This window comes from Aquarana catesbeiana, linkage group LG02 (genome assembly GCF_042186555.1).
Source record: "Aquarana catesbeiana isolate 2022-GZ linkage group LG02, ASM4218655v1, whole genome shotgun sequence".
Classification (NCBI taxonomy): domain Eukaryota; kingdom Metazoa; phylum Chordata; class Amphibia; order Anura; family Ranidae; genus Aquarana; species Aquarana catesbeiana.
Window position 1 is genome coordinate 456,433,074 of NC_133325.1, and position 72,089 is coordinate 456,505,162.

At 43.6% G+C, this 72,089-nt stretch overlaps 1 protein-coding gene across 1 annotated transcript; it reads right to left on the reverse strand.

The window, feature by feature from the left end:
• Positions 1–7,496: 7,496 nt before the first annotated feature.
• Positions 7,497–58,490, reverse strand: OSCP1 (organic solute carrier partner 1). Its single transcript, XM_073615628.1, has 10 exons — positions 58,183–58,490; positions 40,124–40,278; positions 36,500–36,667; positions 35,855–35,935; positions 32,628–32,731; positions 17,579–17,707; positions 14,082–14,151; positions 10,444–10,583; positions 9,678–9,741; positions 7,497–8,503 (listed from the first exon to the last, which is right to left on the reverse strand). Exons 1-10 carry the CDS (start codon positions 58,292–58,294, stop codon positions 8,387–8,389), a joined length of 1,140 nt encoding a protein of 379 aa, XP_073471729.1. The 5' UTR covers positions 58,295–58,490; the 3' UTR covers positions 7,497–8,386.
• Positions 58,491–72,089: the final 13,599 nt, after the last annotated feature.

The following is a 72,089-nucleotide window of genomic DNA, read 5'->3' on the forward strand; positions in this document are numbered from 1 at the left end:
AGCTAACTGCCTGCAAAATGATGCAGATGGAGGAGGGCCAACGACTCTTATGTGAGTTTGTAATTTTGGAAGCTCTAAATAAGGGGTTGAGGGGCCAACTCAAATGTGAAAGTCACATTTGTCAGCTCACCAATGGTCCTCCTCCTCCTGCCACAACTCCACCACCACAGCCATAGCCGGGAAGGAAGCGTTTAAGGAAGACCAGGCAGTGATGGCCTGGGTTTAGTCTGGTCTGGCAAAAGATGCAGGCTCTTGTATGACCACAGCCTAGGAACATACATGTCATCTGCTGCTGTTCATGATCTCTTGGACTTCTGGACCAGACTGCACTCCCTTAGATATGGACTCCTCAGGCCACCAATTTTGCTGTAAAAGAATTGATGTCTGCCCTAGGGGGTCAAAGGCTTTGCCAATTTCTGCTGTTTATCCAGCGTTGCCTCCCTCTTTGTTTGGTTCTGAGCCCTTAATAAAGGAATTTTTGTTTCAATTATACTCGCCTATATGTGTTTTCCTTCAAAAAGGACAGTTTGTTTGTGTAGGAGGCAGGTACATTTCAAAAATACAATGTGAAATTAACAAGGGACACCAACACCAAGCAATCTCCTTGTGATTAAATAATACAAGATAATAATGGTGTTGTGGTAACTTGACACACAAAACACACCCAAAAATATTCTGGAGTAAAAAAACAAAAAACAAAAACACGATCAGGCTTAAAAAAAAATACAAACACCAAAAAAAAAAAAAAAAAACATATCTTTTTTGACAGATGTGACAAATCAAAATATATTGATGAAATCATGATAAATAATAAAGAAAGACGTTTGTGAGAAGTCTGTGTGAATATCAGCAGCAAAACTACTTCATTCTTCTAGCATTATAAAGAAGAAGAGAGTGCGCTGCATTAAACAATTTTAAACATTGCAGCCTGACGAAAGTGTTATATCCATTCCGAACGCTAATTTTACCAGACCAAGCTGTTCCGTCTCGGAATTTCTTTTGACCATGCGTGGCACTTTGTGCGTCGGAATTGTCCACACACGGTCGGAATTGACGTAAATCGGATTTTGTTGTCGGAAAATTTTATAGCCTGCTCTCAAACGTTGTGTGTCGGAAAATCCGATGGAAAATGTCCGATTGAGCCCACACACGGTCAGAATTTCCAACACGCTCCGATCGCACATTTTCCGTCGGAAAATCCGACCGTGTGTACGGGCATAACAATCAGAAAATCTGCAGATCTGTGCCCAAAACAGGAAGCGAGAGGAAATCCTTCCAAATTGAAGGAATTTCTTGGGGATTCCCAGGTCACAATAACTAGTGTCCCCATTGGAAGATTTCCCCTCTATTACTTTTCTGGGGACAACCCAAAATGTGGGATTTTCTTTTACTTTCACTTTTAATGATAACAGTAAAGAGGACAAAAAGAGAGGGTGAACCTTCCTAACGAGGGCACAGACAGCAATAATAACTGACAGGCATTCTAATTCATATTGAAAACTTTAAAAATGTTTTGCCTTTAGTTATACTTTAAAGTGTTACTAAACCCTGGAGCCTACATTCACTATATCTGGTCTCCCACAGTACACAGAACATGGAAATGTAATTATTTTAGTAAATAAAAAACTGCTAAATACCTTTTCTCATCAGCAGTATATAGTGTATATTGTGACTTCTATCAGTTCCTGATAAAAGCTTGTAGGAGGAGTTTTCGTACTGCACTGAGCTGTCCTATCAGAATCCAGGACCCCTGACCATCTGTCTGGACAGTGCTGATTGCATGTGATCAGCACAGAGCCAATCTCCCAAGGAAAAAAAAAATCTCTCTAGCAATACACACCAAAGTGAGCATGTGCAGCCCGACTTCAAAGGTTCTATACTATCCAGACATTTTCTGGAGTTAGTGGAAGAAGAGAATGATCTGTGCATACAGGGTCAAGCAGCCTTTTTACACAGTGCAGAGGATTAACTCCTTAAGTTCCACAGTGAGTATAACAAGCATGCTTTACTGCATATACAGACCGATTTTACGGTTGTGGGTTTAGTAACACTTTAAGGGATTTAGTAGGATTGTGACCTGGTAATGTTGCAAAGGTTCCATCAAATAAATTAGCCATACGTCTCAGTGGGTAACATGGACATCAGTAAAAGTACTAATATGCACCAGAATATGGGTGAGGTCACCGATCTCTCCAGTAGCAGTGGTCAGCTACAGCATCATGCATGAATATAAAACTCTCAACCACCAAACGCTAAAAGATTTTTTTTTTTTTCTCTCGAAAATTCTCATTTTAAGAGAGTGTTCTTTCAATTTTTCTAAATTGCTAGTGGGGTCAAACTGATGTTTATTTTATACCGCAGTGACAGGAAAACTCAGAGCAGGGCAGGTTGGAAAACTAACACATTTCTAACAGTGTATGTAGTTTGCCTTTGGCAAAGTCCATTCATTCTAAAATCAAAAGTTAAAAAAGGAAGTAGTTTTGAACAAAATTTTTTATTGAAGTACTGTTTTACATTTTTGTAGGAACATTAATTCGGAATTCTACTAGCGTATGGCCAGCTCAAGCCCCCCTCATCCCAAAGCATGACATATAATAATGGGCAATGCCTATGCAAAATTAATAGAGAGGTCTGGTAAGTGAATTTGATTGCACTGTGAACAAAATAGGGATAAGAGAAAGACCCGTTTGCTGGTCTACCATTTAATGGAAAAGGTTGCACTTCTTGTGATGCTGGTTAGAAATAAATGAATTATTTGAAAATGCTTATCAAAATCTATCAATATACTTTACACATATATAACATTACTGTATGTCCTGCTGACCAAAGGCCAGACAAGGGCTGGAAAGGTGAAGTAAAACACGGTTATACCTACCTAAGCTATGAACACAATGGCGTTTGGTATACTTCATTAAACACAAGATTCCAAATTTAGCTGCACAGAGCATATTTCTACTGAAATTATGTATATAATGCAAGATGCACAGATATACAGTATGAGATAATGTACAGGATCAACCAGGCAGGGCTTTTTTTTTTTTTTTGCATACCACTTTCCTCATGGCTCTATATATTTTATTCAAAGCTGGTTACCTCCTAGTAAACTAGTTCAAAACCTTCTCCGCTTCAAAATCTATCAAAATGATATTTCAGCAATGAGGCAAAGTACTTACGATGTGACATGTAATAAGTGGATGATCTCCCAGGCTGCTTGCAACCTGCATAGGAGATCCTTCACTTATTACATGCCACATTGTAAGTACCTTATTTTGCCCCCTTTTCTTCTATGATGACAGTTGGGATACCAGTATGGCAGTTCTGTGCATTATGACAATGTTCCCAACAGTGGTTTAAGGCTTATGGCGTTCTGAGTGGACATCTTGGCCTAGCAAGATAGCATACTATGCAAGTTTTTTACTGTAACTATAAAAAGTCTTTGATTGTGAAGTGTAGAAAATAATCATGTAACAATTCTGAATTCTTAAAGTGGTTATTTATGTTGCAGAGTGGTACTATATATATCCCTGAGGAAGACATAAATTGACCTATTCGAAACAGGTTTGATAACTCCAGCCTACAAACTAGCTATTATTCAAAGCTACAGTATAGGACTATATGGTTTGAAAAGCAAATAGCTGGGAATACCACTTTGTATTATGCAATTGTATACATGTTATATAGGTTATCTAAAGCTCATTGACTCTCATACTCAAGTATGGTTGAAAAAAGAATACCAAATAACGTTTTTATGAGATGAGATTCTTTTTTTTTTTTTAATATGGAAAAATAAAGAATGCAAAGTTTTAATAGTGATTTTGTCTGTACTGATTGCCCTTAAAGTCCCAACAATACGAGGAAGTTTGCAATGTGGTATCTAATTTAGGGATGCTGGCAATCACACCCTCAGTCATACAAAAAAAAAAAAAAAGGCTGTACAGTGACAGGTTGACATTATGCTTAATAAAATGGCTACACATCGATCATCAAATTCAGCTAAAGTAAGCAAGGATTCCCACGACTGGCTGAGAGTGCAGTCCACCCCTCTCCCACTCTGCTGCAGTGCTGAAGATTACAGGAGGCTGATATTTACATAAAGCCAGTTGTATGTAAAAATGCATTGAGTGATATATATATATATATATATATATATATATACACACATACACACACACACACACACACACACACATACATATATCTCACACAGTCAGGTCCATAAATATTGGGACATCGACACAATTCTAATCTTTTTGGCGCTATACACCACCACAATGGATTTGTAATGAAACAAACAAGATGTGCTTTAACTGCAGACTTTTAGCTTTAATTTGAGGGTATTTACATCCAAATCAGGTGAAAGGTGTAGGAATTACAACAGTTTGTATATGTGCCTCCCACTTTTTAAAGGGACTAAAAGTAATGGGACAAATTAACAATCATCCATCAAACTTTCACTTTTTAATACTTGGTTGCAAATCCTTTGCAGTCAATTACAACCTGAAGTCTGGAACGCTTAGACATCACCAAACGCTGGGTTTCATCTCTGATGATGCACTGCCAGGCCTCTACTGCAACTGTCCTCAGTTCCTGCTTGTTCTTGGGGCATTTTCCCTTCAGTTTTGGTCTTCAGCAAGTGAAATGCATGCTCAATCAGATTCAGGTCAGGTTATTGACTTGGCCATTGCATAACATTCCACTTCTTTCCCTTTGGTTGCTTCCGGGTATGCTTTGGGTCATTGTCCATCTGCACTGTGAAGCTCTGTCCAATGAGTTCTGAAGCATTTTGCTGAATATGAGCAGATAATATTGCCCGAAACACTTCAGAATTCATCCTTCTGCTTTTGTCAGCAGTTACATCATCAATAAATACAAGAGAACCAGTTCCATTGGCAGCCATACATGCTCACGCCATGACACTACCACCACCATGCTTCACTGATGAGGTGGTATGCTTTGGATCAGGAGCAGTTTCTTTCCTTCTCCATACTCTTCTCTTCCCATCATTCTGGTACAAGTTGATCTTGGTCTCATCTGTCCATAGGATGTTGTTCCAGAACTGTAAAGGCTTTTTTAGATGTTGTTTGGCAAACTCTAATCTGGCCCTCCTGTTTTTGAGGCTGACCAATTGTTTACATCTTGCGGTGAACCCTCTGTATTCACTCTGGTGAAGTCTTCTCTTGATTGTTGACTTTGACACACATACACCTACCTCCTGGAGAGTGTTCTTGATCTGGCCAACTGTTGTGAATGGGGTTTTCTTCTCGAGGGAATGAATTCTTCAGTCATCCACCACAGTTTTCCCTGGTCTTCCGGGTCTTTTGGTGTTGCTGAGCTCACCGGTGCGTTCTTTTTTTTTTAAGGATGTTGTAAACAGTTGATTTGGCCACACCTAATGTTTTTGCTATCTCTCTGATGGGTTTGTTTTGTTTTTTAAGCGTAATGATGGCTTGCTTCACTGATAGTGACAACTCTTTGGATCTCATATTGAGAGTTGACAGCAACAGATTTCTAATGCAAATAACACACTTGAAATGAACTCTGGACCTTTTATCTGCACCTTGTAAATGGGATAATAAGGGAATAACACACCTGGCCATGGAACAGCTGAGCAGCCAATTGTCCCATTACTTTTGGTCCCTTAAAAAGTGTGAAGCATATATACAAACTGTTGTAATTCCTACACTGTTCACCTGATTTAGATGTAAATACCCTCAAATCAAAGTTGAAAGTCAGCAGTTAAAGCACATCTTGTTACTTTCATTTCAAATCCATTGTGGTGGTGTATAGAGCCAAAAAGATTAGAATTGTGTCGATGTCCCAATATTTATGGACCTGACTGTATATACATACATAACACACTTTTGATTTAATTAAAAACACTTAAATACTGTTTAGTAAATATCACAGTTATGTTTCATTTTAGATGCAGAATACCATGCCTCAGTTTTTTCATTTTTCCATCCTCTCCTATTACAAGTAATTGCATAAAAATCCCCAAGGTTGAATTATAGCAGTGGGAATCAGAGGTTCCTTACTGCAGTTGTTTGTGTAAATAATATTTCATCCAAGCCCTTGCTAACAGGTTACTTTGTTTTTTTGAAGATCAAGCTAGAGAGACTAGGGGCTCGGATATTTAAACTAACATAAGTTGGCTGTACTATGTTAGGCATTAATATCCATTTGCATGCTTATTGAAAATGTGTTTTTAGCCTCCTATTAAAAGATATTTCTTGTCCATTAAACTGTTGTATGCATGTTCAGTCAAACTCATGCCATGCTGGAAAACACATGACAATACTCAGGGATCCGACAATAAAAATACTAGATAGGATCTGAAATCATTCCGTCTGGAAAAACCCATCATTGTGATCATTGCTATGATTACCAGTTTGTCAAGGGAATAAGGTATATTTTCAGACTGTCTGCAGAACTTATATACATATGTATCTTGTACCCCAAATCCTTGGTAAAAGTGTATTTAAACCCAAAAATAAAAATGTAATATATTGTCACTTACCAGATCTTAGATGCAGCTTCATTAATATTTGTTCTATAGGTTTTTTTCTCTTATTCAGTTCATCTAGTATCACTATAAATAACACACACTTTCTGTCCCTGGTTGGCTACGGACACTCCTCCACTGTATCTATGGAGGAACTTATGGATATCACTCAGGCTGGACTTCAAACATGTCTACCCTTGTTGATCTTTATTGTATGGGGGGGGTGTTGAGGAAACAGTTTACAGGAGGATAATACTGTTTGTATATTCCATTACGCTCACAGGAAGTGATGAAGATACTACAATTACTGCCAAGATGAACATGTATTTCTGTTTTTGACAAATGTTCTGAGCCTGAAAAATTAACACAAAACACAGCTATCCTTAGGCTGCATTCACATCCTAGCATTGTGTTTGAGTGTTTTGTACAGTGTTGTTGAGCTTTGGCATTCTTTTTTAAATTAGCCAATAGAGAAAAATATAATCTGTTTCATTATTTGTTGTAATGTGTTTCAGCTTTTTCATCCACTCTCATTTATTACGGTAATTTTTTATTATTTTAAGGGTTGGCTAAGCGTTAGGAGTTCATTTATTATAATTGTTATCTATTTAATTTTCTTATTATTTATTGTTTGGGTTTATTTATGTGATTAATATTATTTAAAGTGGAGGGGGCCACCCTAAAAAAAAAAAAAAAAAAAAAAAAAAAAAAAACACGACATCGCCCGCACCAGGGACAGGTAAGTTTGCTTATTAAAAGTCAGCAGCTACAGTGTATGTAGCTGCTGACTTAAAACTTTTTTTTTTTCAGTTGGCCCACCGCTTTAATCATTGCACTTGGGCAAAAAAACTGCTCAAAAATGTGTGACAAAACGAACGGGCTAAAATCGACCTGAAACGGTGAATGGAGACGCACCGCACTCCTGCTGTGAGCAGCTGCATGCTCTAGTGTGGACCCAGCCTTACTTTTATTTGAAATTTGAAAAGCACGATACTTATTTTAAAATCTTTAATAAAAGCCATAAAAATACAATTTACATGGAATAACTGGTACCAACGCAAAACAAAGGCATAATCATGTGTTTATGTGTCAGTCTTTTCCATATTGTTTGTCTGGCAGGAAAGAGAACAAATATATTTGGTCAGCACAGGAAGATGACAGAACGTAAAGGCAGAAATCTGGGTTCCTAACAGAATATGAAAAAAACGGCACATTTAGGTTAAAAAAAAAAGAAAAGAAAAGAAAAAAGGAGGAAGAAGACCCACTCAGTACTGTCTCACCAGCAGCCATCTCAGCTAATCCTAATTTTCATTCTTAACTCTTAACTCTGCATGAAATTCCCTTTTCAGTTTGATACTACTATTTTTGGCTGTCTGTGGTTAAGCATATACATTGCTGCCAAATAAGCAGAAAGCCTAGTAGAGTGACTATTATCTGTCAGAAAGACATCTTAAAAATGCTAAGTTGATGTTTCACACTTCAAAGCTTTAGAGGTACCTTAAAGATGACTGCCTAACCCACCCAACCCACAAATAAATAAGGTAGACATTCTCATAAGATGATGTGATGTGCATAACTTGACACAGATCTCTCTGAGAATCACAATAAAAAAAAAAGAAAAAAAGATGTCAAATGTCCAGAGAGAATATATTCATAGACATACATATATTCACACACATCAATATTACAAATGTTACAAATATAAAAGTGACCTGTCACTTTATTTTTATACAAGCTGCAGCGTTTGGCTTGTTGTCCGAATTATTACCATTACATGAAATAGAGCAGTTTCTGTTTTAACATGGTAAACAGTCACCATCCCAGTACTTGAGAAATATATATTATTAATATTGGACTAGACAGAAATAAAAAACGTTTTGGTCATCACAGTCCATCCATTAGCGCTAGAAGATCATCTCCTTTGCTGGTACTCTGTACCAATGTCTCCTCGGATCGAAACTCTCCCATAATGCGAGAAAGCGCTTTATTTCTTTCCAGGTCCTGGAAAAGCAAAATGGAAAAATTTGTTTAACATTGATATGACAACTATAAAAGCATTCTCTTAAAATTGACCTAAAATTCCTTGCTTACTGTGGCCATGCCATTACTTTTTTTATTCAAACCTCCTCTGGCACAGTTATAAAGTACTTTTGTGTGCTTTATAAATGTCATTTACTTAAGGCTCTAAAAGCAGCTGAGGTAAAGGACGGCTCTGGCGGGGAGACCCTGGGCTAAGGGGCAGCTCTGGCGGGGAGACCCTGGGCTAAAGGGGCAGCTCTGGCGGGGGGACCCTGGGCTAAGGGGCAGCTCTGGCGGGGGGACCCTGGGCTAAGGGGCAGCTCTGGCGGGGGGACCCTGGGCTAAGGGGCAGCTCTGGCGGGGGGACCCTGGGCTAAGGGGCAGCTCTGGCGGGGGGACCCTGGGCTAAGGGGCAGCTCTGGCGGGGGGACCCTGGGCTAAGGGGCAGCTCTGGCGGGGGGACCCTGGGCTAAGGGGCAGCTCTGGCGGGGGGACCCTGGGCTAAGGGGCAGCTCTGGCAGGGGGACCCTGGGCTAAGGGGGGGGGGGCCTTATTGTAATGAATTGGAAGAAAAATGTGAGATGGAGGAAGAACACATGCAAGGGCACCAGGTGTTCCACACTCCGCTCTGCATTTTTAAAATAAAACGTAAAATTTTGGCACAGTGTGGAGATATTCCAGTGATGGCCTGCGCTATACAAAGTGGGGGCACTGCGGTTCTTGATCAATAGGCTCCTTTGAACCATTAAATACTAATAGCGTAGCAGGACCAACCTCCCTTTTATTATAAAGTAGATGCACCACTTTGTTCAGGTAGAACCCTTTTGCCTAATCTGACCTGGAAATAACTACAAGAGAATGAATTAGTAAGAAAAGGTTTTCAATTTTGTCTTCTACAACCTAAGGCATTATGCAAAAAGTAGTTTGTCACATCGATAAGTTTTTCCAATCTGGGAAACTTAGTAATAAAAAAACATTTTTTACTGTTTTAATATTTGTTGAAATATTACTGGACAACTTAGAGAAAATATTCCTTACATTTACAAAACATGTAATTTGCTATAGTCCCTGTAGTTTTCTTTTGGGGAGACTGGAGAAACTTGGTTTACAAGAGGCAACACAGTTCAACAGCTCCACCAATTAACTCTTCACTTACTTCACTGGCTTCAATGTTGATCACTTTGTAAGAAAACTCCTCCGGTCTGGTCAGTGCTGCTTGCCTTTTTGCATGTCAAGAAAAAGATGTAACAGCTCAATAACAGTCACATGACCCTATTACACACACACACACACACACACACACACACACTAAAAAATAAATCCTAAAATCACAAAATATATATAACTGTGCATTTTGTATGCAGCATTACTTCAGTGTCAAGGTCTAGCCATTGTCTAGCACTTTTGCAATTTTTATTTATTTATTTTCTCAGTTTGTATGTCACTGCACTTATTTTTTTGTTACCTTTTTACTCAAGATTTTAGAACGTGGGTCTTTGGGCCTGCCCTGAAGTCTAAGGTGTGGATGTGTGGCCATCAAGTTCCTTCCTCCTCTGCCTTGGTGGTTCCCTTTTTGGCAGAGCCCCCCACCCATTGCTCGTTGGTGGTCTTCGGCTGATCACTAGAAGCGGTATCTGCAGGACCTTTTGGCTATGTGGACCTGAGTGTGCCTTCCCTGTCGGGAAACTTGCGCCCTGGGGGACCAGGAACTTGTCCTCCTCTTTGGGAGCGGACCATTTGACATACCCTAGTGCACTTATTTGTGCGCCTTCACATGCACTTTTTTAATTTATTTTGGCGTTATGTTTTTGCACACCGCACTGGAGTCTCAAAAAACCACAATATTCATGCCTGTTATGATGTCCTGAAAGTGTCTGCTCCTGATATTTCAAGACATTAAGAGGAATAAAGCTCCCACTTACTCCTCTTCTTCATCGTTGGTGAAAAGGTTTAAACGGAAGATGTGGTCAGCACTGGAGGGTTTCTTCAGCTCCATACCACCCATTAGCTGTGCCAGGAGGTTTAACTCTTCTTTCGCCAAAGGATTTGGTGCAACATTCTCCTATTAAAAAAACAAAAATACAACAGTTAGTCATAATATACAGAAGCCTTACTTTTCTGCTTGTGTCTATGAGAAAGCAATATGGCGAGACATCATTTTATCTGTGGAGGCTCTTAAATATTATTTCCTTTACTGCTGTAGCCTAAACTCAACTAAATAGTGTTTCCAGTGGATAGGTTGCCAGCTCCCATCAAAATAACTCTGGTACTGTGATTTTATCCTTTTGGAAAATTCTGAATAAAAAACAGATTCTGATAACTGAGCCCTAGCTCACACAAATGCGTTGCGGGAAACGTACAAGATTCGAGCATTACACTCCAAAGCAATCGCACAGCATCCGTGCGAGCTGATGTGGGTGTCAATGTTATCTTAACGACATGTCACAACACATCACAACACCCATGTGATGCGATTCAGATGCGGGGGGGGGCTAACGGGACAAAAGGATCCTGCACCTTTTTGGTGCTGATGCGATGCGATTTCAGCCATACAAAATGTGCGAACATCATGAGGCGTTAGCCATGCACCAGTGTGAACCTAGGCTCAGGAAAAATGTACAAACATTTAAAAAAAGCTTTGGCAATGCTCTACACCTTCCTGGTCTTAAAGTGGAACTAAATCTAAGTTTTTTAAAACTGCAAGCGGACAGCTTTTTATGGCAGAAGAGGCACGCTGTGTCTCTTCTGCAACAACACAAACGTATATGCCTGCTAGTAGTCTTCTATTGAATGCACACAGAGCTGTGCACATACAGCTCAGTATGCATCACTTGACTCCTGTGCACATGTGCAGAAAGATGTCATGACTAGGGTTGTCCCGATACCACTTTTTTAGGACCGAGTACAAGTACTGATACTTTTTTCAAGTACTCGCCGATACTGATTACCGATACTTTTTTTTTAATGTCATGTGACAGTGTTTTTTTTTTTTTTGTTTTTTTTGTTTTTTTTAACAGTGTTTTCTTTTTTTTTTTGGAGGGGGGGGGGGGGGAGGGGGTGAACGGTGTGTGTGTGTGTGTGTGTGTGTGTGTGTGTGTGTGTGTGTGTGTGTGTGTGTGTGTGTGTGTGTGTGTGTGTTTTTTTTTTTTACAATTTTTATTTTTTACAATAATATTTTTTTTTATTCTTTATATGTTTTTTTTTTTTTTTTTTTTTTTTAATTAGCCCTGTTGGGGGGCTTTGGTGAGATATCAGGGGTCTTAACAGACCTCTGATATCTCCCCCTTGAGACAGAGAAAGAGACAGAGGATAGAGATTCCCCAGTCCCTTTCTCTGCAGCCTCAGCTGCACTGAGAATGAATGGAGAGAAGACAGCGGCTCCTCTCCATTCATAAACTGACACATCGTAATCACAGGAGATTACAATGTATCAGTTATGTGAATGGACAGAGTCAGCTGACTCTATCCATACACACAGCGGAGAGAGACAGCAGAACGGAGGGGACAGAGAAGGAGAGAGGAACGGAGGGGACAGCGAAGAGACACAGGGAAGGAGAGAGGAACGGAGGGGACAGCGGAGAGACACAGGGAAGGAGAGAGGAACGGAGGGGACAGCGGAGAGACACAGGGAAGGAGAGGGGAACGGATTGGGACAGCGGAGAGACACAGCAGAACGGAGGGGACAGCGGAGAGACACAGGGAAGGAGAGAGGAACAGAGGGGAAAGCGGAGGGGGACAGAGGAACGGAGGGGCATGGAGGAGGATGCAGTGACAGTCAGCGGTGAGCGATCACCGCTGTATGTCACTAAAGCTGCTGAAAGCCGCTGGGGGAGAATCTTGTAACTCCCCCACGCGCCGATCACAGCTGACTTCCAGGTATCGGGGGAAGCATCGGGAGCATTTGCCCGAGTACAAGTACTTGGGCAAATGCTCGGTATCGGTGCCGATACCGATACTAGTATCGGTATCGGGACAACCCTAGTCATGACTCGTCGGCTAATCAGGAGGCCAGAAAAACAGGACGTGGGAGAAGATGACAGTGGCTGGTGTGGAATGTAACCGTTGCATCACTGTAAGGTTAAGGCGAGCATCCTGCGGGGCTTAGTTCCGCTTTAACAAAGTTTTAAAGTGGTTGTAAAGGCACAAGGTTTTTTATTTGAATACATTTTATGCATTAAGATAAAAAGCTTTCTGTGTGCAGCAGCCGCCCCAGCACCCCCTAATACCTACTTGAGCCCCATTTCTATTTCCACGAGTGCCTCGGCCATCTGTGACTCTACCTCCTGACTGGCTGAGACACAGCTGGCACCATTGACTTCTGTTGCTGCAAAGTCAGTTAGCCAATTATGAGAGCGAGGGGGCGGGGCCGAACCGGGGCTCCGTGTCTGAATGGACACATGGAGCTGCAGCTTGGCTTGAGTGCCCCCATAGCAAGCTGCTTCCTGTGGGGGCACACAACAGGAAGGAGGGGCCAGGAGCACCAAAAGAGAAGAGGAGGATCTGGTCTGGTCTGCTCTGTGCAAAACCACCGCACAGGGCAGGCAAGTATAATTTTTTTTTTTTTTTTTTTATATATATATAAAAATAACAAACGACTTTACAATCTCTTTAAGCCTAACCATACTGTTCAGCTACAGCACAGTGAAAATTGTGCAAAAGTGCCAGTTCAACCCTCTTTATCCTCAGCTGACAAAAGCAAAAACATTATTATAATATATATATATATATATATATATATATATATATATATATATATATATATATATATATATATATATATATATATACATATACATACATACACACACACACACACACACACATATACACACACACATTATTATTTAATAATGCGTTCCTGCACTGATTAGATGAATTTACCATAAATTCATCTAATTTTTGAGAGATCCTGATTGTAAGCGCCAGTTCACAAGAATGATTGTACAGGTTATTAATCCTTAAAATACCATGAGTGTCAGGCTGGTAATATGTGCTAGTTTTGGTGAGGGGTGTATTGAAAAAAGCAGGAAAACAATTTGTCACATCTGGTGATAAAAATTACAGATCATCATCATTGCACTTTATTATTATATAACCATTTTTATTAGTTAAAGTAGAACTAAAAAGGCATTTTAATTTGGATAGCGTAAGGGAGGGTTATTACCCCTATAAGGTTTATTTTTGCCATCTGTGCTCCATGCGGGAGATTTACCTTTACTTCCTGTCCCATAGCCAAACAGGAAGTGAGAGGAAATCCCTGCAAATTAAAGGAATCTCTTGGGGACCCCTAGGTCATCAGAATTAGTGTCCCCATTGGAAGATTTACCCTCTATTACTTTTCTGGGGACAACCCAATATGTGGGAAGAAGTTTTGCCCTTGGTTATACTTTAAAAAAAAAAAAAAATTACATACCTAAACTTTTCAAATGGTGCTCAAACAACTAATAATTTTTAGTAAATGGAGTCAAATTTAGTGGCTTGGTGAGGTTATTTCTTGATGTGTGCTCTTTCTCCAGCTGCCAAGGACAAGACTGAATTATAGTTTTATGGTTGGCCTTACCTTTGTGTGCGAGGCTGAACTTTTCAACGTCCCGGACATGTGAGTCTCCACAGAACGGCTTACACTGTACCTGTTAACATAGTCCACATTTAAGTAAACTCCTTTGATACATCTTCCTGCTGTATTGCTTCCATGACAATTTGAACATTTAATGGAGCTTCTTCAAATGCTTATTCTGCATAGTATAGGCTGAAATGTACTACTAAAAGTGCATCAAATGCTTTTCAGTGACTACAGAGCTCTCATGTTAGTGGTAACCTTTAAGCAGAAGCCGTGGCCAATCTTCCTTTAACAATTTTGCAGATATTGTTTCAAATTTTAAAAATATTGTTGCGCTACTATAAAGAAAAAAATAAATGAAAATAGGAATAGCAGCCAGCATCAACAGTGTAGTGACAATGTGAGAAAAACTATGTATAAAAATGCAGCGCTAAACACAAAAATGGGTATTAGCTACCACAATGCATATATGTGACAACCAAACTTTCAACGTGATGGTATAAAAACCATATGTGGGAAAAGGAAGGAGGGATAAACCTCAAAAGGGAAAAATTATAATTCATATTCACATAAAATGTCCATCAGTTTAAACGACATGTGTTCTTTGGTGTCAAAAAAAGAAGAATAAGTATCATAGGTGCAATGAAAATCGCAAAGGTGATCTTCCTGTACTAGGTATCCACAGATGAAAGTAGAAGGAGCAAATACGCTTACCGGAGAGGGTGGACACGTTTGCCGTATGGCTAGGTGTCATTCAGGCTTGTGGATCAGCTGATCCAGATAGGTGCTTGCGGAGAAGCGCATGCGGCAGATTCAACTGGTTCCTTTCTAACGACCATAGGCGACCTGGGGATTTCTGATGTTCAGGGTATAGATGTAGTCACCTTCCCGGCGAATGGATGGCCAGAAGGTGTAGCTTTCACTCGGCCAGCGTGGGGACATGCAAAAGGAGGAGAAGACTCCACATAGTGCTTGAATCCATAAGAACAGGTTTATTATAAACCAAAAAATATACAAAATCCGAACAGCAGCAGCGGTGGTTAAAAGTGATCACAATAGGGATAAAACAGCGTGGTACCAGAGGACAAATAGCTAATGGCAGCCCGACATGTTTCGGACAAGGGGTCCTTCTACTGGGACATATGTATGCCCCAGTAGAAGGACCCCTTGTCCGAAACATGTCGGGTGGAGTCTTCTCCTCCTTTTGCATTTCCCCACGCTGGCCGAGAAAGGAACCAGTTGAATCTGCCGCATACGCTTCTCCGCAAGCACCTATCTGGATCAGCTGATCCACAAGCCTGAATGACACCTGGCTAGCAAACGTGTCCACCCTCTCCGGTAAGCGTATTTGCTCCTTCTACTTTCATCTGTGGATACCTAGTACAGGAAGATCACCTTTGTGATTTACATTGCACCTATGATACTTATTCTTTTTTTGACACCGAAGAAAACGTTGTTTAAACTGATGGACATTTATGTGATTATGAATTATAAATTTTTCCCTTTGAGGTTTATCCCTCCTTCCTTTTCCCACATATGGTTTTTATACCATCACGTTGAAAGTTTGGTTGTCACATATATGCATTGTGGTAGCCAATACCCATTTTTGTGTTTAGCGCTGCATTTTTATACATATTCAAATGGTTTCAAATTTTACTGGATATTTAAAAACTGCAAACTAGTTAACAAATGATGCCCATTAAAGATTACAGCAATATAAGGAATGTTCTTTTGTGAAACCAAGGTAGCTTGTTTTTGTCAACTGCCTTGAATGAGCGTTTTGAAAGTTGCAATGAGGTTGGTGATGTGCATAATTGGTGAACATGACCTTTTGTTACCACCTTCCGGTCTACAGTTTTTGAACTCATACATTACATTTCATGTAAAGCAGCCCAAAGAATATTCAATTTTCTTTCCTTCCAGCACGAGTGGAAGGAAAGAAAATTGCTCGAAATCCCTCCCACAGCGCTATTGTGTTCTGCCAGCAGGAAGCGCGGGGAGCCTTTCTCACTGACAGAATTCAATCGCATGCAAAAAAAAAAAAAAAAAAAAAACTGACATGCTGGTTGTACTGAAGATGATCAAAGGATTGACTAAAGTACAACCAGCCTGCCCATAGATGGATCAAATTTGGGCTGGTCCCTGCCGAGATTCGATCCATATATGGCCGGCTTAATAATACTGTGCAACCCATAGATAGCTATCCTACATGATCAGACAGACAGTTTATTTAAACAGCAGCAGAAATTGGCCACGTTTAGCTTTTCTAGCCACAAAACAAACTATAGCCTCAGCATGGAAATCACAATCCCTTGCCTTACAGTCAAAACCTGCCTTTGTGTTTTTATGATTAACAAGATATCTAGCATTCTGACAGATGCTCATGACAAATGTCTTAAAATTTGGGCCCCTTGGGTTACTTATGAACTTACTTCCATGGATCCAGCTACACTCACAGTGCTTTAGCTACCCTTAAAGCTGAAGTTTATTTTCAAAAAATAAAATCAGCAGCCTTGTGCTGTTGGCTTTGCATGCATTCCTTTAAATCTTCTTCCTCCAATGGCCCCCTAAAACCCATCCACCATAAATCTTTCAGTGCAGTTGGGGTTATTAGAGCTGAGAGAGCTGTGAAAAGGCACTCATCAAAAAGTGCCCACCCTTTTCACCCACCTCCTCCATTCACAGAAGTCTTGTTATAGCTTCCAATAATGAAACATGATCTATGAATGGAGGGGGTGGACCTTACAATGCCAGTGTTCTATCAGAATATCGCTACCCATCAGAAAATGCAACGGAAGAGACATTGCAAACAAAATTGCTTATTGCGCATGCACTGTGTGTTCCAGCATGGCCGCCATGCGTTTCAATAGGTTTCCTAAAGTGACAGAACACGAAGGAAGCAGCTGACATCTTCTTACACCCAGGCAAGTCTTCAATTTCACTTATTTTAGCAGTTAACTCACCTTATATACTGAAATAGACTATTTCACCGCGACAGAGTCTATTTCAGTATATAATCGGTTTGCCGCTGAGCAGTGCGGGGTGTACCAAGATGGCTGTCGCCACCTTCTGCCCGCTTGCCTGGGTGTAAGATGTCCACTGTTGGCTTTGTGTTCTGTCAGATTAGGAAACCTATTGGAGCGCATAGCGGCCATGTTGGAACGCATGGCGCATGCGCAGTAAGCATTTTTGGCTCAAAACGTCTGATGGGTAGTGGTATTCTGACAGGACACCGGGCAATTCATTTAGAAAACACGCTGAAGGTCTACTGTAAACATTACTTGCAGTATGCAGGTGCTTGCAGTATATATTGTACATCCAGTAGACAGGGCTCTCCTACAGAGATTATTATTTTTTGGATGTAACACTGTGCAACCCAGAGTCAACACTACCCTACAACTAATCAGATATGTTTGGGTATATGATGAAGTGGTAAGATCTTGACTTTACGTTTTTCACCCACAAGAATAATTAGACACACTATATACAACACTCACATATTGGTCCCCAGCTTTACCACTCGGTCACCAAAAAGATCATAAGAGCCTTCTCGAAGAGGGCTGACATAATTCCCACCATTCTGGAACTCCACTCTCTTCACCTCTTCTCCTTTGAGGCTGAAAATCCTAAAAAGGAAGAGAAAATAGCTTTATAAAAACACATTACAAACCATTTTAACTGCACAATATACCACTTCATGGGCTCATCATTTTATTCCATACAACTTTATTGTAAAATATTAGATTTATAATTTAAAGAAGAATTCCAGACATGGTATATTTTATATATTTCCACCATTAAGGGGCATTTGACAGGTATGGTATATACATAGTTACATTGGTCCAAGCTGAACATTGAACATACCATACCTGTCTAATGCTCCTCAACATTGGAAATTACTAAAGTAGACACCGCTACTCAAGTGATCTTCACTTGCCTCCGTGTTCCATGTTGAGCAGCTGACCTGATGCATTGTGAACACAGTAGGTTGCCCACTCAACATAAGCGCTATTTGGAGAATGCTTTGCATTGTTTGAATGAATGCAAATGGTTCTCTGACTGGACAAGGTGTGGAGCGTGATGTCATTGCCCTGCCTCTCCACCTCGTCCAATCAGAGAATGCTTTGCATTCATTTAGAAAATGTAAAGCATTCTCTGAATGGCATAGGTGGCAAGAAGTTGACCTCCTGCATTCAGAATGCGGCCAGCCCCTCAGCACAGGATGCGGAAGCAAGTGTGAGTAACGGTGTCTACTTCAGTGATTTCCAGCTTCCAGAGGCATGGGTCAGATATGGTATATACAGTCACACTGGAGCAATGTAACTATGTATAAAAATTATACCATACCTGGAATTCTTTAACAGTTATGATTCATTTCTAAAGAAGTTAGTATAATATTTACTGTACCCATAAAAACAAATGTTTTCATTAATCTCTGTGAATCTATTTTTAAAGAAGCTTAGTTTGTTCTTCTAGAATACTCCTATTGACTTTTTGTATAACTTCAGCAAATATTGTACAAGTATAATAAAATGCATAAAACATGGAGGAAAGGAAAAAAGGAAGTGTTACTTATAGCAGTTCAAATGTTAGCTTTTATTCTACTAACCAGCACTGAACAACATGCTTTCCTTTGGTTAATCTTTTTCATCAACAAGAACGGTAAAAAAAAAAAAAAAAAAAAAAAAAAAAAAAAAAAAAAAATCACAAATATTGTGTTCACACTTGTCTGCCCTTGCGCATTGCATTAAGGCACACACGTTAACATGCGTTGTGTTAACCACTTGCTTACTAAGTAGGGATGGGCCGAACACCCCTCGGTTCGGTTTGCACCAGAACATACCGAACAGGCAAAAAATTCGGCAGAACACAAAAACACCATTAAAGTCTATGGGATAACAACATGAATAACCAAAAGTGCTAATTTTAAAGGCTTATATGCAAGTTATTGTCATAAAAAGTGTTTGGGGACCCGGGTCCTGCGCCAGGGGACATGTATCAATGCAAAAAAAAGTTTTAAAAAAACGTCCGTTTTTTCGGGAGCAGTGATTTTAATAATGCTTAAAGTGAAACAATAAAAGTGAAATATTCCTTTAAATTTCATACCTGGGGGGTGTCTATAGTATGCCTGTAAAGTGGTGCATGTTTCCCGTGTTTAGAACAGTCCCTGCACAAAATGACATTTCTAAAGGAAAAAAGTAATTTAAAAGTACTCGCGGCTATAATGAATTGTCGTCTCGGCAATACAGATAAAAGTCATTGAAAAAAAAAAACGGCATGGGATCCCCCCAGTCCATTACCAGGCCCTTTGGGTCTGGTATGAATATTAAAAAGGAGAACCCCGCATCAAAATGAAAAAAAAAAAAAAAAAAAAGGGCGTGGGGGTCCCCCCAAAAATCCATACCAGACCCTTATCCGAGCATGCAACCTGGCAGGCCGCAGGAAAAGAAGGGGGGACGAGAGAGTGCCCCCCATGAACCGTACCAGGCCACATGCCCTCAACATGGGGAGGGTGCTTTGGGGTAGCCCCCCAAAGCACCTTGTCCCCATGTTGATGGGGACATTGCCTCATCCCCACAACCCTTGCCCGGTGGTTGTGGGGGTCTGCAGGCGGGGGGGGGGCTTATCGGAATCTGGAAGCCCCCTTTAACAAGGGGACCCCCAGATCTCGGCCTCCCCCCGTGTGAAATGGTAACGGGGTTATGTAAACGGGTGGCCCCGCTCCCCCTGACGCCCCGGGAAAGCCATGAGGAAGTCCCTGTGCGTCAGAGGGGGCGGGGTCACCCGGGAACGTCACCGTGTGGCCCCGCCCCCAGTTATGCAAGAACTGTCAAAGCGAAGACGCGTCATACGGCAGATGCCTCCCATGGAGGCGGATTGGTCGTGGCTTTTTTTTTTCTTTTTCGGTCCGTCGGAGGAGCGAGAGAAGAAGATGAATAGACTTCGTTTTTCATGTTTATTTTTTAATAAAAGACTTGTCCCAAAGTGTGTCTTTTCTTTAACATTTTGACACTCTTTTGTGAAATGGTAGGGGTACATTTGTACCCCGTTACTATTTCACACGGGGGGGGGGGGGGGGGCGGGATCTGGGGGTCCCCTTGTTAAAGAGGGCTTCCAGATTCCGATAAGCCCCCCCGCCCGCGGACCCCCACAACCACCGGGCAAGGGTTGTGGGGATGAGGCTCTTGTCCCCATCAACATGGGGACAAGGTGCTTTGGGGGGCTACCCCAAAGCACCCTCCCCATGTTGAGGGCAAGTGGCCTGGTACGGTTCAGGAGGGGCTGGGGGCAACTCTCTTGCCCCCCTCCCCTCTTTTCCTGCGGCCTGCCAGGTTGCGTGCTCGGATAAGGGTCTGGTATGGATTTTTGGGGGGACCCCCATGCCATTTTTTTTTTTTAAATTTTGGCGCGGGGTTCCCCTTAATATCCATAGCAGACCTGAAGGGCTTGGTATGGAATTTGGGGGGACCCCCCACGCAATTTTTTTTTTTAATTTTGGTTCAGGGTTCCCCCTTAACCACTTACCAACCCAGCCAATTTTGACACTTTGCTCCTACATGTAAAAATCATCATTTTTTTGCTAGAAAATTACATAGAACCCCCAAACATTATATATGTTTTTTTAGCAGAGACCCTAGAGAATACAATGGCGGTCATTGCAACTTTTTATCTCGCATGGTATTTGCGCAGCAATTTTTCAAACACTTTTTTTGGGAAAAAAAAACAGTTTCATGCTTTAAAAAAAAAAACAAAACAGTAAAGTTAGCCCAATTTTTTTACATAATGTGAAAGATGAAGTTGCGCCGAGTAAATAGAAACCTAACATGTCACGCTTCAAAACTGCACACACTCGTGGAATGGCGCCAAACTTCGGTACTTAACCCTTTCATGACTAAGCCTATTTTTGAAATTTGGTGTTTACAAGTTAAAATCCGTATTTTTTGCTAGAAAATTACTTAGAACCCCCAAACATTATATATATTTTTTTAGCAGAGAATCTAGAGAATAAAATGGCGATTGTTGCAATATTTTTTATCACACAGTATTTGTGCAGCGGTGTTTTAAACGCAAATTTTTGGAAAAGTGATTTTCATGAATTTTAAAAAATCCAAACAGTAAAGTTACCCCAATTTTTTTGTATAATGTGAAAGATGATGTTACGCCGAGTAAATAGATACCAAACATGTCACCCTTTATAATTGCACGCACTCGTGGAATGGCGACGAACTACGGTACCTATGAATTTCCATAGGCGACGCTTTAAAAATTTTTTACGGTTACCAGGTTTGAGCTACAGAGGAGGTCTAGGGCTAGATTTATTGCTCTCACTCTAACGTTCGCGGCGACACCTCACATCTGTGGTTTTAACACCGTTTTCATATGTGGGTGGGACTTACGTATGCGTTCGCTTCTGCGTGTGAGCACACGGGGACAGGGGCACTTTTAAAAAAAAAAAAAAAAAAAAATTTTTTATTGTTAATTTTACTTAAAAAAAAATGTTAAGTTTGACACTTAAAAAAAAAAAAAAAAAAAATTTGATCACTTTTATTCCTATTACAAGGAATGTAAACATCCCTTGTAATAGGAATATGGCATGACAGGTCCTCTTTACAGTGAGATATGGGGTCAATAAGACCGGGCGTGACGTCATAACATCGCGCCCGGCCTCCGAACGATCATAGAGACTCTGGCGACCATCTGGTCCGCCGGAAATCTCCATGATCGACATCCGGGGCCGGCGGATCCGCTCTCCGATTCACCGTTCGCAGAGGTGAGTCAGAGGAAGCACCGGAGGGCGGCGGGAGGGGGGGGGGGGGGGATGTCCCCTCCCGCTGCCCGTAAGAACGATCAAGCGGCTGACCCACCGCTATGATCATTCTTATGGTGTAGGGAATCGCCGGCTGAAAACGGCAATATCTGAATGATGTCTCTAGTTGCAGGCATCATTCAGATATACCCCCACAAACCCAGGACGTCCATGGACGTCCTACGGTCGGCAAGTGGTTAATATTCATACCAGACCCAAAGGGCCTGGTAATGGACTGGGGGGATCCCATGCCGTTTTTTTTTCAATTACTTTTATCTGTATTGCCAGGACCGACAATTCATTATAGCCGTGAGTACTTTTAAATGACTTTTTTTCCTATAGAAATGTCATTTTGCGGGGGGCGTGGCTTAGCAATGGTCGAGTGAGGAAGCACTTCTGGAGAGCTCCTGGCTATACCCCTCTTTAACCTGTAATCTGATGGTAATTACACAGCGAATACAAGGCATGCTATCGACCAAAAGGTACAGGACACGATCAACCAGCGGTTCCCGGTCCTTAACCCCCCGGAGTGGCATCAAACGCTATTTCAAAGACTCACTGTCGGTCTCACCAGGTGCCATTGCAACGGCACGTGTGCGCCCTAGGACAGAAACAGACACGCTGGACTTACTAGCATCTCCACACACCTCTCCAGCTCAGGACTTTCCGTTAATGATACCAGCAGACATGGCATGATCGTCCCAACGTCCAAGTGGCATCCCAGATGATCTCCGGAGCATACTACAGGCCTTCCCCACTAAGGCTGACATTGAGGCCTTGCCCTCACGATCAGACATGGAGTCCCTTATCTTGAGAGTGGAGGGAGCACATGCTCGGGACATTCAGGAACTGAGAACAGGGATACAAGATCTCACAGAAAGGGTGGACAATGGCGACCTGACGATTTCGTCTCTCACACAGCGGGTCCTGGCCCTGGAACGCCTGCAGGAGTCACAGGTCTCACAGACCATAGACCTACAGCTACACACGGAGGACTTGGAGGACCGTAGCAACTTGCGGCTGCGGGGCATTCCAGAAGCCACAGGATCAGAGGACTTGGCAGTGTCGGTTACAGCTATCTTCCACAAAGTCCTAGGCACCACCCCACCGCAGCTGGAGCTGTACCGGGTACTCAGAACTCTTGGGCCTAGATCGCAAGACCCGGACAGGCCACGGGACGTGCTTTGCAGGATCCACAGGTACACGCAAAAAGAACTCATCCTCCGCAAAGCATGGGAACAAGGAGAAGTGGAGTTCGATGGAGCCATAATTAAAATACTTCCGGACCTATCGAGAGCCACGCTGCAACGGAGAGCCCTACTGAGACCGGCGCTAGAACTGGCCAAGAGACAGGGATGTACGTACCGCTGGGGATACCCCTTGGCGGTAACATTCCGAAATGGAGTATCATCATTCACCTTACGCTCGCCTGCGGACTTGCCAGCCTTCGAGTACCTAGACACAGAACTGATCCAGGTCCCAGACTGGCTGGCTTTCATCCCCAGGATGTCGACCCGCTCGGGACCCAACACCCAAAGGAATCACCAACCTCCACGCCAGCAGAGATCTCGTAGGAGAGCCCATACAGTGTCTGCTGAGGACTCCCGGGAAGCGTGAACATGAAGGACTTCCAAGGATCAGGCATCAGTATATATTTAATTTCATTTTCTTTTATTTATTTCATTTTGTTTTCTCTCTACCCCTGCTCTGTTGACTGAGCCTCACACGCCAATAAGGGTGGTCCTGCAATATCTAGAATACTTCTGTCTCCCTGAAGGATGCTGACCGGGCTACACTTCGGTACGAGCTCCCTCTCCCGCACTTCAACACCACCGAGCGTGCATTGTTTCTCGCTGAGGTGAGCACAGTGTCATCACCCCAAGGGAGCGAAGGCAATCTTTTCTTCTTGCAAGGTCACCAGACACTACACACAAACTAGGAGCTGCAGGTGACGTGGCGTTGAGCCGAAAACACATGCAATTTAGGACTACACTGCACTTCGTCTTCCGAAGAGGGTCATGAACTCGGAAACACGGAGACACACAGGTATAACCGGTCACATGTAGCGGCAGAGAACTCTTTGACTAGCAAACCCACCAGCACCATAGCCATGGGTAATACCAAGCTGGGACTGTGACACCAAAATGCCGGAATCGAAGAAAACACTAATACTTCCAGGGACGAATACTGGTGGGGTACCCACCTACCTCTAGCTCTAATATGACTCCAATACTCGTAATGGAGGTTGCTGGTGAGTGACGGGGGGAGAGGGGGTGTTCCTAAATGGAGTTCACCGGACTCAGATATAGGACAGAACATAGATACTGGAGTGGTATATGCATTTAACTAGCAAGTCTGAGTGTGAGCCATACCCATGTCTATCACTGTTTACGGGTGAGAAGGGAGGGGAGAATATGTAGACACATGGGAGATCATAAGCTTTGAAAGATAACATGTGGTTTTCCCCCCTATCTTAAGCCCTTATGTGGACCCCCCCCTCACCCCCCCTCGGGAACGGGGTATACCTCCGCAGACAGCATAGACCAGTGGGCTCACAAGTTTAAGTTCATGGTTTTAATAACTATGCAGGGATGAAGACTTTATTGTTGTTATTATGCTTTTGCCTGAATCAAGTGTAAATGACTAGAAACAACTTGGTCATGCACACAATGTTTTATTTTATAATTGATCCCTTTTATTTCTTTCACAATATTTCGTACCTTGTTTATATAAAGATTAGCTTCTGCCTTATAATATCTTGCACAATACCCGTCAACATACTTACTGAATCATATACAGTTATATACGGGGATGGAGAGGGGTGGCAGGTAGACTCCTCACTGGTTATTGTTTTACACAACCCCAATTAGGCCAACGCTCAGTTACCAGATTTGTCCTGGTGAGCGTCATAGCACTATTGTGTGTTTCTACTAGAACAACTAACTGTACTTAACTAGTACTTCTTAGACTCTAGCTTCTTCGTTCGTCTCAACTAATCTTTCTATTCTACATCTTCCCTCATCTAATCCCCTCCCTATTATCTTAGTCTTCCCGACCCCCATTCCCTTTTAATCTAGGGAAACATGGAGGCGGTGAATATATTCACATTACATTGCGAGGAAACGAATATCCAGGACACTACACAAGGCACAATTGATCAACGTTTGGCGACTCCTACACCCAACCGAACGGGACTACACTTTATTCCAATCCTTACAAACAATACTCCAGGATTGACTATTTTCTACTCCCCCATGCCCAATTACATGCTCTTCGAGACTCCAAGATAGGTTCAATCACGTGGTCTGATCACGCCCCTGTCCTACTGACCTATGCCCTGACTGACAACCCTACTGACAGACAAAAGACTTGGAGACTGAACGAAAGTCTCATGCAAGATGATGAGGTACTTACAGACGTCAAGAGGGAATTAGATTGCTACTTCCAAACCAACTACACCCCCGATAGTGATCCTGGAATTGTTTGGGAGGCACATAAAGCAGTGATCCGCGGAGTTTTGATAAAGCATGGAGCACGCATTAAACTAATAAGATCGACCCAGATGACAACCCTCCTGCATGATTTACATTTGGCAGAGGCAAGACACAAACATGCACAGACATCGGCGGGGGAAGCGGACATTTTGCTTCTACGCAATAAAATCACTGATCTAATGCAGTTTCGAGCAAAAGCTGCGTTACAAAAATGCAAACGCGTGACGTATGAATCAGGGAATAAATGTGGCAAAGTACTAGCCAAATCACTACGAGAGCAAGTCTTAGCGAACTACATCCCCACATTGTGTCGTCTTCTGGTCAGAAGACTACACTGCCTCAGGCGATAGCAGCTGAATTCAAGGAATTCTATTCCTCCCTTTATAACTTAAAACAGCAACCAGCATCGCATTCACAAATAGAAGACTATATAACTAAATCTGACATGCCTAAACTACCTGCTGAGTTCAGTGAGTTACTAGAAGAACCTATTACCATGGAAGAGATCCAGAAAGCAATTGCATCCATGAAATTAGGGAAAGCTCCGGGACCGGATGGCTTTACGGCCCTATACTACAAAACCTTGTTACCGTCCCTGGGCGAACCCATGCACAAATTCTTTAACTCGCTGGATTCTAGCACTCATTTCCCCAGAGACACATTGACAGCACATATCGCAGCCATACCCAAGGAAGGGAGGGACGCGACGTTGTGTGGGAGCTATAGGCCAATTTCGCTTCTCAATATCGATCTTAAAGTCTTTACTAAAGTACTATCAACTAGACTCCAAACATACCTTCCATCCCTGATCCATCTAGACCAAGTAGGCTTTGTCCCATCTAGAGAAGCCAGAGACAATACAATCAAAGCCCTCAACGTCCTGCATGTAGTCAATCAGAATAAGACCCCCTGCATATTTCTAAGTACGGACGCAGAGAAGGCCTTTGACAGGGTGAACTGGCATTTCATGACTTCAGTTTTAAGACATGTGGGCTTGGGGACTAGGATGCTAAACTGGAGTGCTTCAGTTTACACCAACCTCACAGCAAGAGTTCGGGCAAATGGGAATCTGTCTGCCCCCTTTGAGATCAAGAATGGAACCCGCCAGGGATGCCCGCTATCCCCGCTTCTATTCGCCCTGTCACTGGAACCCTTCCTGCGAACAGTTCGGGCCCATCCAGATATTTCTGGAGTAACCATGGGAGAGACGCAGCAGAAAATCGCGGCTTACGCGGACGATATGCTGTTCACTCTCACAAACCTGACCATCTCTCCCCAACCTTCTCCATGAATTCAATGGGAATATATCTAATCTAAAGATAAATTTTAGCAAATCAGAAGCCATGAGTATTGGGCTCCCACCACGCCTCCTCAACACCTTGCAGGACAGTTTCAAATTTAAATGGACTACTACCGCCCTGAAATATCTAGGAACTTATATTCCCCCCAATTTGTCCCAAATATTTGCCATGAATTTCCCTCCATTATTGTCCACGGTCCGATCCCTATTGAAAACTTGGAGCACAGGGCTACACTCTTGGTTTAGTAGGTGCAATATCCTTAAAATGTGCATTCTGCCGAAGTTTTTATACCTCATACAGGCCCTTCCGATCCAAATACCCGCCCACTACTTTGACCAGACCAACACTTTTTTCCTGGACTTTATATGGGCACATAGACCTAGGATTAACAGACGACAGCTCACATTACCCAAACTATACGGAGGACTAGCAGTTCCAGACCTTCGCAAATACCAACAAGCAACCCACTTGTCCAGACTCATTGACTGGAACCGCCATAGCACCACCAAGCTATGGACCCAATTAGAACAAGCCCAATGTACTGTACCTTTAGATAGAGCTCCCTGGTGTCATGATTTATTACCTAGGAATATGAAGAATCATCCCCTGATAGGAGTTACCACACGAACCTGCTCATCTCTTTTTGCTAGATTACATCTTACATCCCTTAATACCCCACTACGCCCGATTCTGGGTACTCTAGAATTCAACCCAGGATGTACGGATCCAATATTTTGCTCCCTATGTAATGCAGGTTACTCACAAGCATCCCATTACATCACAAATGGACGGTGGCCCTCAATAGAAGAGTTGATGAGACCGGAGGGGCCGTTCCACTTGGATTTCTGGAGAGCTTTACAGCTTAACCATTTCCTCAAGATATTACCCCCTCCTGGAAATTTTGACCGAGCCTTGACTACATATGAAATATACTGTTCAGGAGAGGGTGCTCTCCCTCACACATTGTCAGCCACATATCAACTGTTGATTACACCACCAGAGACTTACCAAATGCCCACCCTCAGGACATGGGAAAGAGATATGCAGTGTAGTTTTACATCACGGCAAAAACAAAACATACTCTACTTTACATTTAAATCCTCCATATGTAGGAAAATGCAGGAAACTAATTATAAATTAGTAACCAGATGGTACAACACCCCAGACAAACTGCGGAAATTTTTCCCATCTTCCTCGGGAATCTGTTGGAGATGCGGAGAGGAGCAGGGCACGATTCTTCATGTTTTTTGGACATGTCGGAGGTTGGAGCAGTTCTGGAAGTCCATACAGCAGACCATACAGAAATTTACGGAACGCCATGTTGTGGCGGACCCTAGTCTCTTCTTGCTGCATGCCTCTACCATGTCCAGAAAGACGTATAAAAAAAAATCCCTGATCCAACATCTCCTAGATGCAGCCAAGGCTTGCATCCCCCTGCTGTGGAAGACCACCAGACCCCCAACTGTGGGTATGTGGTTAAAAAAAGTAGAAGAAGATATAAGGAAGATGGAGGATCTTATCCTCACAGCCCGCAACCAAACTGAACTATACACTAAGACCTGGTCGCAATGGCTTATATACATATTCTCCACTGAGGGTCAAAACCTACTAGCAAGCTCGTGATTGAAGCAGAACGTGGAAGCCTACTGACAGCAGCTTCCTTATGGACATGTATGTACGGAGCAACAGATAGACGCCGCCTCCGTGTTCCCCTCCCTCCCCACCCCACCCGTGTTCCACACCTCTGTCCCCCCCACTCTTTTGATCCTGCTAATTCTCAGACTTCTCTCTCTTTCTCTTGTCTCTACTATTATTCTTCTACAACTACTGATTTGAAAAAAGGAAAATGGCAGGAAGGATGGGGACAAACAGATCTGTTTGAGACCCACTCCAGGGGTGAATATATTGTACAGACTGTAATAACATATATATGACCCTGAAATGGAAAACCATATTGTCATGCTCTCAGTTATGTTGTAAGAGGCTGCGTCCTCGTATCTTTGTTTATGTTTATGCTGACACTCCGGGCCCTTGCCCCTTCCTGCTTTTGAATAAACTTATATTTGAAAAAAAAGAAATGTCATTTTGCTCTTGGACTGTTCTAAACACGGGAAAAATGCGGCACTTTACAGGCAAACTATAGACACCCCCCAGGTACGAAATTTAAAGGAATATTTCACTTTTATTGTTTCTCTTTAAGCATTATTAAAATCACTGCTCCTGAAAAAACGTCCATTTTTAAAACTTTTTTTGCATTGATACAAGTCCCCTGGGGCAGGACCCCGGTCCCCAAACACTTTTTATGACAATAGCTTGCATATAAGCCTTTAAAATGAACACTTGATTTTTCATGTTAATGTCCCATAGACTTTTTAACGGTGTTCCAGCAGCTTTTGAATTTGCCCCGAACACCACATATTGTTCGGTGTTCTGCAGAACATCCGAACAACCAAAGTTCGGCCCGAACTTATGCTCGGGCCGAACCGTTCGCCCATCCCTTTTACTAAGCACTTCTAGCCCCTTCCTGCCCAGGCCAATTTTCAGCGGTCTCACAATTTGAATGACAATTGCGTGGTCATGCAACACTGTACCCATATAACATTTTTATCATAGTTTTCACACAAATAGAGCTTTCTTTTGGTAGTATTTAATCACCACTGGGGTTTTTATTTTTTGCTAAACAAAAAAAAATAAATACGGCAGAAAAATTTTGAAAAACTTTTTTTTATATTTTGTTATAACATTTTCCAAACAGGCAATTTTTCTCCTTCACTGATGTGCGCTGACGAGGCAGCACTTGTGGGCACTGATGAGGCAGCACTGATGGGCACTAATTTGCAGTACATTTGGGTGCTAAGGGGACCCATGTCCTAATCAAAGCCATTACTTTTTTTCCTTCACGCTGACAGCGCAAAGGGGGAAAAAAAAAAACAACGGCATCCATTTATTTCTGTGATCTATGATCAGCCAAGTCTCACGGACTCGGCGATCACAGAGCGCGCCGCAGGGGAAGCACGAGAATGGGAGGACGTTTACGGACGTCCTTCTGGCAATTTAAGCTTGCGCTGTAGCCGTCTCTCGGCTATAGCGTGGGCGGCAATTGGTTAAAGCAGCCCATTCAAATAAATGAGTTGCCAACGCTCCAGTGTGGGCAAAAAATGGACATGCATAATTTTTGGCAACACAGTGCCCCATAACAATGCAGTGTTTTACTCGGAGTTGTAAGTGCTGCAACACCGGTGTGTTGAAGTATGTTATGATGCCATTTAAAATTCCTTAGAACTAAGCATCCGTTGACAGTGTGAACCCATCAAGGTCCAATTCCCACTAGCATGCTGTGTTACATTTGTTGATGCAATGCGGTGTTATTCATTCTGAAAGGCATCCCAACACACCTTCCCAGTGCACCTGTGTTGCTGTGCTGTTGAAAATGCTTCATGCGTGATTTTTTCTGTCTCATTAGGCAGCCTATTCAGTTGGCAGTGCTTCCTTAATGCAACGTACATTAACATGCATGTGTTTAAGGCACCCCATTGGCCCAGGCTGTGTGAATTGGCCCCAATGTGCATGTAAACCCAATACATCAGAATTAGCAGCAGCCTTGTCATCTTGTCGCATGTCCTCCTTTAGTTGGCCACTGGGCTGCCCATCAGGTCTATCAGATAGGCAGCCAAACAACAACTTAAAAAGGAGAACACACACACACACACACACACACACACACACACACACACACACACGGCTGCCAATGCTGCTGCCAATTGTGATGTAGTATTGCCAGCCTGCAACAGGAAGTGCAGTTACTAGTGGGATCTCCAAGTAAGCATCTATACAACAAAATTTGCACAAAAAAAAAAAATATATATATATCACTATTTGTTAAAGAAAACTGCAAACAGTGAGGCACAATGCAACACATTCTGAAAAACAGATTTAGGCCTCGTTCACACCATGGTGCAGAGACGTCAGTTTTTCTGCAAAAAATTGTTCTCTATGTGCTCTGTTCACACCACCACACTGGTATCACATGCAGATTTTTTTCTGTGCAGGAATCTGCAACATGTATGCAGTTTTCTGCATGGGAAAAAACGGACATGACGTCAACATTGGATGTGAACAGGGCACATAATTAACGCGCATGAAAACTGAGTCTCTGAAAGTGAAATCTGAAGTTTTCCCCATTGGTTTTCATGCATGTATGTATGGTGTGAATGGGCCCTTAGAGTTTACATACACTTTAATGAACATCTGTAGGTTAATGGATTCATATATACAGGTGATACTCGAAAAATTAGAATATCATGCAAAAGTTCATTTTTCACTAATGCAACTTAAAAGGTGAAACTAATATATGAGATAGTTCAAGCCATGATTTGTCATAATTGTGATGATTATGGCCTACAGCTCATGAACACCCCAAATCCACAATCTCAGAAAATTAGAATATTGTGAAAAGGTGCAATATTCTAGGCTCAAAGTTTCCCACTCTAAGCTAATTAAGCCATAACACCTGCAAATGGTTCCTAAGCGTTTAAATGGTCTGTCAGTCTGGTTCAGTAGGAATCACAATCATGGGAATGACTGCTGACCTGACAGTTGTGCAGAAAACCATCATTGACACCCTCCATAAGGAGGGAAAGCCTCAAAAAGGTAATTGCAAAAGAAGTTGGATGTTCCCAAAGTGCTTTATCAAAGCTCATTAATAGAAAGTTATGTGGAAGAGAAAAGTGTGGAAGAAAAAGGTGCACAAGCAGCAGGCATGACCACAGCCTAGAGAGGATTGTCAGGAAAAGGCCATTCAAAAGTGTTGGGGACTTTCACAAGAAGTGGACTGAGGCTGGAGTCAGTGCATCAAGAGCCACCATACACAGACGGATCCTGGACATGGGCTTCAAATGTCGTATTCCTCTTGTCAAGTCACTCCAGAACAACAAACAACGTCAGAAGCGTCTTACCTGGGCTAAAGAAAAACAGACCTGGTCTGTTGCTCAGTGGTCCAAAGTCCTCTTTTCTGATGAGAGCAAATTTTGCATCTTATTTGGAAACCAAGGAACCAGAATATGGAGGAAGAATGGAGAGGCACACACTGCAAGATGCTTGAAGTCCAGTGTGAAGTTTCCACAGTCTGTGTCGATTTGGGGAGCCATGTCATCTGCTGGTCCACTGCGCTTCATTAAGTCCAGGGTCAATGCAGCCTTCTACCAGGAGATTTTGGAGCACTTCATGCTTCCTTCCGCAGACAAGCTCTATGGGGATGCTGACTTCATTTTCCAGGACTTTGCACCTGCCCACACTGCCAAAAGCACCAAAACCTGGTTCAATGACCATGGGATTAATGTGCTTGATTGGCCAGCAAACCCATCTGACCTGAACCCCATAGAGATTCTATAGGGCATTGCCAAGAGAAAGGAGAGACATGAGACCGAACAATGCAGAAGAGCTGAAGACCGCTATTGAAGCATCCTGGTCTCCCATAACACCTGATGGCTTCCATGCCACACCGCCTTGAGGGAGTAATTGCTGCAAAAGGGGCTCAAACCAGGTACTGAGTACATATGCATGCTTATACTTTTCGGAGGTCCGATATTGTTCTATGTACAATCCTTGTTTTATTGATTGCATTTAATATTCTAATTTTCTAAGATTGTGGATTTGGGGTTTTCATGAGCTGTAAGTTAATCACCACAATTAGAACACAATTATGACAAATCATGGCTTGAACTATCTTGCTTTGCATGCAATGAGTCTATCTCATATTAGTTTTACCTTTTAAGTTGCACTATTGAAATAAATGAACTTTTGCATGATATTCTAATTTTTCGAGTATCACCTGTATTTGTATAAAAACAGAAAAAAAAAAAGTTTTTTTGGAGCTCATCTTTTTAATACCACCTTTTAATCATGCATCATAAATAAATCCAGCGAAATATCACCATTCACCCACCTTATAAGACCTGGTACTTCAGTCCCCCAAGGAACAGGGCCAGATGTTGGCAGCACAAAACGCCCATTTGAGTTTTGGACTTTGTCTTTTAAGAAAATGGAAACCTAGGGAACAAATCTTAGCCATTTAGCAAAGACGATATAGAATTTTTTAGCAAGTATTAATGAAACTACCAGAAAACCTGTTTTTTCTTAGTCACATGTAAAAGCACAAGGGTACATGTTGCTCAAGTCAAGTCAGATCCTCTCTTTGTTTTCCCCTTGGTATTTTATGGGTTCAAAAAAATGTCAGCTTGAATCTGACTGGTTGCTAAAAGCAACACCGACACCTTAAATATCCAAGGTATATATGAAAACTGTTCTAGGTACCCATTGAAACAATTCTTACTAATCATTCTTTTACTGAAACTGGAAGAAACTGCCTGCCAATCTGCAATAGTTATCAAAACTACTACCAAACCTACAGGTGTCCTTTAGCAATGAACATCAATTAAATTCATAAATATTCATATAGAAACTGTAATGTAGTCAAGGAATTTGAAATTGCATTTTTACAACCCAACTTCTTTGATATTAAAAGCCATTTCAAGCCAGGGAAAGGAAGATGACTTCAACATCCTCTAACAAGATTACTAGAAAGAAAGTCAACTTTATACAGCGCTAGAAATGTAATTTGTATCAGATAACATCTACTGTATATACCATTTAGTTCTAATAAGATCCTTAACCTGATATTTCGAACATACAAGTCGTTATTTATAGATGCACTGTGTACACCTATATTTATATAAAAGTAGAGCTCAAGCCCAAAATGTATTTTCTAGCATTAAAGAAGAACTCCAGATTTTCACAAATTTTGGGCCAGCTTGGCCCAAACAAACTATGTCCCTCACCAACATGTGAGGCTGCTGGATGTGCGGTTTAAACTGTATGTAGTTGCGGCCACATACAGCATACCACACTGTTTTCCGGGTGCGAGCCGAGACTTAATATATTGTACATGGAACACAGGAGAGTCTACAGCAGCGGCGCTCTGTATCCTATCAAATACAAAGCTTCTTCTGACTGGCTGAGAAGGAAGTGTGACATCATCAGCCCGTCTCTCCGACTGACTCAGAGGAAGATTTGTATTCATTGATAGAATACATCACCCCCTCTGAATTGGCCCAAAAGAACTATGTAAATTGTGTAAAAAGCTGGAGCTCTTCTTTAATCCAGCCTTACTTTCCAACTTGCACAGATGTACAGGCTCCTCTTGTGTACTAAAAATGCTTACTCCAGCCTGAGCTCATTTGGCTGGGCTTCTCCTATGGGTCACAGGAGTGCAATTTGTTTTGCACTCCTGTGACCCGTTTTTTAGCAGAGAACGGTCTGAAGTCCGCTCTCCGCTGACGTCACTGAAATCAGTCCAGGCACTGCGTCATCCCGACAATGGAAGTCTGGATCCACCAGCTGCCACCAGCCTCTCGGTGAGCCGCCACAGCTCTGCGCTCCAATGAGCATGAAGGAGCATAGCAGGAGAGCTGCTGATTGACAGTCAGCAGCTTTCCACTCGGGGAGGTGAGAGAGCAGAGCCATTGCGGTGTTCAGTGGCTTGGTTCTCAGTGAAGAGGCGGCGGGGGACAGATGCTGCATCCACCTAAGTATGTTTATGGGATAAAAAAAATCCCATACTTCTCTTTTAAAGCTGCAGGGTCAGATAGGGCCCGTCTCATTTCCTGGCTGGAGGATGTCCATCATCATCTAGCCTGACCCGCTCAGCATCACATGTGGACATGACCCAGGGCAGTCTGCATGCAAATACAGCCTGCCTAGGACTGCCCACTCCTCCAGACTGACACCCACCCATCAAGGCATCTTAATTTTTCAGCAGGGCTGAACGAAAAGAAACCTGACAGCTCAGGAGATGCCAATGTACTAACTATGCGATGATAGTACAGCGATCTCCCCTGCTGGGCTATTGTGTTCGGACGGGGGGGGGGTACAGGAGGGGGTAGGAACGACTGCTGCTGCTCTCCCCCCACTAGAACACTCCAGTCAATGGTGATCGGGAGCCGATCGGCAGACCTTTTTTGGCTTCTGTCAGACCAGCTTCAGAATACACGGGCTGAATGTCGGCTGGTTTCTACTGAACCAGCCGATGCCACCCGACATTTGGCCCTGTCTGTACTAGGCTTAACGCTTCTCAAGAGGCAGCCCACTGCTTGCATCAGGGCTGGGGATTCTTGAGAGGAGTACTGGGGCAAGGTGCTGTGATGTTTTCAGAAAGCTATGCATCTTAAAGCGGTAGTAAATCACAAAGAAAAAAAAAAAAAAAAAAAAAAACACCTGCAAGACAATATCACAAAGTGCTAGTATGCATCGCATACTAGCACATTATGAAATACCTTAGAACGAAGCCCTGCAGCGGCGCCCGATCACTGCTGAGAGAGCTGTCATGTTCCCTTTTTTTTTTTTTGGGATCGCTGGCTCTGGCGATGTGAATAGCCAGAGCCGCGATGTCACTCCCGCGGGAGCCCTCCGTTCTGGCAGGATACGCCAGACCTGCAGAGTGCATACGTCAGCGGTTGCATGCAGGGTCAATATCTCCTAAACCGTGTAGGTTTAAGAGATATTTTTTATCTACAGGTAAGCCTTATTCTAGGCTTACCTGTAGGTAAAAAAAAAATCACCAAGTGAGGTTTACTACCGCTTTAATAAATTAAGATAAAAAAAACCTGTGTGCAGCAGCCCCCTTCAGCCCCTCTAATACTTACCTGAGTCCGTCTATCCAGCAATGTTGCAGGAGTGTCTAAGCTGCCTGGGACTCCCCTTGGCTGAGACAGCAGCATGGTGCGATTGGCTTCCGCTGATGTCAATTAAAATCAGTCAGCCAATCATGAGAGAGAGAGGCCCGGGCCGAGTCATGGCTGTGTTTCTGAATGGAAGCACAAAGCTGTGACTTGTTGAGTGCTCCCCATAGCAAGCTGCTTGCCGTGGGAGCACTCAACAGGAGGGAGGGGCCAGTAGAGCTAAAGAGGGACCCGTGAAGAGAAGGATCTGGGCTGCTCTGTGCAAAACCAACTGCAACAGAGCAGGTATGTATAACATGTTTTTTTTTTTTTTTTTTTTTTGAAACAGAGACTTTACAAGTAGAAGCACATAGATCGGGGCCAAGTATAGGAAATATGTCACTTTATATGAATAAAAATCTACAGGAAAAAAAAAAAAAAAAGGAAGAAATCTCACCCGAATGTGCATATCCTGGAAGAAGATAAGCAAAGTTTGCCTGATCAGTTGAAACTCACCAGCAGGTAGACAGTTGTACATCTATGGGAATAATGACACGTAGAAATGATAAGCAATGCAAATAAAATTTATATCTTCTTAACCAGATGTTTAAAAAGCATGCATATACAACATAAAACATTCTAAACAATAAACTGCTGGCCCAGGGCAATAAGACACAAAGACTAAGGAATGTGGTAAGAGAGTATTAACTATACTAATGTGTTCTCACTGACAGAAGATAGGAATACCACTTGTCCAGTATGTGAGATGTATTCAGAAAGCTTTTTGCATGGTCGTGACATATTGATAACATGGAAGTTGAGACTTTGAAGGAAGTGGTCATACTTTACAACTGACATTTCAAGTCTGCAAAGCATCAGCTCAGCTTCAACAGTCTTTGGTTGCCTCTATGGAGCAATGCAAATACGCCGACACATGTGAATGTGATACAACTTCATAAAATGTCTACATGTCATTACCCACTCTTTCTTCAGGTTTACAAACCCACTTTCATACATTTGGGTCCTCCATCACCATTTTGCTGACTAGACTTACAAAAAACATTTTCCACGCATTGTCTATATTTATAAATCCCCTTCTTACATCAATCAACTGCCGGAAAGTCTCATCCACTTGGTTCAGAATACTCGGAGAATCCCGGATAAATTCTTTGATAGCGTCCATGTGATTAAAGGTAACTAATAAGATATCCTTGGGGCGAGGACACAACAGAACTTGATACTTGAAGGCCATAGTCATCAAGTCATAGAGCTGCAAGAACATATAAAATTTAATGTTAGATGCAATAGAAATCTAAAGTTTAAACATTTTTATTTAAAAAATACACTACACAGCAGCACCAAATGTAAAGGTAAAGTCAATCATGACAACTGTGGAAGTCTACCCTCCAATATGGCTTGAGCATGAATAACAAACTCTAAAAACAATGGGGGTTATTTACAAAAGGCAAATCAACTTTGCACTACAAGTGCAAAATGCACTTGAAATTGCACTTGGAAGTGCAGTCGCTGTAAATCTGAGGGGTAGATCTGAAACGAGGGGAAGCTCTGCTGATTTTATCATCCAATCATGTGCAAGCTAAAATGCTGTTTTTTATTTTCCTTGCATGTCCCCTTTGGATCTACAGCGACTGCACTTCCAAGTGCAATGTCAGTGCAATTTCAAGTGCAGTTTGCACTTGTAGTGCAAAGTGGATTTGCCTTTAGTAAATAACCTCCATTGTATTCCAATTTAAAAGGAGGAAACATCATGGAGGCACATTAAAATTGTTGTGTAGAAATGCTTTGAATACTGTATGTATTCTGACTTCTATAAAGAAAGTGAAATTTCTACATTTTTGTACACTATCTTGTAGTACACATCTCCCCATCACTGCTTTGGTGTTAAGATGTACAGTAAAGATCTACTGCTGGTGAACAAATTACTGTACATAGTTTGGACTTTTTTTATGCTTTGAATACAAAATAAGAAAAGTATGCCTATATACACACTAGAAAATTCATAGGAAAGGTACTTACTGCAGAATGCTGATGCTGACTTCTTTAGTATTAAATTAGTTCCCTGTCTGTAATGTTTATCCTTTGTCTCCAACGCTGTCAGAGTTACAAAACCCAAGCCTTCACCCTGACGCTTATATTCTCCGATTGACTGTCATTTAAACTTCTTTCTTAGGTCTCGTTTTCACTTGCTGCCTATTGCTATCTCTAATCTTGGGAACCTGGGTTAATGCTTTACAGCGACAAAGCATAGTGGTAATCAATCAAAAACCTCTCTGGCAGACATACTTGTCAGAGGGAAACTGGTGTGCATGGGTGAGAAGCAAGGTCATACTTCCCCATATATCATGAGACTTGATGGTCATAAGACACATGACAAGGGAACATATAATACAGCTGCATCTCAGGTGAGTTTGCATGTGCGTTTTGCATGCAAATATGTTAACCCTTAACCTTTTGGCCCGTTTTGCGACCAAAGTGATAGATTTGGTTTGGCATTATCATGGGGCTCAGCAGAAGCTGTCTGCCTCTGTTCTCTGCTGTACTACAACTGTAGACACTTAGGCGTGTTCTCACCATACGTGCATGACAACTGATGGGAAAACCTTGCAGATTTCACATCAGTTTATATTCACATTTCAGTCAGTTATGTGCCCTGTTCACACCAATGTTGATGTCATGTCAGTTTTTTTTTCCCCGTGCAGAAAACTGCATACACGTTGCAGGTTTCTACGCAGAAAAAAAATCTACACGCGATACCAGTGTTGTGGTGTGAACAGGGTACGTAGAGAACAATGTTTTTTTTGTTTTTGTTTTTAAGCCCTTGCCGAAAAACCCGAAATCTCTGCACCATGGTGTGAACAAGGCCTTATTTAGCCTTCAGCTTCGTAATTGTTGCAGAACTTAAAAGTGCTAAGGAGCGTTTTTTTTCATTATTGTGTTGAGCCAGCTGCTCTGTCTTCAGTTAATTTTGGTGTTAAAGTATTGTCGGTTGATGGTGTTAAATAAATCTTTCTTCACCATTTTGCCCACCCGGGTGTGTACTGCAAGTTATTTCCCACACGTTGGCTGTCATGGAGTTCCTATCAAAATACTTACCGTCATTTTCCTTTCCTGATGGACTCCATGGTAGCCAACGTGTGGGTTAAGTCCCGCCTCTACTACCCTATAGGACACTATTCCCATAAATCTTTGCTCCCCGCCAGCGGCCGTGTTCGATAACTAGCCTACTCCAGCCATTGGGAGGGAACTCCTGCTGCCATGGAGTCCTTCAGAAAAGGAAAATTACAGTAAATATTTTGATCGGAATTTTCCGTTTTCCTGACAGACTCCATGGCAGCCATGTGGGAAATAACTTACCATACACACCCGGGTGGGCAAAATGGTGAACAAAGATTTAACACCGTCAACCGACAGTACTTTAACACCAAATATAACTGAAGAGCAGCTGGCTCAACACAATAATGAGACATAAAAGCTATGGATTGATGACCAGGAAGCCGCCCTGCAGATCACTTCAGGAGCGACATGATGTGAGGCTGCCCATGAAGTTGAGAGACTTCTAGTTTAGTGAGCTGTAACCGCCTCAGGAGGAGCCAAGCCCTTCTCTTTATAGACCCATTGAAATGCTTGGACAACCCACGCAGTAATGGATCTGACGGAGGCCCGGAGGCCCTTGTTTTTCCCGTGGAACTAAACAAAGAGATAATCCGGCTGCAAAAAAAAAAAAAAAAAAAAAGTGGCGTCCAAGTATTGCTACAAGGAGACTCCTACATCGAGGGGATGCATTTCCAGACTTTCAGCTGATCTAAAAGGTGGGAAGTGAGATCTCCTGATTCTCACGAAAGATGGAGGTGACCTTAGGGCTTGTCCCTTGCATCAGAATTAAAACCACTCTGTCTGGGAAAAAAAGTTAGGAAAGGTTCTTTTGACCCTAAAACCTGGATTTCGGATACCCTCTTTGCCAAGGTGATGGCTATCAAAAAGGCAGTTTTGAGAGTAAGGTCTCTGATTGAAAGTGGTTTGTCGAGTTGTGAGAAAAACTCAAGGACTAGAGGTTTGGGGAACCTGGGCTTTCTTTGAGGCCTCAGTCTAACTGCTCCTTTGAAAAATTGCTGAATAAGGGCGTGACCGCTCCTGTCATGATTGTCACCGGACCGAGGTAAGACAAACAAGTCGGACGTTGTTGGGCAATAGGGCCACCCGCTAGTAGCTAGGCTGAACACGGCCGCTGGCGGGGAGCAAAGATTTATAGGAGTAGTGTCCTATAGGGTAATAGAGGCGGGACTTAACCAACACGTTGGCTGTCATGGAGTCTGTCAGGAAATGTTATTTTCAAAGTAGCCAATTACGCAAAATGCACGCAAAAGGTAAATTCCTCCATAACTGGTGTTAAAAAATAACAGGCAACAGAGTAATAACGGCAAACAAAAAAAGTCAGTTTTCTTACATGTTCCCCACAGAGTGCATGCAATAAAATCATCAGTTTTTAACGTTAATATTGAAACAACTTAATTTGTTGGGTTTTTTTAGCGTGGTCTAGGTAGATTGAGTGCTTGAGATTTTTGTATTGTACAGAGTGGAGGAATATGTTTCCATGCTGCAAACATATTCCTCCACGGATGGGTCATCCGTTATCATGCCTAAACTGGTATTTTTTTTTTTTTTTTTTTTAACAAAGCAATTTGCTGTAAATGGTGAATAAAAATACCTTGTCCATGCTGGCTTGGTTAAGCCTCATGATAGAAGCATGGGCCAAGCGGTCAAAAACTGTCCTGAGGGCTTTCTTGGAGTACAACTCTTGTGGTTTAAATAGTTCTTCCATGAACTTCTTGTTAAACATAGTTGTGATAATATCATTCATAACTGTAAGAGAAATGGTGTTCAATAAAACTGTAATTGTCAATCCTAAGCCACATCCGTATAAACCATTGAACTAAAAAGTGGGAAAACCACTGAGGCTCGGTTCACACTGGGGCGACTTGGGATCCGACTTGTACGCCCTCAAGTCGCCCCAAGTCGCCCCAGAAATAGTTTTGATGGGAGTTAACGCTAGTGTCTTAATAGACACTACTGAAGTCGCTCCGACTTCAGAGCGTACTCCCTGTATTACTTTGATCCGACTTGGTAGGTGACCTGTACCATAGAAATCAATGGAAGTCGCCTCCAAGTCGGATCTCTCTGTAAAGTCAAGCGACTTTGCAGGGAAAACCCCTCCCTCCCCCCCTCCCTCCCAGAGAGCTGATTGGCCACAGGCGAAGTCGCCTGTCATGGAGGCGACTTCAAGTCGCCTCGTAATTTGCCGAAGTCGCGTCGGAGTTGCGTCGAAGTCGCGTCGAGGTCGCGTCGAAGCCGCCGTGCAAAGTCGCGCTAAAGTCGTGTTGCCCATGTGTGAACCGACCCTAAGCTGGACTTCAAGGCATATTGGACCAACAATAGTAGTTAACAATAATCAATATCATTGGTCCAAGCTACCTTCAAAGTTCGACTTAGTGGTTTTCCCTCTGTCTAGAAATTGTATTCAATCACAAGCAAGCAAAACAGAATCATCAATCCATCTAATCAGGGATGTAAAGCACTTCATATACAGATTATAAACAGCTGATTAAAGAGCACCTTCTAAGAAAACATGCTGCAATGAAAATGGGAAAGTACTGCCCTTCCATAGTTTTCAATAATGAAAGATTTGGGGTGTTTTAGAAGGGTAATGTAAAGTCCTGTCTGCCATTTTAATAAAAGCATGCCTCCCCCAACCGGTTCTAACCCCACCAACACATCATTAAGGTCCCCTTGTTTAGCATATGGCCATTGGAAAGATCAATAACCCATTGAATCGAATGGCTCCACAACCTATACTTGTACTGCTGTGATAAATGTAAAACAGCACAGGGACACAGAAGTTGAACAGTTCGGAACTGTGATAATTTTAAATCATAAATAGATCTTTAGCACTGGAAGAACCAAGTACCTTCATGAGTACACTCCTTCACAGCATTTGTTTAGTTAAGTAAAGGTGCACTTTAAGTAAAAGCAATGCACTGCGTTTGCATTCGGTCAAAAGCTAAATTTTCTACTTACCAACCCTGTCACGTCAAATTTTGGGACAAAATTGACAATGATCTGCAACTCACCTATACAAAAAAAAAAAAACTGCCCAACACGACTTGTGATAAAAATGCATTACCCCATTGGTTGCTGGAGAGGCCTGTAAAATCAGGGCAAAGCTAGCAGGTTTGCAAAGTTACTATAAAATAAATACAGCACAGGATGCAGTCATTTTTCTAAAAAGGTACCCATACACAGCAAATCCTGAGCTCACTTCTTCATACCACATTAAAAAGGAAACCAGCCTAGTGATAAGTATACACAGCCTAGAAAAGAGCCCAAATCTCAATCTAGTTGTCAGACTATGGTCCACTCCTGATTCAACAAGCAGCATTTGCAGTTTAAGGCACGTTAACTAGCACTTAGTTGCTCTTTAAAAATGATGATTGAAAATGGGGTGGATTTAAACCAGGCTTTTTTTACTAGTGATTTAAATCAGGATTTAAATCGACTTGCTTTAAAGCAAATCCACCCTATAACCCTATAATCCACCCTATATAGCAGCTTCTCCTGCTTATGTTTCCTTGCAGACCGGCTGGGAAATAGCTGGGTTATGTGACATAGTTGGAAAACAAGTGTATAGGTGCTGCAAGCTTCCCACATAAAAGCTCCGTCTGGTGCTCAAACCTTGAGGCTGCTGACACCTCCACCATACCAGAATAAGGAAAGGTATGGGCGGCACTCAGGATGACATCCAAAATGGTATTCTTTTATTATATACATGTACAGAGCTGTAAAACAGCCTACGCGTTTCGGATGTTAGTCCTTAGTCATGGCTGATAAAAAAATAAAATAAGCAACACTTAAATAGTATATACAAAAGTCACATGATTAACCAACACAGGTGAATTAAATATGCAAAAGAGAAAACCCGGCATGACTCCGTGCAATGGAACACATCACAAAAAGTAAACATGAAAAACCAGGCATATTTTTTATATGCCTGGTTTTTCATATGTTGGATGTCATCCTGAGTGCTGACCATTCCTTTCGTAATTCTGATGTGACATAGTTAATTGATTAGGAAAAAGGTACTTAGATTTTTTCTTTATTAAAATAATTGCAGCGGGGGGGGCGTGGCTTGGCGCATGGAGGAGTAAGACGCTCTCTCCCGGAGCTCCCGCACACGCCGGATCATCTGAAGCTCTCAGCGCTTCCCTGCACCACAATTCAGGTCTGTTATGGGGAGAAGGGGTGGGGGAGACAGACACCGAACCCCCGATCCACATCCAGAAGGGGACATAGACAGTTTCTTCACTCATTTGGGCCACAATCGCTACGCCCCCCCCGTCCAAGATGGCGCCCGCCCGGTCCCCAGGCACACATGCTGCCTCACAGGGAGCTGTTTCTCAACGCTCCACACCACATATGAAGACCAGACAAAGACCCCGGTCTCCCCCTGATTCAGAAGCAGGATCGGTCTGCTCTGCCTGCCATTCCCCTGAATCCCACAGATCCTATAGTGGATGGGACATGGAAGCATACATTAAAGCACTCCCCACCAGACATGATTTTGAGGCCTGTGTGCAACGATTAGAGCGCTCATATAAACAAGAGATGTCTGAACTGTGCAGGGATATCACTAATAGAATTGAAGAAGTGTAACATAATATGGAGGAGACTGCATCCACCCTGCAAGTGCATGACACTATTTTGCACGAACACACCCTCCAGATTCAGCAATTGATGTACCTTTAGGACGACCAGGAAAACAGAGGCAGACGTAACATACGTATACGCGGTCTCCCTGAATCTGTTGAAACCAAAGACCTAGCCCTAGCAGTCATTACCACGTTCAACGAATTGCTCCAGAAAGATAAAGATGCCCCACTGGAACTCGACCGAATCCACAGAGCTCTTGGCCCTAAGAACCCGAATCTAGAACACCCCAGAGATGTGATCTGCAGAGTGCACTTCTATGCGGTTAAAGACACCATCATGCAGGCTGCACGTTCTCAATCAGCCATATACTTCAACGGCACCCCCGTGTCTCTTCTTCCTGACATCTCCAAAATGACTCTGGATATGCGGCGGGCTCTAAAACCCCTGACTGGAGCCCTCCAAGCAAAACAGATCAAATACCGCTGGGGTTTCCCCTTTAACCTGAATGCACCCCATGAAGGGAAGTCGGCGACGTTTCGCACACTAGGCGATCTCCACAAGTTCCTCGGAACTTTTGAACTGCCACAGATCTCCATTCCAGATTGGCCACTTCATGCAGCCACCCCTGGCTTCAAAGCCGCACCAGGATGGCAGAAGCGAACAAAGAAGAATAAACGGTCCAAGTCTGACTTTTCCACTGCGACAGATGGATGAACCCCTGCTTCTGACATTTTACCAATATTTTCCCCACAGGTTTCTGGCCAGTGGTGACGTCCCCGATTGCAGTTTTGTTGGGACATTAAACTACTAACCCATTTTCTTACTTCCTTAATATAGGATTTATGTTATTGTTTCATCCTCTTGATCCTTTTGATGAACGACTTCCCGTGACACAGGCACCGTTCATCTTATTGCTCGTTTCTCCCTAACCATGCCTCATCCCTTCCCTTCAACCCCCCCCCCCCCCCCCCCCCCCTTCTCCTCTTCATCCCCTATCATACATGTTGATGACTTGTTGCTGGGAAAATGGCTCTGCATGCTGTTCATACATTTGGGTGTCTTTATGAGACATACCCTTCCAGGAGAATACCTGTAGCTATTCATTGCCCACACAGCAATGCGGAGAGCTGAGATGTTATGTTTATCGTTTTCAGATTTTGTTTTTTCAATAGTTACTGCCCGGCGTGTGAGGGCTCCTCTGTGCATTGACCACTGTTCCCCCACTTAGGTTCTTCAGCACCCATTAGAGGTTTTAGCTGAAATGTTGCTCACAACACTAGTAGTGAGGCTGTTCCGGCCTTGTTCTCTCTTCTCCACTTCTGTTTTTCTTTTCTCATTACTTCACATACTTTTCTTCTCTCATTTCACCACTAGATGTCCCTCCTCTCCCTCCTTCTTCCCCTCCACCTATTCCTTTGAGAAAGCGAGCCTCCCCTTTGTCTATTCACATATGCCAAATAAATTTGTTTTCATATGGCAGCACAAACCGCCTTAAAAGTCTCCTCATTAAACTGCAGGTGTCTCAACGTCCCAGAGAAGAGACGGCAAATACTATATCAATCATTTTCACAAATTGCAGACACAAATCCTTCTTTTGCAGGAAACCCACTTTAGAACAGATAAACTCCCACAATTTCTTCATAAAGAATACCCCGTCTGGTTTCATAGTACCAATCCCTCTGCAAAATCTAAAAGGGGTCTCTATAGCATTTCACACATCTTTTACTCCAGATGTCCTTGATACTTATTGACCCGTTAGGCAGGTATATCTTTCTTAAACTGTCTTACCTGAATGTAATTTACACTGTTATTAATATATATACTCTCCTAACCAGAACAACCAACAATTCCTCTCTTCTGTGATCTCTCGTCTGAAAAGATTCTGCACAATCAACATGATCCTGGGAGGGGACCTCAATGCCACCTTGATACCTCGTCTTGACTCTTCGACTGGTAAGTCCTCGATTTCCCCAACCTCCCTGACCAAAATGAGAACACTCCTATCTGACTTATCCCTTGTGGATGTATGGAGGATGCTACATCCTAGCACTAAGGACTACACTTTTTATTCCCCCGCACATACCTCTTACAGTAGATTGGATTACCTCCTTATTTCCCAATCTCTATTAGATTTTTCACCTTCTGCCTCCATTGGTCTCACTCTCTGGTCAGACCACGCCCCTATACACATGAGCTTAGGATGTATTCCTACACGTAAACGAAACTCTTCTTGGAGACTAAACGATAACCTATTAAACTGACTCAGTATGCTCTCAGGACATTATACAGACCATTAAACACTTTGTTTCGGACCATGCCCAAGACGCCACTAACCCGTTTACGAAATGGGAAGCACTCAAATGCGTACTTAGGGGCAAACTTATTCAACACGGCGCCTGATTGCAGCGTGCCCGCACCGCAGATATGACACGTCTTCTCACCACCATTGCCAACCTGGAATAATCACATAAAAAAACCCTATTGACTCGACTCTTCTAGAACTCACCAATACGAGAAGAGACCTCCGGCTTATCTTTGCTGAGAGATCTCTAATAGCCCGAGACAAAGGCCGCTTTACTTACTACTCCCAAGCTAATAAATGTGGCAGACACCTTGCAAATACCCTCCAACCCCGCCAAACCAGACGGCCTATCCTGTTTATAAACTCCCCCACCAAAGGTAAAAATCAGGCAGAATTTGGCGATAACCGAAGAATTCCGCCAGTATTACTCTACCCTATACAATCTCAGCCCCCAGACCCCATCAACGATACCTACCTCGCAAGATCTACCCTCCTATATTCAGGAGACAGCACTTCCACCTGTCCCATTATCGGATACGGAGGATCTGGAGGCCTCTCTGTCTGAAACGGAATTCCTAACCGCCATAAAAAAAAAAAAAAAATAAATTAAAAAAAAAAATCTCAAATGGCAAGAGCCCAGGTCCAGACGGGTTCTCTTCCCGTTTTTACAAACTTTTTGCACCACAACTCTCCCCATTGCTAGCGAAGGCTTTTAATGCAATTGATGAGAACGTTGCCCTTTCCTCTTCCATACTTCAAGCTCAAATAGTAGTCATTCCCAAATCCGGAAAAGACCCATCCACCTGTCCCAACTACAGACCGATATCCCTTCTAAATATCGATCTAAAATTATACGCTAAGATCCTCGCTCACCGTCTCTCCCCTTTGCTACCGAAAATAATACACAAAGACCAGGTAGGTTTTGTTCCTGGTCGAGAGGCCAGAGACAACACCACCAAGACCATACACTTAATCACCTATGCTCAACGCCATCATATACCGGCCTGCCTCCTCTCCTGTGATGCAGAGAAGGCCTTTGATAGGGTCAGCTGGTCTTTTCTCCAATCCACACTTTCCCAGCTAGGTCTAGGTCCGAGAACGTTGACACGCATTATGTCGCTCTATTCCACACCCTCTGCCACGGTTCTGGTAAACGGTACTCAATCAGAAAAATTTACGATCACTAATGGCACCAGGCAGGGCTGTCCCCTCTCCCCTCTCCTGTTCGCCCTGGTAATTGAACATCTGGCCCAAGCCATCAGATCGAATCCTAAACATACAGGGCATACAGACCCCCTCATCTCATTGTAAACTCTCCCTATATGCAGACGATCTACTCCTTTACGTAACCAAACCTCACATTACCATACCCTCTATACTGGCAGAGATAGACAGATTCGGTCGTTTTAGTAATTACAAATTAAACATCTCTAAAACGGAGGCCCTAAACCTTTCTCTATCACAATCTACACTCTCCTCCCTCCAATCCAACTTTTCATTTCAATGGCGACCGAACTCTATCTCTTATCTAGGTACGGCCATACCGAAACAAAACTTCAGACATTTATCCCCTGAACTTCAGCCCTCTACTCCAAAAACTTAGACACCTGACGGAAGAACGATTGGACTTATCTGTGTCCTGGGTAGGGCGTATTAACGCATTAAAGATGGATATACTCCCCAAACCACTATACTTATTCCAGGCCCTTCCCATCGCCCTCCCTTCAGCATTTTTCCGTTCCCTTTGATCTATGGCTATCAGATTTGTATGGAGGGGCAGCCACCCGAGGCTGAGACACAAACTATTATGCTCTCCTATTACAAAAGGTGGGCTAGGCCTACCTGACTTTGAGCTATATCATACGTCGGCAGTTATATCCCGTATCCTTGCGTGGTTCCCCGCCCTATGACCAAAGCTATCACGTTCGTGGAACAAGACCTATCTACACATGACCTATGAGCGCTTCTCTGGGGCTACGATCAGTCGTTTAAATCACTTCCAACATTGTCCCCCCTTACTAGGGACACCCTGTCGATCTGGTACCGTAGTAGAGATAACTATTCACTATCATCTGAACCTAGCCCCCTCACCCCTCTGTTTGACAACCCAAATCTTCCAGAAGGCCACTCAACCCACTCTATAGACAACTACAATAGAGACTTCTGGCCCACAGCATGGCAATTTGTCAACATCACCCTAGGCACTTTCATATCTACCCCAACACACGTTACTTCCAGGGTGACATGGCTCACTCGTGGACACCTGAATTCTTATTGCAAAAAAATCCACGACTCTAAACAAACTCATAGGCCCCTGACTGGGTTTGAACAACTATGCATACTCCCTGAGACTCCACGACATACCTTATCACTTATATACAAACTAATCCTAGAGCACACCCACGGAGCCTTACCTAACTATACTACAAAATGGTCAGCGGAGGTTGGGAAAGAAATAAATGAGGCAGAGTGGAGTAAAGCCTCTCTTTTCACGGATAAGACCTCCATTTCGAGCTATACGCAGGAAAAAAATTATAAACTCTTATCAAGGTGGTATCGAGTTCCAACAACCCTCAGGGTCATGTTCCCGTCTAATTCAGATACGTGCTGGAGATGTAACTCGATGAAAGTTACATACATCCATATCTGGTGGGAATGTGACGTGCTTCTCCCATTTTGGACACAAATCTTCCAGATCTATACGACAAACCTCTAATGCCATCACCCTCCATTGCCCTCCTCTCCATATTACCCAGGAACATCAAGTCACAAAAAAATAGTCTACTGAAGTTCTTCATCAGTGCGGGAAGGCAACTCATACCCAGGCACTGGAAAACCACTACTCCCCTTTCTCTAATAGAATGGGTTAGTGAGATAAAGAATATTATGCTAATGGAAGAAATGCAGGCCAATGCCCTGGACAAACAAGCTAAGTTTTCATTTGTCTGGAGTATCTGGAGGCATTACTCTACTTCAGACAAACTCAAACAGAGACTCGTGGGGATGAACTCCACCTAAGAGCTAAAAATGGCCCACTTGCAAGACCACGGCCTGGGGCTATGGTCATATTTATGGACCGAGGTTCACTGTCTCTCTGCCCCCTCCCCCCTATACTTCTACGAACTACCCTATACTTTTTCTCTTCTCTGCTTTTCTGTTATTCTTAACTTCTTCTATGATCTCCCTTCGATGCAATCCATCCTACAAGATTGCCCTTCCCCCATAAGGCGTTTCTTCACCCCCTACACGTTAAACTTTATGGATTCTTGTTATAGGAACTACTCCTGACAATTATTTGTTCTAGTTTAACTCTCCAGACTCCCTGAGCCTTTGGGTGCAGAAGGTTCCCAATGGGGCACCCAGGACCAGGGTAAATAACTCCTACAAGTCAATAGACACACGTTTACGGGTTTAATATAAAGCTTTATTTAAAGTGACCTTTGCTCATCTACTCGATTGCACTATTCTAACTTTTGTATAAATTGTATTTGTATATCAGGAGACCTGATGTCAGGCTACTGGCATTGTCTATACTTTCTCTCTGTTTATATGTTTTAAATATCTGTTGAAAACAATAAAAGCTTATTAAACCATAAAATAATTGCAGTGCCATCATCCACATACGGAAATAGAAGTGACAATGTAAATAAAACTGTGTGTTTAGTATTACTTTAAGCACACTTTAAGATGCCTTAAGTGGTACTGCAGCTTCATGAATCAGGGCTTATACATCCATTAGAGCAAGCTGTATATAAGGAGGAGGAGGGGGCATTCAATGTTAACAGTATCACCACTGACCAACCCTGTTTCATTCACCCTGCACATGTACCATTCCAATTTCATTACAATACCATTTGCTGTGATTTAGGTACAAGGCTTTGTGTCATAATGAAGAATTGGCCATATATTTCTAATACAACCAATAGGCTACATGGACACTGTTTTTTTTTTTGTTTTTTTTTTTTTTAAAAGGAGTTGTAAAGGAAAAGGGTTTTTATCTTAATGCAGCCCCATCTCTCTCCAGTGATGTTCACGATTCCCTCAGCCGTCAGAGACTCTCCTCCTGATTGGCAGAGATACCGCTGTGGCGCCATTTGCTCTCGCGGCTGTCAAAGTCACTTAGCCAACCAGAGAGAGAGGCGGCGGGGCCGAACGGCAGCTCCATGTCTGATTGGACACACGGAGCTTAGGGGGGCGCATCTTCACTGGCCGCACGATTTGATTACGATTATCCGATCCATGTTTCAATTCCACGCTGCATCGCGATTACTGCACAAGTGCGCATGGTTAAAAACTTTTTTTATACAAAAATTCAAGTAGTCAGAAAAACTAAATTTTTCTCCAGAGGGATAGGTGGGATCAGAGGCAGGGGGACAGGCGAGATCAGTGGCAGGGGGACAGGCGAGATCAGTGGCAGGGGGGGTGATGGTAGTGGAGGAATGCGATCAGTGACACTGGGACTCACCAACATTTATCGCATGCGATAACAGTCATGTAACTCATTTGCATAAAATGATTGCATGCTGCAAATAAAGTCCAATTCACCAAAACAAAGAAGGATTATGCAGTATTTACCTCAAAATGAAAAATGTTCCGGTAAGTATTGTTTAAAAACCATAAGCTCTTAAGTCCAATTCACAAACAGACCAGAGAGTAAAAAAAATTCAATATTTATTATCAGGGGGTTTTGCAGTATCACATGCGGTATTTGACCCTTATCCCAGCATGCAGCCCAGCAGGTCAGGAAGGGGGGAGGCGAGCGAGCGCACCCCCTCCTGAACCATACCAGGCCACATGTCCTCAACATGATGGGTGGGGGAGTGCTTTGTGGCAGGCAGACCATGAGAACAAAAAAAAAAAATAAAAATAAGAAATAAAACTAACAAACATGTCCCCTGGTGTAGATCCATAAAAAAAAAAACAAAACAAAACAAAACAAAACAAAACAAAACAAAAAAAAAAAAAAACATCCGCTCCCGGAAAAGCCTTCCGCTGTCAGCCTGCTCTGCCGTCTGACAGTTCTTAAATAGCTAAAAGAAGTGGACACCTGGCAACGTCACTTGGTGGCACCGCCCCCTTGTGACATCATTGACTGGATCCCCGCTAACAGCTGATGAGTCATACGTTGTTAAGGACGCCAGCGGTCTCCCGCTCCTTAACAAAAATGCTACTGCTCCTAAACACTTGTAAACACTCCTAAATATTAGCATTTTTATCCAGTGGTTTTTTTTTTCTGTGGTTTTAGAGCGTCTAGTGTGCATGGACTTATAATCTACCTCAAGTTTTCCTGCTTCAATCATTACTACTGCAAACATGAATAAAAGTCCTTCTCAATTGGTGGCAAAGCCGTTCAAGAATCCTTGCCTCCAAGCATACAATTATGTCAATTTTATATGGAAAGTGGATACTACTATCCATTGTCTGCAGGGTACTGCAGTTTTTATCCCACACAGTACCTGCATTATTTTGTTTCATTCATCAAATGAAGAAATGAAGGCCACAATATGGGAGCATGTACTGTGCTTTAGCTATAGTAAATAAAAGCTTAAAAAAAAAAAAAAAAAAAGTTGGCAAATTTCCTGTTAAATTAATGCTCTACAAAGGCCTTGAAAGCAAGAAAGATGAAGGTCTTGCTAAAATTTCACACTTTCACTATCCATATGTATTGGCCAATTTCTGTCAATTTTAATTTAACAGCAAAATGTTGGAATGCAATATGAAGAAGTTATGTCATTCTCTGCCCTACTCAACTAGAAACCTAGCCAAACTGGCCACTAAGCATTTACTCACACAGCACTTTAAGCAATAGGTATAAACAACAAGTCAGCGGTAAATAAATGAAAGTGGAATCATTTTGTTTATGAGTGCCCCCTACCTCGCTTTCTTTCCTGATCTGTCCAATCATCTATGCAGGGTTAGGTCAGAAAAGAGAAATTGGCAAATGAAAATGTGGAGTTGGAAAATATAGGCCAATTTTACAATCATGTGAAAAAATAGGTACACCCCATCTGGCAAGGGATTTAAAAAGAATGTCAAATGATTTTAAATCAATCATTCCACTGTAAAGAAAATAAGTGGAGCCATACAAATTGTTCAATACTGACCGACTCAGCAAATTCAACCCAATAATTCACACTGCTAAATGATAATAGAAGGTTCCAACAACCCCAACATTTTATAACAGGGTGTCCTGGTAGTTCTTGGAAAAGTTGGGGTCCAAGTGCATGTATCTTCAATCAGAACAAAATTGCATCAATTCAACGTGCATGGGAGGCATGTTAACCGCTTGCCGACCGCTTCACACAGATATACTGTGGCAGAATGGCACGGCTGCGAAAATCCCGTACGAGAATGTCCTCCCCTTTAAGAGCCGCCAGAGGGCGCGCGCAAGTTCTCGATGCGCAGCGGGGAACCCCAATGTGCATGGCCGGCGGGCGCGAGCGCCACCGGCCACACGCAATCGCGTGCACGAGAGCCAGCATGGGGATTTGTGTGTGTAAACATACAAATCCCTGTTCTGTCAGGGGAGAGGAGACTTATCATTTATTCCTAAGTAGGAACAACAATATGTCTCCTCCCCTAGTCAGTCACATCCCCATACAGTTAGAACACACTGAGGCTGGGTTCACACCTATGCGAATTGGATGTGGTTTTCTCCGCATCCAATTCGCATAGCAGGAGGATGTGACCAGCTCTCCATGGAGCCGGTTCACATACCTGTGGAGCGGCTGCGGAGTGGCTTGCACAGAAACACTGTACGGTTTTGGCTCCATTTCAGGGCCAAATTCAGGCTAAGATTCGGCCCTGATTCCTCCCTGAAACAGAGAACAGGGACGCACAGCGTTTCTGTCCGATTCACGGCAGTTTCCAGTGTGAACTGACCCTTCCCTACCAGTGACATTTACACAGTAATCAGTGCATATTTTTAGCACTGATTGCTGTATAAGTGTCAATGGTCCTAAAAATGTATCAAAAGTGTCTGATCGGTCTGTCGCAATACCTCTAAAAATCGCAGATCACCGCCATTACTAGTAAAGAATATAAAAAAAAAGCCATAAATCTTTCCCATAGCTTGCAGACGCTATAACTTTTGAGCAAACCAATATACGCTTATTGCAATTTTTTTACCAAAAATATGTAGAAGAATATATATATTGGCCTAAACTGATGAAGAAATTATTATTTTTTTTTTTTTTTTTGGGGGGGGGGGGGGTTGGGGGGACATTTATTATAGCAAAAAGTAAAAAAAAAAAATGTTTTTTCTTCAAAATTGTCTCTCTTGTTTTGTTTATAGAGCAAAAAATAAAAACCGCAGGGGTGATCAAATACCAGCAAAAGAAAGCTCTGTTTGTGGGAAAAAAAAAGGACGCAAATTTTGTTTGGGTACAGCATCGCATGACCGCGCAATTGTCAGTTAAAGCGACGCAGTGCCAAATTGTAAAAAAAAAAAAAAAGTGCTCTGGTCAGGAAGGGGGTAAAATCTTCTAGGGCTGAAGTGGTTAAGAAAAAGCTTTCACTGTCTAAAAGGAAACATTAGAACAAGATTACAGTTTGTCACTGAATGCATAAACAAAGACCAGGCCTTCTGGAACAAAGTGCTGAAAAGTGATCAAAGACAGAGTTGTTTGGTCACAGTATCATGACATGTTTATTGCAGACCAATGACAGTCTTTCAGGAGAAGAACCAAATAACAACCGTGAAGCATGGTGGTGGAAATGTTTATGGGTGCTCTGCTGCTTCAGGACCTGGGCAGTTTGCAGTCAAGTCAAGTCAACTATGCATTCTGCATCCTATGAAAGGCCATCTGTCCAAAAGTAGAAGTTGAACAGTCTTTCAAACACAATATTGATCTAAAGAAAACTAGCACGTCCATTAAGGGATGGCTCAAAAAAAAAAAAAAAAAAAAAAAAAAAAAGTGTGTTATGGACTGTCCTAGTCAAAGCCCCAATTTGATACCCAATTAAATTTGGTAGGGGGATTATGAAATGTGCATTTCAAGCAAGGAAACCCACAAACCTCACAACTGAAAGGATTTTGCAGGGAGAAGTGGTCAACATCAATGTCAGAGAATGTCGGGCAGTTATACGAAATGCCTACAAGAAGTCATTTCTGCTTAAGGGGGCCATACCAGCTTTTGAAGCCAAGGTTGTACTTACTTTTTCCACAGTACAGCATGGCATCTATTGATAATTTTTTTTGAACACATGATTGAAAGGACACATTTTCAATGGGAAAAATACAAGATGTTCTCTGAATAGCCAAGTGATGCATGTGACCTTCTGTGTTCAACGTGCAGTCACTGGAGCTCTATCCTGAAGATCATGTTCTCATTCTATGTAGTGAGGACTGCTACAAAGATTTTCGGTATACCCAGCGGCCATCTAAATATTAGATCTAGACACTTTCATCAAGCCAACTGAACCAATGTAAGTATGAATAAAAGATAAATTCCTAAAGTTCTGCTTTAATTTTTCCCCAGTGTTGAGCTTTAAAGCTGTATAAAACCCAAAAATGTGTTATATTGCAGCTTACCAATTCTAGCTTTAAGGCCTTTTTTTCTTCGTTTTCACCAAGGGAGTCAGTCAGTAACACTTACTGTCTTATGGCTTGTACAAGCGATCCGAAAATCGGACGAAAAATACCGCTTTAGACGCAATCGCACGATAATCAGATCATTAGTACAGAGCTTTTGAGAGCCGATCACGACAGTTCATCTGATGATATTATTTTATCAGACGTGCATGAAAATTTCTCGTATGATACCAGATCGTACGATTTTCATTTAATCAGTACAGTTGTCGTCTGAAAATGCAATACAAATACACTACAACACACTTCCCGATTTTTTATTCTGTCGTACGAGAATTTTCGTAACTTTAGTAAACTCTTCAGGTTCGATATACGACTAGCTCTATAAATAATGCAACTAAAAATAAAAATAGCAATAAGCGTCCCCCCAAGTGAAATGCAAAATTTCATATAAATATACCCTACATTATTCACATATATCTATATATGGATTAAAACCCAGCTGGCCCCTGCTGAACTTAAATTAATGTAGGGTCGGCTTTATTGTGGATAAAGAAATGTGTTAGATTTCCTTCATTCGAAGTGCTGGCTTAGCGTACGGTCACATTAGTGCCTGATCCCTAAAAAGCCATGGGCATTTGGCAGCATTTTAGCCAGCAAGGGTGAACTGGCTTAGTGTATCTATGACCAGTGACAGATGTGTTGGGGTGTCATGGGCTCTTAGGCACAGAGTACTTGTATAAATGAACCCCAATGCTTTGTTAGAGTGGCTTTTAAAGTAGAAGTCAACCCTAATGGCCCGCACACACTTAGAAAATCAGGCGAACATTTCCGTTTTGAGGAACAATCGTACGATTTGCTGATAGTGTGTACACAACTTTTTAACAGCCAATTCTGACCTTGCGAAAGAACATTTCTAAAAGGGACAAACTCCCAAATTCTTCTCGTACGGGTACTTCACAAATGATTTTTGTTTAATGGGTACCGTTTTTGTACAAGAAAGATCAGATTCGAAACACTGCGCATGAACAAATAACAAAAAATAACCTAGGTCATACGAGAATTTTCATACATTATTTCTATCCTCGGTTCTGGCTTACTGTGAAACATCGAGAAAAACCGTCCGATCGTTTGCCTGGTTTTCTTAGTGTGTACAGGGCTTAAAGTGTTTGTAACCCTTTTCCCTTAACCACTTCCATACCAGGCACTTTCCCCCTTCCTGCACAGGACAATTTTTAACTTTCAGCGCTGTCGCACTTTGAATGACAATTGCGCGGTCATGCAACACTATACACAAACTAAATTTTTATCATTTTCTTCCCACAAATAGAGCTTTCTTTTGGTGGTATTTGATCACCTCTGCAGTTTTTAGCACTATAAAATGAAAAAAGGCCGACAATTAAAAAAAAGAAAAAAAAACCTCATGGGCACTGACAGGCATTACTGATGGGGCACTGACAGGCGTTTATGATTAGGACAGGCTGGCAGCTGATGGGCACCTTTTGATGGGGGCTGTTGTTGTGGAATCTCATATTAGCCAATGTATTTCATATTGTATATATTGATTTGCATATATTTTATTGATAATAATAATTATTATTATTTATATTATTATATAGTAGTGGTTTTATCAATATTATTATTCAATAAGTAAAGCAACAATTATTCATTTTTAATAATGTATACTGTGTTTTCCATAGATTTAGAAAGTCTTCATTTATAAGTGTTGAACTTTAAATGACCTCTGCTTTATGACAAGTACTTGTAAACAGGTGTTCTCGAAAATGTATTAAGATAGTCTACTGGGTGAAAGTTCATTAGAATAGATTCAAGTTATGTAGAATTGTCTCAGACAGATAAGAAAACAGGTGGTTAAAATAATTAGGTGGAATACAGGAAAGTTATGTACAGAACATTAATTAAGTTTGACAGGGTCAAACAAAGGTCTGCTTGTGCCCTCATTAAAACTGTTAAAATACATACATATAGTGAGACATATAACACATCTGGTGGGGTTACTGAAAGTTCATTTTCCCAAATGTCATAAATCTGTCATCCTTGAAGCTAGTTAAATCTTATCAAGATAAAGAGAGTTTGATAACACAGCTGGGTGCCAGACTGTCTCTATACAGGTGTTTTTAATTGGACAAAAACAGTTATAAATCAGTTTAATGAACATATAGGAATTTTGGGAATAATTAAGTTTATCTGGTTGTAGAACAGGTGTCAGATTTATGGTTGGTTACTTTGATGTAGACCTTAGCGACCAATCATATGTAAGACAGATAGTTGAGATAAGACTTGTAAAAGAGTATATAAATGCAAGCTCTGCAATTGTTAGACGGACAAGTCAGATAGGAGCTCATAAGGCTGAACTCTATGTATGCTGCCCTATTGCACGGGTCATAGAGGTCAGAACCAATGGGCAAGTATCTGTCCTAACTTGTCCCCTCGGACAAGTCAGATAGGAGCTCATAAGACTGAACTCTGTGTATGCTGCCCTATTGCACGGGTCATAGAGGTCAGAACCAATGGGCAAGTATCTGTCCATAACTTGTCTCCTCGTACGAGTCAGAGAAGACTTCTTAACTTGTTCCAGAATGTGGTCTCAGGTGAATTTCCCTCAAGAACTTGGTCGAGCTGGAACCCAGAACTCTGTGAGGGGACCAGATGACCGGCAGATCGGCTGGTCCCTATCAGGTGAGAGGTTCCCAAAAATTGGCAGTAAAGACCCATTCTGGTTCAAGGTGAGAACAATTCACAATTGTTTAAATTTGGTTAGAGGATAAGAATATTTATATCTAATATGCTTGCATTGTAAGAAACTGTATAAATTAGACCTGTATATTGTAATATTTTGAACATAAACCTATATGTTATCAGCTGTTAATAAACCTGCATTGCTGAAGTTCTGCCTGGTTCGATACTTTACTATTCTACTTCACTGTGCTGATAATCAATGTGCTGATTATCAGCACAGACCCCCCCCCCCCCTCCCCTCTGACAGTGAGAGACGACGATCTGCTCTCCCTGTCAGTGTGAACCGAGGAAAGACGTTTACCGGCACTTCCTGGTTCACGCGATGATCAGCTGTGATTGGTCACAGCTGATCACGTGGTAAGAAGCCTCTGTCAGAGGCTTCATACCACGATCGGTGTTGCGGTATGTGAGACTGAAACACAGCACCTCCAAAATCGCCTCCAATTTTTTATAATTTTTTTCAAAATAATGTTATTGAGTTTTACTTTACAAGGGATTAAAACAATACAGAGTTACAATTTGTTTTTTAACGGGACAAGGAAGCCGGCAGCTATGTCTCTCCCTGCAGCAGCTGAAAGTCATCAGGAGGGAGAGAAACCAGTTTACAGCTGCTGCAGAGAGACGCACAGGGCATCCTGTAATTGCCCCTCCCTCCGACCGCACTGATTCCCTCTGCTGTTTGGGCCCCCCCTGTGTGCCTGGGCAACCTACAGGAGGACTGGTGTCCCCCCCCCCCCCCCCCATTAGCGGCCCAGCTCCCATTTCCAACCGCGCCGCCTAGGCGAATCCTCCTCTCCCCCTCCCTCCCTGTAATCTTGGACAAGTCACAGAAGATTGCCTGGCCATTCAGGACATGCAGCGTTTTTTGAAACACAAATGATTTTCTAATCAATAGTGCAAAGCACTGCGCCCGAAGCCCACCCAGTTGTGTAACAATTGCGAATGAATACTCTCTACTGTAACACTGATTCTCCTCTCGTCCGATCAGGAAGTGGGTCATGAGACCCGTCACCTGATTGGCCGAATGGAGATCCAATCGGATTGGCCACCAGGAGGAGGAGGGAGGAGACGTTGGGGAACCGAGACAGCAGCCGCCGACACGAGCGCTGCCCACAAGATGGGGTAAGTGCAGGGGCGCACGTTGTCGGCTAACTTCTGCACACAGCATCCACTGCTGGAGATGGGACCAGAACTAAAAAAAGTGTTTACAGCGATTTCTTCTTTACTTGGTTAGATAGGTTAGTCTTAGATCATCAATGTCTGTAGATTTAGAGATTTTAGTGTTAGGGTGGACTTTCACTTTAAGAAAAAAAAATGTTTGTGCTGAGAGTTGTCTCCATGCTGTCACATGTGATGTGTCTGTGCTGGCCCCATACTAATGGATTCCCAGGGTTCAATCACCCAGGGGCTCCTTGCTGGCACACACCCCGAGTATGGGCGAAGAGAAGCAGCCATATTAGCAACCGCTCACCTTTCTTGGCTTTGTCTGGAGGGATGTTCTGGGCTCGGAGGCGCTGATCCAGGATGTAGAGCATCTCTCCCCCGAGATTGATGAAGAGCAATGGAAGGGTGCGGAGAGACATGGCTGGGATGAGGGACGAGCCAGACACAGATGTCAATGGCCGATGGAGACCCGCCGATCGGGGCTTCTTTTCCCTGACAACACAGGCCCCTCTCTCCCTTACATAGGCCGTAGACGCCGCCGCACGGTTACTAGGATACCGGCTCTGCCAATCACAGCGACCTGCTAAGGCGGCTTAAAGGGGCGGTGCCTTATCTAATAGAATAGCCGTGCTCACACCTACACCGTGTACGGAGCCTTATATACACTGCTAAATCATTCAACACGTCTTCTACCGAGTGATTGCTACACATTTCGTATATACAGAGTGATTTCTACATATGTCTTGTATACAGAGTGATTTCTACATATGTCATGTACACAGAGTGATTTCTACATATGTCATGTATACAGAGTGATTTCTACATATGTCTTGTATACAGAGTGATTTCTACATATGTCATGTACACAGAGTGATTTCTACATATGTCATGTATACAGAGTGATTTCTACATATGTCTTGTATACAGAGTGATTTCTACATATGTCATGTACACAGAGTGATTTCTACATATGTCATGTATACAGAGTGATTTCTACATATGTCATGTACACAGAGTGATTTCTACATATGTCTTGTACACAGAGTGATTTCTACATATGTCATGTATACAGAGTGATTTCTACATATGTCTTGTATACAGAGTGATTTCTACATATGTCATGTACACAGAGTGATTTCTACATATGTCATGTATACAGAGTGATTTCTACATATGTCATGTACACAGAGTGATTTCTACATATGTCACATATACGTACACAGAGTGATTTCTACATATGTCACGTATACAGAGTGATTTCTACATATGTCACGTATACAGAGTGATTTCTACATATGTCTTGTATACAGAGTGATTTCTTTTTTTTTTTTTTTTGAAAAAAGAACATGTTTATTGACGACATGAGGATATTGTACAGATACATTACAAAGCATTTTACCGAAAGGTAGGCAAAATAGAAAAAAGGGGGATGGGGATACATACATTACATATAAATATGCGTATGATCATGGGAAATACAGCGGTACAGATAGCTTTAAGAACATCTGGAGCATTTATTATAGGTTTCATCAGCTAAATGGGTTACCCCATCTACTGCAGTTCATGTGTCCATCTTGTATAGTCGATTAATCCGTGCAAGTGCTTGTTTTTTCCAACCATTTGTCCCATATTTTGTGGTATTTATTCGGACAGCCCCTGTGTTTGTACATTACTTTTTTATATGGTAGTGCTGAGTTTATTTCCTTAATCCAGGCTTGTATCGTGGGAGTTTCTGCTCTCAACCAGTGTTTGGCTATTAATTTTCTGGCGCTAAAGAGTGATTCGCTGAGGAGTGTTATCAGGGGTCTATTTTTATCAGCATCTGGTAGTAGCCCAAGAAGGCAGGGCTTGGGGTCGAGTTGCACCGGTGAGCCCATGTGGTCATGTAGGAACTTTATAATTTGTGCCCAGAAGCTTTGTATTACTGGGCAGGACCAGATTAGGTGAAAGAATGTGCATGGGCCACCAGAGCATCTTGGACAGTTTAGGTTCTGGTATGGAGAAAATTTTGCTATTCTGGAGGGTGTGAGATATGATTTGTGTACTATATATAGCTGGGTTAGGCGCTCAGAAACTTTAGGAGATGTGGTTTTAACATTTGCCAATATGTCTTCCCAGTCCGAGTGGTCTATGGGTCCCACATCATCCTCCCATCTAGTTCTAGCCGTGTCTGTTATCCTTGCCACCGGTATGGTGCGTAGTGTATTATAGAGGGTGGATATAAGTTTTTCTGGGTTTGATCCTGTGATAATATCTACCAATGGCAGTATTTGTGGGTTGGGGAGTCCACAGCCGAATTGGGTTTGGAGTGCGTGTTTTAACTGCATATAGCTAAATTGCATCTGTGGGGGGAGGTCGAACTCCTCGCTAAGTGTCTGGAAGCTTCTGATTCCGAATATGGTGGTGACCTGAAATAAGAACACTATTCCTTTGGCTGCCCATCTAGCGGCTCCTGGAAGAGAGGCAAGTTCTGTTAACTGAGGGTTGTGCCATAAGGGTGTGTGTGAGTGAAAGGAGTCGGTTTCAAGTAACTGGATCGCCTTTTCCCACACATACCTGTGTTGTGAGAGTAGTGAGTCTCGGACATTGTGCTTATCTTGTTTACTGTTTTTCCGGAATATAACCTGTAATGGAGAGTGCATGTTGCTATTTGGTTTTTTACATACTAGAGTTTGATATCTGATCTCATCTGTTTTGTGGATATGGTATAAATGCGAGAGTTGTGCTGCAACGTAGTACGTGTATAGATCTGGTAGGGCCATTCCTCCCGAGGAGGTTGGGTTTTTGAGCGTGTTCCAGGCTAGTTTATGTCTGTTGGGCCCCCATATGAATGAGTTAAGTATTTTATCAAGTGATTTAAATATAGTAAGGGGTATACGTACAGGGGAATTCCAGAATATATAAAGGAATTTGGGAAGTAGTATCATCTTAAATAGATTAATCCTGCCCGCTATTCCCAGGGGGAGTCTTGTCCAGATTTGTATGCGGGATTTTAAGTATGTGAAAAGTGGTTCGATATTGTTACTGATGTAATCTAGTGGGTCTTTGGTAATCTCTACTCCTAAGTATTTAATGCGGGCGACACGTTGTAGGGGGAGTGAAGCCGCGATTTGTGATGGGGGTGAAAGGTCTAAAGGGAGGATCTGTGATTTGGACCAGTTCATGCTAAGGCCCGAATGTTTCCCGAATTCTTCAATGGTCGTTAGGGCTGTTTGGAGGGAGAGGCCCGTGTCCTCCAGGTAGAGAAGCATGTCGTCAGCATATAGACTCAGCGTCTCGGTCAGGGATCCTATTCGCAGTCCGTGTATGTCTGGGTTCATCCTAAGGGAGATGGCAAGGGGCTCCACCGCTAGGGCATATAGCAATGGGGACAATGGACACCCCTGGCGAGTTCCCCGTGTCAATGGAAATGGGTCCGACATCCATCCGTTTACCACTACTCTAGCCATAGGGGAGTAATACAGCAACTGCACCCATTTTAGAAAGTTTGGGCCAAATCCGAAACCTCGTAGGCATTCCCAAAGGTAGCTCCATTCAACCGAATCGAACGCCTTTGCGGCGTCTAGGGATACTATTGCTCTATCTCCCATGTGGTCATGGACCGCCTGGATGTTCATGTGAAGGCGTCTTAGATTCATGGCTGTATTTTTCCCAGGCATGAATCCAGTCTGGTCAGAGTGAATGAGGGAGAGAATACTGTTATTGAGGCGCATAGCTAGTATTTTGGCCAATATTTTAATGTCAGCTTGGAGAAGTGAGATTGGGCGATAGGAATCAGGTAGTCGGGGGTCTTTACCTGGTTTAGGGATTACTATGATTACTGCTTGGCGAAGGGTTTCAGGGAGGGTTTCGGTTTCGAATATGTGTTTATATAACTTTAGCAATTCAGGGGTCAAAATTTCTGAGTAGGCTGCATAGAAATCTAGAGGGATGCCGTCTCCGCCCGGTGCCCTTGCTGGTGCAAGAGATGCTATGGCGAGGGCAATTTCATCTGTCGTGAGGGGAGCCTCCAGATCTTGCACCTGGGATTCTGAGAGCTGTGGGAAGGGGATGTTTTGTAGAAAGGTTTTAGTTTCTTGTGAGGTGACCTCAACCTTGGAGGAGTATAGGTCAGTGTAGTATTTTTGGAATGCTTTAGCGACCGCCTGGGGGTCTGAGAAAGTTTCATTATTGTGTGGGTTGACTAAGGTAACTGTTATTGGAGGGTTGGATTCCTGGCGGGCTAAGTATGCTAACAACTTCCCCGCTCGCTCCCCTTGCTCAAACATACGTTGTTTCACAAAGAAAAGTTTCTGTTTGGCTTTCTCATAATGGAGTTGGTCTAATAGGCGGGTGTGAAGTTTAATTGCAGCTGCTTTGTCAGGGGAGGGGTCCTGTTGAAACTCCCTTGTCAGTAGATCTGCTTTAGCAGAGGCTTGGTGGAGAATTAAGTTAGAGGAGTTTTTAATTCTCCGTATACGGGAGGAGAGAATAGTACGGACATGGATTTTAAATGCCTCCCAGACCTGTCCCACCGGGGCTGTGTTATTGTTGGTCTTAAAATAGAACTGCCATTCCCCGTAGGTGTCCTCCTGGTCCTTCAACAGTGACAACCAGAAAGGGTGGAGACGCCATGAAGGAGGCCCCGGCCTCGAATTGAGATACAGGGTCGCCCAGCACGGGGCATGATCAGATAGAGTTCTGGTGTGGTAGCCCGAGTCCGACAGGCGGGGCAGCAGTGTGTTGGATATCATGATAAAGTCGATTCGGGACATAGTGGAGTGGGATGCTGAGAAGCATGAGTATGTACGATTAGTAGGGTGATTGTAGCGCCATGTGTCGGTTAGTGAAAATGCTTGTAGTAACCGTCCGAGCCGGGTCGTGTCTGGGGGGAGTGTGTCTGGGTTTGTCTGTGGCCTGTCTTTTTGGGGGTTCAGTACCATATTAAAATCACCCAACCATATGGCGGGTATGTTGGGATATTGCGCCATGTATAGTAGGCCTTCAGTGACTAGGTTGGAGTTATACGGAGGGGGTATATAGAAGGCCATTATGAGGTATTGCGTGTTATTTATGGTGCAGTGCAGGAAGATATATCTACCTTGGGGGTCTGTGCGTATAGTGATGAGTGCGAAGGGGGTCGTCTTGGCTATAAGGATTGAGACCCCTCTCGAGTGCGGAGAGTGAGTCGCGTGGAATGCCCATCCTATCCATGGACGCTTTAATGCAAGCTGGAGCTGACCAGTGATGTGTGTTTCAACTAAAACTGTTATATCAGCTCGGTAGGTTTTTAGGCAGGCAAAAACAGCAGTGCGTTTAATTTTGTCGCGGATCCCTCGGATATTCCAGGTGAGAAATTTCAGGGTGGACATAGTAATTGGGGGTTTAATTTTGTTTGGGGGAGTAGAAATGGGGGTTGCAATGTCACTCTCCGCACCAGAGGTATCCCGTACCCTCCCCCGCCCTTCAGTGGGCAACACAAATGTACACATATATCTCTATATTGCAAGTTGCAGTATATATCCTTCATCACGTCAATAATTATAACAATTCCCTTGCCCTCCCTCCCTGCCCTCAGTCGCCCAAACTTGACTGGGGCTTGTTTCCCAAAACGTGTGCAATATAGAAGAGAAAGTACTTCTAGCATAATACTTATGCTGGAGGGGGAAGCCCCCACCCCGTTCAGATGCACAGTAACCTGATCAATCCTGGTGGTGGCCTATAGGGTTGCACCAGGATTGATGTGACGGTCTCCCGCCGGAGGCGAACAAGTTCTGGATAGAAGCATCCAACGATGGAGTACATGTGGTAGTGTTAAATGTACAGAACTAGTAAACTAATAAAACCTGAGTTCTTGCGTCGCTGTGGCAAGTAGGGAGAAGAGATTAGCCAAGTCCAGTTCGGGCAGCTTGGATCAGGTGCGGTCTTGGGAGAACATGTCTTCTTCGGTGTTCTCGCATGGCGCAGTTCAAGTTTGGCCCGGGTCAAGAAAATTAAAAGGGGGAAAGAAAAAAAAAAAAAAAAAAAAAAAAAAAATGTTAATGCTGTACGCCCGGACACGCATCTTCTCCAATTGGAGGTATAAGATATAAGGGCTAATTTCCGGAGGGGATTTATGGTGTGGTGGGCCCAAAACAGGGGGATCTCCAAATTATCAACAGCGGAGAATAACAGTCCGTGCTTGGGGCATCAGTGTCGCAGAGTCATTTACCCTGATGAGTCCAGTGATGAGTTGTTTGAGGTCGGTGCCTCTTCCCTGGCAATCATGTGTGGTACGAATCCTGGAACGTGATGTAGGTGGGAAGCTGCAGATTGAAGCTTACTTCTTTGGCGGGTCAGGCTGCGTCCTAGGCAGGACGATTTCTCTGTGCATCTAGACGATCCACCCATGCTGAGGCCTGGTTAGGGTCCTCAAAGAAGTGCACTCGGTCTTCACCCACTATGCGGAGCCGAGCCGGGAACAGCATGGAGTATTTGACGTGTAGTGCTCTTAGGCGGCGCTTGGTGTCAGAGAATTGCGCCCTTTGCTTCTGGACCTCTGCAGAGAAGTCCGGGAATGCTGAGATGAAGCCGGTTTGATATGGGATGTTTCCTTTTGTTCTGGCCAGTCGCAGTACCGTATCACGGTCTCTGAAATTTAGCAGCTTCGCGATGAAAGTGCGTGGGGGTGAACCTTCAGGCGGGCGGCGAGCCGGCATTCGGTGGGCACGTTCCACTACAAACGTAGTCGAAAATGAGTCTCTGCCATATGTTTTGATGAGGAGCTGCTCCAGGAAAGTGGCCGGGTCTGTGCCCTCTGAGCCCTCCGGCAGTCCGATGAACCGGAGGTTGGACCGTCGGGTGCGGTTTTCGAGGTCGTCTTGCTTCTGCGCCAATTGTTGAATCTGACGTCGCATCTCATCTTGTGTGTGCTGCATGGGGTGTAGTATGTCCTCCGCCTGCCCAATCCGAGTCTCCGCTTCAGTTACTCGTTCCCGGAGCTTGGTCATATCTTGTCTAATAAGTGAAATGTCCACCTTCACCTCTTCTATCTTAGTTGTAAGTGTGGATTGACAAAGGGAGATTGCCTCTAGTACCTTTGCTGTGCCGTCCGGCTCCTTCTCCACAGGAGGGGATGCATGCGGTGTGTCCGAGGCGCCATCTTGGTTCTCCATGTCCCGCTCCGTTCGTCTGTACCGGTCGAGAGACGAGGAGGCTGTGTTCCTCCTCGGTGGAGACATATCGGTCCCGGTCTCAGCGGCAGGTTCGGCCAGGTCAGGGGAGAAAAGCAGGGTTTTTTGGCTGCAGGATGTGTATAGAAGGATCTGCCACGAGCGGAGCTTCACTCACACACGTCTGCTCACATCGCTGTCCAGGCCACGCCCCCCATACAGAGTGATTTCTACATATGTCTTGTATACAGAGTGATTTCTACATATGTCATGTACACAGAGTGATTTCTACATATGTCATGTACACAGAGTGATTTCTACATATGTCTTGTACACAGAGTGATTTCTACATATGTCATGTATACAGAGTGATTTCTACATATGTCTTGTATACAGAGTGATTTCTACATATGTCATGTACACAGAGTGATTTCTACATATGTCATGTATACAGAGTGATTTCTACATATGTCACATATACGTACACAGAGTGATTTCTACATATGTCACGTATACAGAGTGATTTCTACATATGTCACGTATACAGAGTGATTTCTACATATGTCATGTATACAGAGTGATTTCTACATATGTCATGTACACAGAGTGATTTCTACATATGTCACATATACGTACACAGAGTGATTTCTACATATGTCACGTATACAGAGTGATTTCTACATATGTCACGTATACAGAGTGATTTCTACATATGTCACGTATACAGAGTGATTTCTACATGTGTCACGTATACAGAGTGATTTCTACATATGTCACGTATACAGAGTGATTTCTACAGATTTCATGTATACAGAGTGATTTCTACATATGTCACGTATACAGAGTGATTTCTACAGATTTCATGTATACAGAGTGATTTCTACATATGTCATGTACACAGAGTGATTTCTACATATGTGATGTATACAGCGTGATTTCTACATACAGTATCTCACACAAGTGATTTACGCCCCTCACATGTTTTAAAATATTTTATTCTATCTTTTCATGTGACACTTCAACACTGAAGAAATTATACTTTTCTGAAATGTAAATGTAATGTAAATGTAATGTAAAGTAGTGAGTGTACAGCTTGTATAACAGTGTAAATTTGTTGTTGTTATACAGCTTTACACTTGTTATCCCTATTTTGTATTTTCTTTTAGTCTAGGATTGAGTGTGCTATATACCCTAAGTCAGTAAAGGAGTACTGGGATTTTATGCATGGCCTGGTCACCAGGGGCAATTGCTCCTTCCGAGAAAATAGTGAGCGAGCGGGCCGGCGGGTGAGCAGACCAGTGAGCGGGCCAGTGGGTCGGCAGACCAGAAAGTTGGCTGGAAGACCAGTGAGTGGGCCGGCGGGCAGACGAGGGAGCAGAGAGATGACATCATCTCTCACCTCCTGCCCTGCATCACCTCATTTCCACCTTCACTGTGCAGCCACGGGCAACGGAGAGATTACATCATCTCTTACTGCTCACCCTCACTCTGGGACACAAGCGACAATCCGCATTTTGTGGCAAGTGACAATGGCAAGTGACAATCCACATCTGGTGGTAGGTGACGTGGCAAGTGACACGGCAAGTGACAACCCGGATCTGGTGGGAAGTAACAATCCACATCTGGTTGCAGGTGATGTGGCAAGTGACATGGCAAGTGACAAGCTGCATCTGGTGGCAGGCGACGTGGCAAGTGACAACCCGGATCTGGTGGAAAGTAACAATCTACATCTGGTGGCAGGTGATGTGGCAAGTGACATGGCAAGTGACAAGCTGCATCTGGTGGCAGGTGATGTGGCAAGTGACAATCTGCATCTGGTGGCAGGTGATGTGGCAAGTGACAATCCGCATTTGGTGGCAGGTGACATGGCAAGTGACACGCTGCATCTTAAGGCAGGTGACGTGGCAAGTGACAAGCTGCATCTGAAGGCAGGTGACGTGGCAAGTGACAACCTGCATCTGGTGGCAGGTGACATGGCCTATACCAGGGACAGACTTCCCTTACGCTGGGCCTATACCAGCGACAGACTTCCCCCCACACTGGGCCTATACCAGGAACAGACTTCCCTTCACACTGGACCTATACCAGGTAAAGACTTCCCCCCATGCTGGGCCTATACCAGAGACAGACTTCCCCCCACATCGGGCCTATCCCAGAGACAGACTTCCCCCACACTGGGCCTATACCAGGGACAGACTTCCACCCACACTGGGCCTATACCAAGGACAGACTTCCCCGCACACTGGTCCTATACCAGGTAAAGACTTCCCCCCACGCTGGGCCTATACCAGAGACAGACTTCCCCCACACTGGGTCTATACAAGAGACAGACTTCCCCCCACACCGGGCCTATCCCAGAGACAGACTTCCCCTACACTGGGCCTATCCCAGAGACAGACTTCCCCCACACTGGGCCTATCCCAGGGACAGACTTCCCCGCACACTGGACCTATACCAGGTAAAGACTTCCCCCCACGCTGGGCCTATACCAGAGACAGACTTCCCCCACACTGGGTCTATACAAGAGACAGACTTCCCCCCACACCGGGCCTATCCCAGAGACAGACCTCCCCCACACTGGGTCTCCCCTCAAAATAACTCAACATATAGCCAAAACCGCTGCCAACAAAAGTGAGTACACCCCTAAGTAAAAATGTCCAAATTGGGGCCAATTAGCCATTTTCCCTCCCCGGTGTCATGTGACTTGTTAGTGTTACAAGGTCTCAGGTGTGAATGGGGAGCAGGTGTGTTAAATTTGGTGTTATCTCTCTCTCTCTCTCTCTCTCTCTCATACTGGTCACTGGAAGTTCAACATGGCACCTCATGGCAAAGAACTCTCTGAGGATCTGAAAAAAAGAATTTTTGCTCTACATAAAGATGGCCTAGGCTATAAGAAGATTGCCAAGTCCCTGAAACTGAGCTGCAGCACGCTGGCCAAGACCATACAGCGGTTTAACAGGACAGGTTCCACTCAGAACAGGCCTCGCCATGGTCGACCAAAGAAGATGAGTGCACGTGCTTGGCGTCATATCCAGAGGTTGTCTTTGGCAAATAGACGTATGAGTACTGCCAGCATTGTTGCAGAGGTTGAAGGGGTGGGGGATCAGCCTGTCAGTACTCAGACCATACGCCGCACACTGCATCAAATTGGTCCTCATGGCTGTCGTCCCAGAAGGAAGCCTCTTCTAAAGATGATGGACAAGAAAGCCCGCAAACAGTTTGCTGAAGACAAGCAGACTAAGGACATGAATTACTGGAACCATGTCCTGTGGTCTGATAAGACCAAGATAAACTTATATGGTTCAGATGGTGTCAAGCGTGTGTGGCAGCAACCAGGTGAGGAGTACAAAGACAAGTGTGTCTTGCCTACAGTCAAGCATGGTGGTGGGAGTGTCATGGTCTAGGGCTGCATGAGTACTGCCGACACTGGGGAGCTACAGTTCATTGAGGGAACCATGAATGCCAACATGTACTGTGACATACTGAAGCCGCGCATGATCCCCTCCCTTCGGCGACTGGGCCGCAGGATAGTATTCCAACATGATAACAACCATAAACACACCTCCAAGATGACCACTGCCTTGCTAAAGAAGCTGAAGGTAAAGGTGATGGACTGGCCAAGCATGTCTCAAGACCTAAACCCTATTGAGCATCTGTGGGGCATCCTCAAATGGACGGTGGAGGAGTGCAAGGTCTCTAACATCCACCAACTTGGTGATGTCATCATGGAGGAGTGGAGGAGGATTCCAGTGGCAACCCGTGAAGCTCTGGTGAACTCCATGCCCAAGAGGGTTAAGGCAGTGCTAGAAAATAATGGTGGCGAAACAAAATATTGACACTTTTATAGACAGGTGTGTGCCTTTCCAAATCATGTGCAATCAACTGAATTTACCACAGGTGGACTCCAATCAAGTTGTAGAAACATCTCAAGGATGATCAGTGGAAACAGGATGCACCTGAGCTCAATTTTGAATGTCATGGCAAAGGCTTTGAATACATGGGATTTTTTTGTTTTTTATTTTTAATAAATTTGCAAAGATTTCAAACAAACTTTTTTCACGTTGTCATTATGGGGTATTGTTTGTACAATTTTGAGGAAAATAATGAATTTAATCCCTTTTGAAATAAGGCTGTAACATAACTAAATGTGGAAAAAGTGAAGCGCTGTGAATACTTTCCGGATGAACTGTATATGTATGGTGCGGACCGGTTGTGTATGTATATGAAGTAATTTATACAGCTTTACACTTGTTATCCCTATTTTGTATTTTCTTTTAGTCTAGGATTGAGTGTGCTATATACCCTAAGTCAGTAAAGGAGTACTGGGGTTTTATGCATGGCCTGGTCACCAGGGGCAATTGCTCCTTCCGAGAAAATAGTGAGCGAGCGGGCCGGCGGGTGAGCAGACCAGTGAGCAGGCCAGTGGGTCGGCAGACCAGAAAGTTGGCTGGAAGACCAGTGAGTGGGCCGGCGGGCAGACGAGGGAGCAGAGAGATGACATCATCTCTCACCTCCTGCCCTGCATCACCTCAGTTCCACCTTCACTGTGCAGCCACGGGCAACGGAGAGATTACATCATCTCTTACTGCTCACCCTCACTCTGGGACACAAGCGACAATCCGCATTTTGTGGCAAGTGACAATGGCAAGTGACAATCCACATCTGGTGGTAGGTGACGTGGCAAGTGACACGGCAAGTGACAACCCGGATCTGGTGGGAAGTAACAATCCACATCTGGTTGCAGGTGATGTGGCAAGTGACATGGCAAGTGACAAGCTGCATCTGGTGGCAGGCGACGTGGCAAGTGACAACCCGGATCTGGTGGAAAGTAACAATCTACATCTGGTGGCAGGTGATGTGGCAAGTGACATGGCAAGTGACAAGCTGCATCTGGTGGCGGGTGATGTGGCAAGTGACAATCTGCATCTGGTGGCAGGTGATGTGGCAAGTGACAATCCGCATTTGGTGGCAGGTGACGTGGCAAGTGACACGCTGCATCTTAAGGCAGGTGACGTGGCAAGTGACAAGCTGCATCTGAAGGCAGGTGACGTGGCAAGTGACAACCTGCATCTGGTGGCAGGTGACATGGCCTATACCAGGGACAGACTTCCCTTACGCTGGGCCTATACCAGCGACAGACTTCCCCCCACACTGGGCCTATACCAGGAACAGACTTCCCTTCACACTGGACCTATACCAGGTAAAGACTTCCCCCCATGCTGGGCCTATACCAGAGACAGACTTCCCCCCACATCGGGCCTATCCCAGAGACAGACTTCCCCCACACTGGGCCTATACCAGGGACAGACTTCCCCCCACACTGGGCCTATACCAAGGACAGACTTCCCCGCACACTGGTCCTATACCAGGTAAAGACTTCCCCCCACGCTGGGCCTATACCAGAGACAGACTTCCCCCACACTGGGTCTATACAAGAGACAGACTTCCCCCCACACCGGGCCTATCCCAGAGACAGACTTCCCCTACACTGGGCCTATCCCAGAGACAGACTTCCCCCACACTGGGCCTATCCCAGGTGACAGACTTCCTCGCACACTGGACCTATACCAGGTAAAGACTTCCCCCCACGCTGGGCCTATACCAGAGACAGACTTCCCCCACACTGGGTCTATACAAGAGACAGACTTCCCCCCACACCGGGCCTATCCCAGAGACAGACCTCCCCCACACTGGGCCTATCCCAGAGACAGACTTCCCCCACACTGGGCCTATCCCAGAGACAGACTTCCCCCACACTGGGCCTATCCCAGAGACAGACTTCCCCCACACTGGGCCTATCCCAGGGACAGACTTCTCCCACAGTGGACCTATACCAGGGACAGACGTTGCCTACACTTTACCTATACCAGGGACAAACTTCCCCCCAGCTGGACCTATACAAGGGACAGACTTCCCCCACACTGGACCTATACCATGGACGGACTTCCCCTACGCTGGGCCTATACCAGGGACAGACTTCCCCCACACTGGACCTATACCAGGGACAGACTTCCCCCACACTGGACCTATACCAGGGAAAGACTTCCCTCATGCTGGAACTATACCAGGCACAGACTTCCCCTATGCTGGACCCATACCAGGGACAGCCTTCCCCTGCGCTGGACCTATACCAGAGACAGACTTCCCCACGCTGGACCTATAAGAGGGATAGACCCCCCCACACTGGGCCTATATTATGAACAGGCTTCCCTCACACTGGACCTATACCAGGGACAGACTTCCCCCATACTGCGCCTATGCCAGGGACAGACTTCCCCCACACTGGGCCTATACCAGGGAGAGACTTCACCAATGCTGAAGCTATACCAGGGACAGACTTTCTCCACACTTGGCCTAAACCAGGGGCAGACATCCCCCACGCTGGACCTACACCAGGGACAAACAGACAAATGGCCCCTGCCCCCATCTATAACTGGTCTTCACAGCAAGGAGCACATGGAAGGGCAACGCATGCAAGACAAAACCAGAGAAAATTCCCAGCTCAACTCACCCAGTAATATATTTAGGTTTTGTGCTGCCCTATACCTGACTAAACTCATGCACCCCCTAATTTAAATACGACCCACCCCTTCCTGTAAAAGCCACAACCCTTCCTGTTTAAGACACACCATATCATCTGTAAACCACACCCCTTGCTGTTTAGGCTTCATCTTTCCCTCTTAGAGCTCCGCCTCTTCCTCTCTGTACATTAGCACACACAATCTCGCACCATTCACTCCATACTTACATCAATCAATCCATCATGAAACTGACATGATGATGTTTTTAATAACTTAGATAACTTTAATTAAACTTATAAGTACCCATCAGTACAGCCTATCTGTGCCCATAAGTACAGGCCCATCAGTGCAGCCTCATCAGTGCTGCCATTATCAGTGCCCATCAGTGCAGCTACCAGTGCCCATCAGTGCTGCCCACCAGGGCCCATCAGTGCAGCCTACCAGTGCCCCCCATCAGTGCAGCCTACCAGTGCTCATCAGTGCAGCCTATCAGTGCATCTTAAGTGCCGGTTCACACAGGGGCGGCACGACTTGCAGGTCGCCTCAGCGAGGCGACCTGCAAA

Excerpts from the sequence above, each read along its gene's own strand:
- OSCP1 (XM_073615628.1), bottom strand. The coding sequence starts at position 58,294 with ATGTCTCTCCGCACCCTTCCATTGCTCTTCATCAATCTCGGGGGAGAG. Across the intron at positions 36,668-40,123 it reads ACCAAGCCAGCATGGACAAG|CTCTATGACTTGATGACTAT; the intron begins GTATTTTTATTC and ends ATGTTCTTGCAG. Across the intron at positions 9,742-10,443 it reads ACCAACGATGAAGAAGAGGA|GCAAGCAGCACTGACCAGAC; the intron begins GTAAGTGGGAGC and ends ACATGCAAAAAG.